The sequence below is a fragment of the Silene latifolia genome, chromosome Y (genome assembly GCF_048544455.1).
Source record: "Silene latifolia isolate original U9 population chromosome Y, ASM4854445v1, whole genome shotgun sequence".
In the NCBI taxonomy this organism is placed as follows: domain Eukaryota; kingdom Viridiplantae; phylum Streptophyta; class Magnoliopsida; order Caryophyllales; family Caryophyllaceae; genus Silene; species Silene latifolia.
The window spans coordinates 128,369,504-128,441,592 of record NC_133538.1 but is presented as its reverse complement, the minus strand read 5'-3'; the positions used below and the strand labels follow the sequence as shown (position 1 = coordinate 128,441,592).

General features: G+C 37.2%; 1 protein-coding gene, 1 long non-coding RNA gene and 1 other non-coding gene across 4 annotated transcripts; 1 reads left to right on the top strand and 2 right to left on the bottom strand.

Annotated features, from left to right (window-relative positions):
* Positions 1–960: 960 nt before the first annotated feature.
* On the bottom strand, positions 961–2,802 carry LOC141627361 (uncharacterized). Of its 2 annotated transcripts, XR_012536929.1 has the most exons (4): positions 2,567–2,802; positions 2,045–2,101; positions 1,643–1,776; positions 961–1,101 (listed from the first exon to the last, which is right to left on the bottom strand). It is a non-coding gene; the product is annotated as an uncharacterized LOC141627361 (long non-coding RNA). The 2 variants fall into 2 exon arrangements; XR_012536928.1 differs by lacking the exon at positions 2,567–2,802 and having other exon boundaries at positions 2,045–2,554.
* Positions 2,803–15,761: 12,959 nt separating this feature from the next.
* LOC141628893 (uncharacterized) lies at positions 15,762–39,758 on the top strand. The gene is made up of 10 exons (XM_074441980.1): positions 15,762–15,807; positions 15,959–17,094; positions 17,388–17,586; positions 17,691–18,406; positions 18,502–18,675; positions 18,798–18,990; positions 19,105–20,072; positions 20,177–20,270; positions 21,080–21,174; positions 39,567–39,758. The coding sequence occupies exons 1-10, from the start codon at positions 15,762–15,764 to the stop codon at positions 39,756–39,758; spliced, it is 3,813 nt and encodes a 1,270-aa protein (XP_074298081.1).
* Positions 37,744–37,850, bottom strand: LOC141635793 (small nucleolar RNA R71). The gene has a single exon (XR_012540453.1). It is a non-coding gene; the product is annotated as a small nucleolar RNA R71 (small nucleolar RNA).
* Positions 39,759–72,089: the final 32,331 nt, after the last annotated feature.

Here is a 72,089-nt window from a genome sequence, read left to right as displayed (position 1 = left end):
AGAAAGCTTCTAAAACCCAAAATTACTCTTCATCTTCAACAACATATGACTCACCTAACTCATATTCAAATTCTTCACCTATAAGAACAACAAAAACACAATTATTAAGCTTAAATTCGAAAACCCTAAAAGATGAGCCTTAAAACAAAATTGGGGGAAATGAAAATAAAGCTTACTAGTAGATGAGGATTGAAGAGAGGATTCCAAATATATAATTTTTATGAGATTTGGTGGATAAATGAAGGATTTATGGTGGATTTAGGGATTGTAAGGAGGATTTTTGAGATGAATTTGGTGTTTGATAAAAGGAAGAGAGAGAATGAGAATTGAGAAAATGAAAGATGAAGAGGAGACTCATCACTAGTACAAAAATATTTATTTGCGGCTCCAAAAAAGGGGCTTTTTGCGGCATTTTTGATGTAGCAGCAAATAAGGGGGCGGCAAATAGTAAAGTTATTTGTGGCGTTTTAAAAACGCCGCAAATAAATAGCGCTATTTGCGGCGTTTTTTTTTTTGAAAAAACGCCGCAAATAGCAAAAAAAAAAAAAAAAAAAAAAAAAACTTGGTTTGCTGTTATAAGGACAGACAAATGATTCAAATATTCTAACTCTCAAATATACACAAGACAATCTTACATGATTTTAGTAAATATTCTAAATTCATACATCAAATAGAAATAAAACACGTACCAATATACAATACTAAAACTAATTATAAGGACACTAAAATACACTTCATATTAACTATTCACAAATTCTCATTATAGACGGACACTATCCGTCTATAATGAAAGACGGGCCAAATACAATACCACTTTCCTAATAGGACAAACAACAAGTGGAGTGGTGGGGGAAAAAATTTCACCACTTTCATTGTATTTGACCCGTCTATAGCAATAGACGGATATATCCGTCTATAGCAAGACTAATTGTTAACTATTTGAAGATAATGACTTGTATCATTTCAATTCCATATTCTTAACATCATTGGAAACCAAGGTCCACCAACTGTATAAATTAACTCTTCAAGAACTGTAAAACAATGTGGAATATGATCTGTCTGAAATGCATTTGTATGGACATGGAGTTTCAGTGACACCACCTGTCAAGAGGGATAATCAGATCATTAAGCTACCATCCTATTAAAAGGATAATCAGAGGAGCAAAGGGAGAGACTAATATGCACACTGGCCAGTGGCCAGAAGGTCGAAATTTATAAATCACGCCAAGAGCACGTAAAAGCTGGGCACTATCAGCATGAGAAGCTAAATACAAAAAATTACCACAAATGGACAATGAGCTGTTGCTGGCAAAGTAGGTTATTGGTTTAAATTTTACAAGGACACACTAAGAACTCATTATTTTACAAGGACCATTTTGGGAACATCACGCATTCGAAAGCCTACAAGTTACGTATGATCTTAGCCTCTTAGGCAATAAACAAATGCCCAAGAAATGTCATAAGAGAAGAAACAAAAGGGAAAAACAATTAATTTAGGTGGACACTCAACGTGGAATATTTCTCAAACCATGTAGTAATGTTTTTATATTATTTCAATAAGAACACTACGATTTGGTGTATCATGGCACAATCACTCAAAAATGATTTAGGAGATATGAGGCTTTTAAGTGGCTGCTAGTACCTGAGAAAAAACTGAACAATTCATAGATGACCCGTTGTTACTCAAACCTTTATATCTCGACTTAGAGTCCACAACTTCGGTTGATTGATTCTCGATTCAAATGAGGACTCAAAGAGACTGCTAGTGCTCAATATCTGTTACAAAAAATAACTCGGTTATATACGAAATTAGAATGAATCATTAATCTTAGTGGAATTATAAGACCATTAGTATAACATATAATAGGAATAGATGAAGCTTTTCCTTTATTATCGCATCTCACTATACCCAAAAGGCCACCAATTTGTCATCAAGTAGCAAAAGGGCTTTCATAAAAAATGATCTCTCTTCCTTGCTTAAACAAAAAAATACAGAAATGCATACGTTCAAATAGGACAAAGGCAGCTTGGAACAAGCAGAGACCTCCCATTAGCCATTCACACCATGACTCGTGCTCAAAATAGCATCACTGAAGTAAACCTAAAAAATCAGCCATGTACAACAACATATACACATGGTTTTAGAAAAATATCTGCACACAATTGCCAATTATAACAGGATGTGCGAGAAAAATAAATTTCATGCTGCTACTAAACGATATAAGATACCTACCAATTTACAAATAGAGAGCCGCAAACTACCAAGTCAGCCACTCATCCATAACCCATACACACACAAATAACAGTACACAGAATTTAGCGATGAACTATTGAGTGTAGCCTGTAAAAAAAAATAGAGTAGCCCTGGAGTGTTAGTGTTTGCTTCATTAAGCTATAGTTAAAGTAAGACACCTCATAACATATTGGAAAACCTGAAACGAGGTGGACTAGTATGAGTACCTCACAGCTGCCACAAGAAAAAGATTAGGATAGTGAAGTGTATAAACATGCATCCTTCTCTTCAATTATTGAATGAACTTAGCACATCTGCGAAATAAAGTGGTACCTGCATATTCATGAACCAAAATTAACCAATGAAAATCTCATCGAGTCCCCAAGTACTTGTTGTTTTGGAATACTGGCTGGAACTCCCGAAAACTAGCCAAATCTGCTCAACCCATGTTGACGGGCCTTGCGGTCACCTATAAACTGCAACCTCCATCTATTAGAAAAATCAAACAAGAAACGCTAATTTATTTATGGTACTCTCTTTTTCCTTCTCTTACCTTCCTCAATGTCTGAACGTCCTACTTTCCTGCTAAAATGATACAAAGATTGTCTAATTTATACTATTCCATAACCTGGAACAGCCTTACACAATATAAAGTACCTCTATTTAACCATTGTTTTCTCTTAATCGTTAGATATAACTTCGCTACAGGCTGGGGTTTAATATTAAATTTATACATGTATAAGGCGTGTAGCAATGAATGTAATAATTCAGAGTAAAGAAGTCCTTACCCCTTACGTATTGAAACGAAGTTTTCATGTAAATTTTTCTTCTTTTATGCTATTCTCTTATGACGTTAGTGTACACCATCTTCTCGTTATTATACTAGTGGAGTAATATTCTCGTTATTCTTCCCCATCCTCCTCTTTCTCCCTACTTGTAGTCCCAAGCCAATAACCGATTGCCTACATCCCTCACAACCACCCAGATATTTGTCAAATCTAAGCGAATATTGCTAAACTTTTCTACTTAATCGACAATAAACATAAACCCTAACAACAGATAATTACATCCAGAACAAACATAAACCCTAACAATTAATCAAATTGTATTTCCTAGAATCATACTCTAATTAATCGATATTAAACATAAACCCTAACAAATGATAACTAATCCAAAACAAACCTAATCCCTAAAAATTAACACTGCAACTAATTGAAAAATTATACCATAACACTGAATTTTACGTACCTAATGCACAAATACCGACGATTTCAAGCGTTTTCCGGCAAGCTAGATGGCGCGATGGTGGTGAGGGAGTTATGAGTGAGAGGCGTCTGTCTTTTCTAGAGGGAAATAGAAGATGTAAAGTGATATGGCCAGATATGTGGTGGTGACTGTTGAGTAAGTGAGTGACTTTATTTCATTTTCTAAATAATTATTTCTATTTGCTGCGTTTTTCACTTTGGACGCCGCATATAAGTTATTTGAGGCGTTTTTCCCTAAAAGACGCCGCACATAGTAGTATAATTTTTTTTAAAAAAAAGTTGTTTGCTTCTATTCGTCTAAAACGCCTCAAATAGAGAGCCGCAAAAAAATATTTTTCTACTAGTGCATGGAGGATGGAGGGTGCATGGTTTGGGGTAGGGTGTTTGGGTGCGTTTCAATTGTTTACGTTTTGGTTCGTTTCGACGGAAATTAGAAATATTAGTCGAACGCGATTTCCGAGAATATTAAAGTTCTTAAACACGATTTTACTAAAAGATTAAGTACTCATATGCCTAATATCCAAACTCGTTTACCCAACGACCGTAAGAAATGGGAAAATCCCAATTTTACGACTTTTATCCGAAATCTATTTTATCAAAGGAAAAGGTTTAAATATAGTTTAAATCACTTTTAAACATTTCTAAACTATCAAAAATAATTACATTTCTTCAAAATAAACTGAGATTATATTTTATCAAATAAATTTTATTTCAAATAAATTAATATTAAATTAAAATAGATTAAAATATTACTTTTTAAAATATAATAAGGGTCTTCAAAATTACGGGGTGTTACAATCATCCCTCCTTTTAAGAAGTTTCGTCCTCGAAACTTGCAAGTAGAAAACGAAAATATAATAAGGACGAACTCAATTTTCCAAGGGCGAAAATCAAAAAATTCAAAACAAATTGGAATTTCAAAAGATGATCCTTCAAAAGGGCTTAAGAAAACTTTCAAAAACACGATGTCCATATCAAGGGAATGAGAGAACTCTTGATGCATGCAAGCGCGCTATCATTCCGAATCAAGGAAAAATCAAAATACGAAATCATTCGCCAATAAGTGCAGAACTAGCCATCAGACGTCTCCAATAACGAATCCTGACAACGAATCAACGCCAAAACAAAATGAAAGCGAAAGGTCAAATGCAATTGTTATAGAAAAATGTTAAATCATTTTTCAAACTTTACCAGAAGTCAAGTTTTCCAAATATAATACAAATTTTAACAATGAATCGAAAAGTTAACTCACATTGGTCCGAAATTACACAAAACGAGAAATAGCTTAGGTATTAAATCGAACACCAAGGTTGAAAGAGAGTGAGAAATCATTTTCAAATGTTATAGAAAGAGGTCAATTTGTAGATTTAACTCCAAATTTAAAATAATGAACCAAAAGTTTACTCAAACTAGATAGAATCTATGCAAGATGGAAAACAACTCGGGAACGAGAAGTGCAAGTCGCGATAGGGAACTCACACCCAACAGACAAGAAGGAATTGAACTCTTAAAGGTGGAATTTTGGGATGAAGTCAATAAAGATGTCAATGAACAAGAAGCTTTACTCAAAAGGTCAAATGAGTTCCAAAAAGGCGAACTCAACGGAACAAGCCAGAATAGCAAGAATGACAATTGTCGGAGATCGGAATTAGGAAGATCGGTACATCGAGAAAGGTTACTCACTCAATTTTCCAACCACAGAGTCATCCTACTAGGTCCTCCGAACATCAACAGGACAACAACCAGAGGCCACACTAATCCAAAGAGCCATCTAAACCACTCATCGACAAGTCTACTTATAAGCTAATCCTTGAGACAATCCTATCCTCTACAATTATAATTTAACAATTTCCCAATCAAAATGTTTTCACCAATATCCTCCACCGAACAAAATCAAAATCCAAAGTCGAAACTAGTAACAATATTATACCCTTACCAAGATTCAATATTCCCAGACGCATTCATGCTTGAAACCAACCCACAAGCAACAAGTTGCACTATCCAATCCATAATTAGCACTAACTATAAGATAAATGGGTTCATCACACAAATCATCTGATCGGTTTACTCAAGATTCACTATCCTAGTTTCCAACAATATTCCAATTCCAATAGAAAGATTCCTCAAAGGATTAAATATAAGGTCCAAACTTACAATAACATTCCACAAACTTAGCTATCAATCCCCAATACCGTAAAGTAAGGCTCAAATGACAAACGAACAATCCCTGAACGAACAATGCCCAAAACAAATCCAAAATAACCATAGAAATAGTCCACCAAGGTAAACTAATCCCATTAGTCTCATCATTAAATCGAAACCAAAGTGAGTCTTATACCACCAAATCACGCGAACCTCAAATCGCAAGGAGACTACAACATTGCCATCATAAGAATTCCATCAAATTCTAACTCTCATATCACATGGTCACATACAGACACAAACTCCTACACCAATTCCCGACAAAAATCAAAATACAAAAATCCTCAAATCACATCCCACTAACTCTGTAAACATGGTCAACAAGGTACCAACTATACTAAGGAGATAAGGAGTGATAATGGGATAGAGAAACGGTAAAATATTTTCGAAGGGTGCATGAGCATGACAAGTTAGGAAACTAAGGAGTCGGACCGTAAAGATAACGGTTGACAAAAATAAGAGGTACTCGAGTTAAGAAGATATCTCGGGTAATAAGAAGATACGTAAACTTCGGCATAAAAACAGGGTTCAACGAACGCTAAAGAGAAGGGGAGGAGAACAGAAGCGGCATAATGAAAGGGTTACCGCTTAACCAAACACTCCTCAAAGCTTATGATCGCTATGATAAGGTTACATCACTAAGGTGCTCAACAAAGCCTCAAAAGTCTACCAAATCATAGGACTAACAAGGACTCCACAATGGTAGGTATTCCTCAACTCAATTGGTTCCAAGAGCCAAAATCAATTCACCACACAAATTCATTTGTTACCATCCAAGTCCCAAAGTATCTCCTTTACAATTCTCGTCATCGAACTTCACTTGCTATGTCATCCCAAAGTACCATGGCTTGTTTACACTATCATCTCACCACTTCGTACTTCTAGTCTCCGATACCGCAAATTAGAATCACATCTTTGAACTCACGAACTACATCGAACAACTTTCCACCAAAATTCCCAAATTCAGATATGATTAATAAGGTCAACCACGTGTTCTCAAATTTCAAAAGGTCAACAAGGGCTACTCTATACTAGATTTGGTCAACTAAAAAGGTTTAACAAACTAACTAATTCCAAAGTACGATACCAATCCATTAAGCAACGTCAATGTCATATTGTATTCCTTTCAAGGCCTACAAAGATTGGGGCTAACTATCATTCCTTTAATTCTCCACAAGAAACATCGAGACTCTCAAATGAAGTAGCTTAGGTTCATTCCAACTGATGTGCTAAGGTAGTACCCATGCTCAATCACCTATAACAAACAAACTCTCAATAGACATAAATCCGAAGGTGTTTCTCAACTCACTAGGCTCTCACATCAAGCACAACTAACAAGACTAACCAAAGGATCCCAAGTTATATTCTCATATACAACTCAAACCTTAAACAATCAATTTCTCAACTCATTCACGCCCCCCAATGATACGTTCACTCACCCCAAGGTACGAGGCTCAGTTAAAGACATTCTCTCAAAACCGGGTTCTCTTGAACAAGGGGACTATCCCGCGGAATAAAAGAAAGGTGTCCACAAGGACTCTTATTATAAGAAGAAAACGAACCAAGGATGAATCGGGAGAAAGAATAGAAGAGTAGTTACCAAGGCGAGAGAAGAGGAATTAGAAAGACGAATAAACAACGAGATTGAAAGATTAAGGTAAGATACACTGAATACAAAAAGAAATATCGAGAAAGTGGAAGCATTCTTCATTTGGCATAACCAATCTTCAACATTCGGCAACGGCCACTCAATCTTGGTCACCAACGAGTAAGATCACGGTCATAGCTTCAACGGCACGAAAATTAATAACTAACAATTAACAAACCTAGCTTGTAAGATTGCATTATCTACGTTTCTTGGAGGGGCTATCTTGCAAAAGAGAACATTGGTTAGGACCTAACAAATAACAATCACAAAGAGGCTACAACATAAGATCCGAAGTCTACCCATCCTACCCATATCTCAAGTTTCTTATTTTAAGGTCAAGTTATTTATATTGGGACGGTGCACAAACGTGCGTCGGGAGCAAATATGCTCTGATACCAACTGTGACACCCTCATTCATTGCGGAAAAGTAAAAACATAATTCTAGATAAAAACTGTATGGATATGTTTGTAATAAGTTCATTTGGGTAAAAACCTGTAATTTTTAAAACCTGAACCTGTTATAAAAATATCCAAATGGGAAGGTGTCAAACATGCAAGGTCCAAAATAAATCTCATACATAAAACATCGCTAAAGTCGCGAAACAAAGTTATACAACTTAAATATGAAAAAGGGAGACAAATGTCCCTAAAAAGTATATGACATAAAAGTGTTTAAGGGTCACAATAATATAAAGCCAATCTAGGTCCCAAGGTTACTTTGCTCGCTAGCTCGTCGACGTACCCCATATATGCATCACCTACATGTCAATCGCATTTTATACAAATACGAAAGCCACAGTCAGTGGGGAGTAACTCCGAGTCCTCCCAGCCACGAAATGTCATAATTAATATAACATGTAAACATAAGAATATGAATATGAATGACACATAGCCTTAGCATATAGATGCTAGACAATCGTGCTTATCATGTGAACAACAATATAACAACACATAGTCCTAGCATGTGAATACTAGACCGACTCATACTACACTATCATGTGAATCACATAACATCCAGGAATCCAAACTCTATCAACCATAGCCGGCTTGCATCTCACCTTTTATGATTCATAGAATCATCAAACAAGAAAGGACAATATATCTAGAGACAAGCATAAGTTCTTAGTACAGTCAATAGTCACTCTGTAACTCGAGTCTATACCACGAGGTAAGGTAAACACCCTAGTCCTAAACCTGCGCAGACCTAGCGACATGCGGAAAACTACCGCATCCAAGACCCATGATAACAACACATGAGTACCCCTAAGGAGTCCACCAAAGGGTTGGCTAGTACTTAAGGCGACCACATACTTCTAAGAGTACGTCGGAGGTCATGCCCTAACTTGGATAAAGCGACCACATACTTCTAAGAGTACGTCTGGAGGTCATGCCCTATCTTGGATATAAACCCACCAAGCTCGGACACAGAGGCTATTAAGCCGCAAACATACACTCGGCAAAGACTATAATGGCCTATCTATGACGAAGGCCGAAATACTCACCTAGGACCTAGTCCCAGCTTGAATACTTTAGTCCACACCACACAAGACAAGTAGGACACCTACATAACCATAAGAGGGGCAAAGAGTCCAAACTTGCACACACAAATGATCATACACACTCTAGCATATGAAAGGCTACGCAAGAGCATATTCCGCTGATAATCCATCAATATCTCCAATATCAATAATAATCCAAATTCCAGCTAACCAACAGTAACATAATCCATGAGAACAAGCTAATATGGCAAAGAGGCAACAAGACTCAAGCATATGGCATCCAAAGCATCCAACAACCAACATGTGAAATGATAATCACAAATATCAAGGCATCATCATAAAACATCCAATAACAACCAATCTCACCTCAAAGACAAACCCTCGACCAGAGTCCCGCGACGGGTCATCGGTCAAATCGAGGCTGACCGGTTTAAACCTAGTTTGATCAAACTCGTTCGGTCAATCTGGCCCAGCTCAGAGTCTTGGCCTACTTTGGCCCAAATCACAAAATTCATTACAATATCATTCTCATGCAATATTCCAATTTCTATCATGTGAACACTATCAACATACAGAAAACATTCCAACTTACAAAAATAACTAGTTCCACAAAATTCTCGCATAATAAAATAGCATAAATAACCGTCTCACAGAAGGGTAAACTTTTCTATAAATTTTAATCGATAAAATGACGCCATTTACTCATACGGACTCCGAATTGAGTGATTCAAGTGGCTAAACCACCTAATTTTTCGATGCCGTTCAATCTGTCATATTTTTGGAAACATTGGAAACCATCTCGGTCTGGTACTGACGCGTTCCAGCCAAAACACGGACTTATCACAACACATAATTCTTCATCCAAATTTGTTCCAAACAATAATATACGAATGGGTAACATAAATTAAACATAAGCATACTCATCTTACTCCATTCATTCATTTATCAACAAGATCGTCTCAAACAACAACAAACAACAAATACAACTACTAATGTGACATTAATTCGTCGAGTGACTCGGAATAGTTACCTTAAGCTAGAAAAAGAGAACAATAACACTTGAGAAAGCTTCTAAAACCCAAAATTACTCTTCATCTTCAACAAAATATGAGTCACCTAACTCATCTTCAAATTCTTCACCTATAAGAACAACAAAAACACAACTATTAAGCTTAAATTCGAAAACCCTAAAAGATGAGCCTTAAAACAAAATTGGGGGAAATGAAAATAAAGCTTACTAGTAGATGAGGATTGAAGAGAGGATTCCAAATATATAATTTTTATGAGATTTGGTGGAGAAATGAAGGATTTATGGTTGATTTAGGGATTGTAAGGAGGATTTTTGAGATGAATTTGGTGTTTGATGAAAGGAAGAGAGAGAATGAGGATTGAGGAAATGAAAGATGAAGAGGAGACCCATGGAGGATGGAGGGTGGATGGTTTGGGGTAAGGTGTTTGGGTGAGTTTCAATTGTTTACGTTTTGGTTCGTTTCGACGGAAATTAGAAATATTCGTCGAACGCGATTTCCGAGAATATTAAAGTTCTTAAACACGATTTTACTAAAAGATTAAGTACTCATATGCCCAATATCCAAACTCGTTTACCCAACGACCGTAAAAAATGGGAAAATCCCAATTTTACGACTTTTATCCGAAATCTATTTTATCAAAGGAAAAGGTTTAAATATAGTTTAAATCACTTTTAAACATTTCTAAACTATAAAAAATAATTACATTTCTTCAAAATAAACTGAGATTATATTTTATCAAATAAATTTTATTTCAAATAAAATAATATTAAATTAAAATAGATTAAAATATTACTTATTAAAATATAATAAGGGTCTTCAAAATTACGGGGTGTTACATTCTATTTGCAGAGCTATGTCTTTGATGAGGTTGAGAGATGAGGTGGGGAAGATGGGGATACATATGATACAGAAAGGGGATGCTATAGGGGACTTGACAGCGGAGCCAGATCTTTATGATGACATCCGCAGGAAACAGGCTTTGGATCCTAAGATTAAGGAGTGGAGAACCGGAGTAGAGAAAGGGACGGTGTCTCGATTCTCTATTCATACAGATGGCAGTGTGTGATTTGATGGGAGATGATGTGTTCCTAGTGCTGAGGAGTTGAAAAAGGTGATTCAGTCGGTAACAAGCTATATAAAGATTTAAAGAAGACTTTCTGGTGGCCTGGGATGAAGAAGGAAACAATTGAGTTTGTGGCTTGTTGTTTGACATGTCAGAGAGTTAAGGGAGAGCAGCGACGACCACAAGGTAAGATTCAGTCTCTTAAGGTACCTGAGTGGAAATAGGAGTCCGCCTCTATGGATTTTATAGTGGGTTTGCCGAGGAGTTAGCAGGGTAACAACATGATATGGGTAATAGTTGATCGTCTAACCAAGTCAGCTCACTTTGTGCCGATGAAAGATACTTGGACCAAGATACAGTTAGTTTTGGCTTATAGGAGGCATGTGGTTCATTTGCATGGGGTGCCTAAGGACATAGTGTCAGATAGAGATGCGAGGTTCATATCACGGTTTTGGAAAGAGTTGCAAGACTTGATGGGAACTACCTTGAAGATGAGTACTGCATTTCATCCTGCGACAGATGGCCAGACAGAGAGGACCATCAAGACTTTGGAGGATATGTTGCGCGCTTGTGTTATGGATTTTGGTGGTAGCTGGTAGGAGAGATTGGATCTGATTGAGTTTTCTTATAACAACAGCTATCACACGAGTATTGGCATGGCACCGTTTGAGGCTTTGTATGGGAGTAGGTGTAGGATTTCGATTTGATAGGATGATAGAGTTGAGGCGGTGGCTTTAGGACCACAGATGGTACAAGAGATGGTTGAACAGGTTAAGGTGATCAGGCAAAAGATGAAAGCGGCCCAGGATCAACAAAAGAGTTATGCAGATTTACATCGCCGTGACATAGAGTTTCAGGTTGGGGACAAAGTTCTTTTGAAAGTGTCTCCTATGCGTGGGGTCATGAGATTTGGTAAGAAAGTGAAGCTGAGGCAGATCGGACCATATGAGATTTTAGATCGTGTGGGTAAGGTTTCTTACCGGTTAGCTTTACCAGCTGCTTTGGATAGGGTGCACAATGTGTTTCATATGTCTCAGCTACGGAAGTATGTGAGTGCCAAAACAGATTCTTGATCGCAAGGTTAGGAAAACTAGACATGGGGAAACAGTGTTGCTTAAGGTTCTTTGGTCTAACCATGAGGTTGAGGAAGCTACTTGGGAGGCGGAGGAGGCTATGAGAGAGCGGTATCCGTCTCTTTTTGATCAGGTATGTGTGGTTATGGGGACGTAACCATGTTTCTTTTAGGGGGGGGTAGGAGATGGTCGCCTAAGGTTTTTGCATGTTTTATGTTGGTTTTAGTACAGTTAGTAGTTGCCTTGAGTCGGTTTGAGTGTTGTTTGGGAGTTGTGTTTTGAGTTTAGGTAATGTTGTTGTGTCCCAGTGGAAGTAGTATGTTTTGTTTTTTTATATGGGTTGAACTTCGGGGACGAAGTTCTTTTTAAGGAGGGAAGACTGTAATACTACGGTTTTCTATGTCTGTGGGTACTCTATCGAGTGGGACTTACTCTGTCGAGTAAGTAGCTTTTTACGCAAAACAGTAGCTGACCTGATGGGTACTCGATCGAGTACGTGTATTAGTCGATCGAGTAAGGGGCACTCGATCGAGTAAGTGACTTACTTGATCGAATAAGTGTGTTTTATGGGATTGTTTAGCCGGGTTTTGTTAATAACACGAGATTAATATAAAAGGCTTCCGTCATTATTTCCTACATTTTTATCATCCTAAAACCTTTCAAGAGAAGATTAAAAGTTACGTTGTTTGCATCTCTCGAATTATTAGCAAATCCAAAGGCTAGGATCGTCGGATTGTCTCATTCGTTACACCGTTGTGATCGTTTCGTCAAGGGTAAGCTTCTTGTATAATTTTTTATAATATTTCGTTGAGTTTGGTTAAACCCTAATTGGGAAGGTTTGGGGGATTTGGGAGTATTATGATGTGTTGGTAGTAATTGTATGTATACATGTTATAGGAGGAGGATTCGTAGAGGAGAAGTTCTGATTAGCTACTAGACGGTCTCGTGTGATTGCTAATCCAGGTAGGGTTTCCCTACTCAGTATTTATTACATGGTTGTTGTTGTTGTTGTTGTTGTTGATTGTGTTGTTGTATATCATTTCTATTGGCATTGGAATCTGATTTGGTGATTGTTGGTAGTGTAATGTGATTATCGTATAACTGTCTGTGGTTTGCGAGGTGCGTCCTCGGCTGAGTGGAGTCACTTGGGGGAGTTCCTTCACGCCCTTGATTCGCCCTCTGTGGAACCCGCCATAGGAGGGGATGTGTACATTAAGGAACATGGGTTTATCGCTCGAATGAGATGAGCGGGGCTTAGGTGGGAACGGCTGCGGTCCCCCACTGGCAGTGTGGAATACTTGTTACGATGAGTATTCTGGCAGGACTACACACTTTAGTGTGTAGTCAGGAGTCTGGTGATGTGACGGAGTTTGGTTGATTGGATTGGATTGTAATCTTGTTTTATTGCAGCTGTTTGTTTTGTGTAATCAGTACTGACCCCGTTTAAATGTTTTAATAACTGTGGTGATCCATTCGGAGATGGTGAGCAATTATTGAGAAGGTATGAGTTGATGCGCATGGGATAGCTGGGTTGAGTCATCACGAGCTGTCTTAGAAGTCTTTCGTTGTGTCGAACTTTTTTATATCTTGTTTAGTTGGTTTGACAGTTTGAGAACATTTGTATTTTACTTTATCAGTTTTGGTATTTGGTTTTGTATCACTTTAAACTTAATGATTAAGGTACATTTCTTTATGGTCTATTTGATATTCATTGCCTCGGGTAACCGAGATGGTAGCACTTCCATGCCTTAAGTGGTCCTGATAAGGCACTTGGAGTATGGGGGTGTTACAACGACTCAAAAAGGTTTGAGTCAAGGACCTATCGTCGGGAATCACTACAACAAATTGTCACTTGCGCCACGAATTATGCCACGAGAATTTATAATTCGTGGCTAAATTCTGCTTAGCCATGGGAAAAACTTATTCATTACTTATGTCACGGGATAACTTTTCCCGTGGCAAAAATTCACTTGCGCCACGAATTAGTCTACACCTGTGGCAAATAATCATTTTAGCCACGAGCTATGTCACACCCGTGGTAAAATTTTATTTAGTCACGAAATGTTCCATGGCAAATATTTTTCTAGCCATGAACTACATGAACTAAAAAACACCCGTGGCGAGTATCTTCTATGATTTAAATTAAGATATTTTCAGGTTAAGGCAAACCTAAAATTTGCTTGATTAAAAAAATACAAAATCTGAATGAAATCTAATCAAATATAAATAATATGATAATTCATTTAAATATAAATTTTTGGAAACACCTTGATTAATTTAATTGATATTTTTATTGTTTAATTTACTTTAATAATAAATTTTTAAATTTTATAAACTTATATGTAAGCAAAGAAAAGTTTTTCATCTAAATTTTTTGAGTATTTTACAAATCACAATTATGTTTTGTAGGTTTTTCAACATTGATAATTTAAGAAATTTGTTTTAATATATAATTTTGTTTATTAAAGTCGTGAACGTCTTTTAATTTCTTTTACATTTTTAATTAATATTTTGTAATCTAGAATATCAATCTTAAGTGATCGTATCACATTTAAACATAGCATATCAAATTAATAAATAAGTTATTTACTATCTATCTTAGAGAAATCTAAAATTAATATATTGTCAAACTGTTTCATTCAAAATTAGATTTAGAACTTTATTTTTAAGATATTTATAAATAAATTTGAATTTGATATAAAATTTAACTTGAGAAAAAAAATTTGGGAAAATTTTTTTACAAGTGAAAAAGAAACAACAATTAGATAACAAAATTGATTAAATAAAATAAGTGCACTAAGAAATGAAAGTAAAAAAAAAAAAAAAAAAAAAAAAGATCTCCCAAAAATCAATAAAGAAAAAAATATATTGGAAAAATTATCAATATAAAAATTCAATATGGAAAATTTTTTTCATTGAAAATGATCGTATCACATGGAAAATATAGAAATTACAATAATTTAAAGTCACATGTGCAAATAATGTGAAAATTTTGAGAAAAGAAACGATAAATCATAACAAAGATAAATCAGTTTAGGAAAATAAGTGATTCTGTTATAGGACAGTGTTTTTCGTGTTTTTTTGGGTAAAAAGTGACTACTTTTTGGTCAATAGTGACTACTTTGGGGGAAAAAGACAAGTAGTTATAAAAAGTGGACATTATTTTACAAAAAAAATGGTCACATTTTTCTAATTGCAGGTGCGATGGTTATAATATTGAATTTGTATAAAAAAATATACGAAAAAATGAGTAGAAGAGAAATGAAAATAAGAATGTCGATAAACTCAAGAAATAAAAAAATGGTAGGAAAACAAGATTAAGTTTAATTTTTGGAGAAAATGGTTTTGCTGACTTCAACAAAAAGATGACGTTAAAATCATTAGTCGGTAGGTTGACTTCGAAATGTTGATTGTTTTGGCCAAAATAATGTTTTTCACGCAAAATTTTTTAAATCATGTAACATTTTTGTAATTAAATAGTACTAAAGGTAAATTTTGAAAGAAAAAAATAAACTTAAAAGGATTCAAAATACTAATTATATCAACAAAGTTAACTTTCAATTTCGGTACCACATCAAAAGAACTCTGTAGTTAAGCGTACTCAGGTAAGAGTAGTGTTGGGATGGGTGACCTCATGGGAAGCCTCTCCGATGCGCACGGATGCATGACATGGGAAACCAAATAACGTTCAAATGAATCGAGTTAACTAGCAAAACACAATCTTGATATGGATCAACCGCTAAAAAAATGGATTTTATCAGACCTCGAATGGTTTTCTCTGACTTCTCTCTAGGTTTTTTAGGGTTTTGATTGCACAATGGCAAGAAAAATCGCTAAAAAAACATAATCAAAAAACAAAATTTGTTCTAGGGAAAAGCTTCGAGTTTCGTTTACTAATTGTTCTGATCTTAACCTTAATATGGATTAACCGGAGTCTTCTCAAGGATGTTCTGGCATACCTCAATCGGCTGAAGCATTGAAATCGAAGGAAGTTAATGAAATTGTGGGTATACCAGTGTTGGATATGGGGAGAATTGTAGAAGATGATAAGCTTTCACAACCTGAAAAGGAAGTAGATGCTGAATGGACTCAAGTGAAAGGTAAACGTTCTTCCTCTTCTCCAATTGGTACTCCTTCTGCTTCTTCTAAGGGCCTTTTGCAACTCACCTCTGAGGATGTGGAGTCTGAACTTCAATTCTGGGATACGGCGGTCGTCTGTTATGTGTTAGGGGATAAACCATCATGGGAATTACTGTCAGGTTTTATTCAGAAGTTATGGGGTGTTTATAAATTTGACAAATTATCATTTCTCCCTAATGGAGTTTTCTTGGTGAGATTTCCTACAAAGGAGTGTCAGTCTCTCGCCTTCCAACAGGGTTTCCTAATGTTTGATAATAAACCTCTAGTTGTCAAGCCTTGGTCGGAATCGTGCAGTCTCATGAAGGAAAGAGTAAAATCTGTACCCATCTGGTTGCGTCTTTGTGGCTTACCTATGAAATTTTGGAGTAAGTCTTGTCTTAAGAAACTGGCAGGACTCCTGCGGAAATTTATTAAAAGAGATAGTGCCACTGAAGATAAAACCAGGCTAGGGTATGCTAGACTGCTGGTGGAAGTTGATATTGGGCAGGAATTCCCAGATAAGCTATTTTTTAAGGATGAAAAAGGAAGTGAGGTGTGTGTGTTGGTGGAATATGAATGGAAGCCAACTGTTTGTAGCAGTTATAAGGGGATAGGGCGTACTCAAGATATGTGTAGGAAGAAGGCAACTTCTGGGCCAGTTACTAAACCTATCAAACCTGTTCCTAAGCCAGGGGTGAAGGTTTGGAGGCCTGTTCAGAGGACTGGTACCGAACTAGTGCCACCTCCTAAGCCTACACCTCAGAATTCTCCAGTTTTATTTGGGGGTCCTACTTACAATAACTCTGCTCATATTCCTTATGTGCCTGTTATTGAACAGATCACAAGGCAAGAACGTCACACTTTAAGGAGTGATATTTCTCCTGCCAAGTCTTATGTTGAAGCACTTAGCCCTACAAAGCAGTCTAGTCAGAATGGGGGACAGGAGGAACCACCTGGAACTGTTATTCATGAATAATATTGGTAGTTGGAATGTTAGGGGAATAAATGGGATCAATAAACAAATAGATGTCAAGAAGTTTTTGTATTAGAATAAATTGGTCTCTATGGTTTAGTTGAAACTAAAGTTAAGCAGCAGGATTTTGATACAATTTTTCATAATTTAGGTTCTCATTGGCATGGTATCAATAATAGTAGTTTTCATACTGGGGGGGGGGGGAGAGTTTGGTTATATGGATACCTCATCTTATCAATGTTACTACTTTGCTTCTATCAGCTCAAGCTATTACTGTTTAGGTGACTGAAATTTCTACTGGTGACTGTTTCGTCCTCACTGTTGTTTATGGTTTTAATGATGATGGAGATAGGATGTCCCTTTGGCAAGAACTGAAACATATTCATGATACTTATTCTGGGCCGTGGGGGATTTGTGGGGATTTTAACAATGTGTTGCATTATAATAAGAGAATTGGAAGGGATTGTGTGCAGTATTGTGGTCTGATGGACATTAAAGGAAGGGTGATTTCTATACCTGGAACAACAAGCAAGTTCGTGGATCTAGACACTACTCTAGAATTGATAGATTCCTTGTTAATTCAGAGTGGATGGATCTCTACCCTTTTGCTTATGCTCGTTTCCTTCCTGAAGGATTGTTTGATCATAACCCTGTGGTTTGTTATAGAAGACAAGATAGGGTTTGTAGGAGGCAAACTTATAGGTATTATAATATGTGGAGTCTTGACCCTGGGTTTAAGGAGATTGTCCAACAAATTTGGCTCCCAACTGTTAAGGATTCTCTCATGTATCAGATTGTGACCAAATTGAAGAAATTAAAGAAGCCTTTAAAAGAGTTGAACAGAAATAATTTCTCTGATGTTGACAAGGCGGTGGGTGTTGCCAAGGCCCTCTTAGAAGATATTCAGCAACAAATTTATTGCACACCTACTGATCACTCTTTGATAGAGGCTGAAATGGCTGCTACTGATTCTTTGAGGCACCTGAGTAAGGTTCAACATAGTTTCATGTCCCCAAAAGCCAAAGTCGAGTGGCTAGCCAATGGGGATGATAATACTCAAATCTTCCATAATCATATAAGAGCTAGGCAAATCCATAATAGTGTTCTTTGCATTAAGGGGACTGATGAGGTCTTGTATAGTAACCCTACTGATATTGAAAATGCTTTTCTGACGTATTATAAGGGTCTTCTGGGTACAAGTCTTGCTACTACCCTTGTTCATGCTCCTACTGTTAGGACTAGAAGGCTGGTTACCCCTGATCATCATGTTATCCTTTTGGCTCCCATTACTGCTGCTGAGGTAAAGGAAAATATGTTCTCCATTGCATCTTCTAAATCTCCTGGCCCTCCATTGCTTCTTCTAAATTTCCTGGCCCTCATGGTTTCTCAAGTCAGTTCTTTAAGGACACTTGGGAAACTATTGGAGATGATATTATTGCTGTTGTCAAAGATTTTTTCACTTCTGGGAATCTTCTTAAAGAGCTTAACACTATTAATCTTACTCTTATACCAAAGATGAATAACCCCACTAGTGTTCTTGATTTCATACTTATTGCTTGCTGCAATACTGTCTACAAATGCATTTTTAAAGTTTTGTGTCAAAGACTCAGTAAGAACCTGATATTATTAATGAGAGTCAAGGGGGGTTTATCAAAGGGAGGAATATAGTTGAAAATGTATTGATTTGTCAGGATTTAGCCAGACTTTACAATAGGAAAGCTGCTTCACCTAGATGTTTGATTAAAATTGATCTAGGAAAAGCTTATGATTCTGTGGAATGGGTGTTTTTGGAGCAAATAATGAAGGCTTTGCAGTTTTCTAAGAAATTCATTCATTTGGTTATGTTGTGTGTCACCTCCTCTTCTTATACTTTGGTTGTGAATGGTACTTCCTTTGATTTCTTTCAAGGGAAAAGAGGACTCAGACAAGGAGACCCTCTCTCTCCTCTTCTCTTTACCTTATGCATGTAGTACCTATCAAGAATTTTGGGTGTGGTAGCTCAGCAAGCTGACTTCATATTCCATCCTCTTTGTGGACATCTTAGATTGAACCACTTGCTTTTTGCTGATGATCTATTACTCTTTTGTAAGGGTAATGAGCAATCTATAATGTGGATCCTTCGAAGTTTTGCCACTTTCTCAGCTGACACTAGTTTAACTCTTAACAAAAGCAAATCTGAGATTTATTTTAATGGGGTGGCTCCTCCTATAGTGAAAGATATTCTACAAGTTTCAGGCTTCCATAAGGGGACTCTACCATTAAAATATTTAGGGGTGCCCATCTCTACTAAAAAATTGACTAAACGTGAGGGGTTGAAATTAACTGATAGGATTGTGGCCAGAATTCGAGTTTGGGGGACTAGGCATCTGTCTTATGCGGGCAGGCTCACTCTGGTTACCTCTGTTCTTTCCACACTCCATTCATATTGGGCCTCTATTTTTCTGATTCCTAGTGCTATAATGAATATAATCAGCTCTATTTACAGAAACTTTCTGTGGTCTGGAAAATCTGAGTATCAGAAATCTCTTTCTATCAGTTGGGATACTTGTTGTCTGCCTAAAGAGGAGGGAGGTTTGGGTATAAAAGATGTAAAGTGTTGGAACAAAGCCTTACTGGGGAAATATGCTTGGTGGTTAGCTACTAAACAAGACCATTTATGGGTTAAATGGGTGAATCATGTTTATTTAAAGGGTAAAACTTGGTCTACTTATACTCCTCCTCCTGACTGCAGCTGGTCCTGGAGGAAAATTACTCACACTATGCAAGTCTTCCACCAAGCATACACATGCAACAAATGGTTGAATGCTGTTGCTCCATATACTGTTCAAGCTGGCTATCAGTGGCTCAGAATCAAAGCACCTAAGGTTGAATGGAGGCATATATGCTGGAATCAATTGAATGTCCCTAAATATTCTTTCATTTTCTGGTCAATTATGCATTCTCGACTTCTGACTAAAGCTAGGCTGGTAAAGATGGGGATTACTACTGATTATATTTGTGATATTTGTATGCTTCATCCTGAGGATCACCAACATTTTTTTTATTCCTGTGATTATGCTCTTGCCTGCAGCAGACTACTTCAGAAAGCGTTAGAGAATTAATCTCTCTGGGTCTGGTCTTGTTCATTAGTTTTCTAGAGCAAGGAGATCAAAATTTCAGCGCAGGTACATTGGAGCTTGTTATGTTGGCCTGTTTTATTATATCTGGAGAGTTAGGAATGAAGCTCGGATTGATCATTATATACGAGCACCTGCTAAGGTGGTGAATCTCGTCCTGACTGAAGTGCACACTCGGTTTAATAAATGGAATTGCAGTAAATTGAAGCAATGTGATATGGACTGGCTGAATAGTATTCATTAAGTTTTGCAGGCTGTACTGATGATGTAATAGTGTGATAGTTGCAAAGTTGTAAATAACTTTATTATTTTGATTTATAATACTTAACCTTTCCCAAAAAAAAAAAAAAAAAAAAAAACTAGCGAAACAAGTACCTAGATTGTCACAGTTCCATATATGATAAAATATCAATTGTGTAAAAAAAATTATTTTACATTTTGTTTATTTAATTTTCATATAAATAATTTTTTTGTTACGGGAATTATTTTTTCGCCACGGGAAATTTTTTTGGCCACGGGAGTTATTAGCCACAAGAGAATCCGTGGCCAAAAATTCAATAATAGCCACGTTCTTGTTTTTCCCGTGGCTATCTCTTTGCCACGGCCACTTGCGTCACAGAAGGTATTCCTGTGGCAAAATGATTTAGCCACGGAAATTTAGCACTTGCGCCCCGAATTTTGCCGTGACCCAAGTGCTCATTTGTAGTAGTGAATAGTTTAGAGTTTTTCGACTGCTGATGCGAGTCGTTTAAAGTCCATTAGACTACGTATAAAGGTTCGCCAGCCATAGAAGGAGCCATATTTGAGGTGTCATTAGGATATGTCCTTGAATTGTATTGAGTTGCTAGTGCGTATAGACTCGCCAGCTGTTGAAGGTCGAATGATTGATTGTGGTAAATGGCCGAATTATCGGGCCTATTTCAAGAGATTGCGTGGTAATGCTTTCACCCAGGTTGGTTGATTGCCGGAAATGGTTGATTTTTGAGATCGTTTAAAGAGATTGCATGGTAATGACTTCCACCCAGGTTGATTGACTGCTGGAATGGTCGAATTATAGAGCCCATTTCAAGAGATGCGTGGTAATGACTTCCACCCAGGTTGATTGACTGCGGGAATGGTCGAATTATCAAGCCCATTTCAAGAGATTGCAAGGTTAACTGACTTGCTAGGGAGTGACTTTGGTTCCGTGGGGGAAGGAGGTTGTAGGTTTTGCTTTGCTTGGCACCATGTTGCTGTTGCTTGTGCATGCGGACTCGTAAGTCACAACTCCGTGGGGTGGTTTATAAAGGTTTGCCTGTTTATGAACCGAGGGTTCCGTTGTGGAATTTATGATGAAGGATATGCCCGTAGGCAGCTATTGTGACTCGAGCTTGTCCCTCGCATCGGTCGAAATGTGTGTTTTCGATCCTTGTTAATTGCGATTTGTTTTAGAAGAATAACGGTTTTTAATTCCGTTATTTGCAATTTTAAATTTTGAAAATAGTGAGTCTTAATTTCACTTCTGTAATTTCCATTTTGAAAAATAGCGATTTTGAATCTCGCTATTTGTAATTTGAATTTTATTTGAAAAATAGTGAGTCTGCATTTCACTATTTGCACTTTTAAATTTTGGAAAGAAATAGCTAATTTTTATCTCGCTATTTGCAATTTGAATTTTTTAAAAATAGTGAGTTTTAATTTCACTATTTGCAATTTTAAAAATTTTGACGAGTTACGAGACGTGATTTTGTAAACCGTAATATTGTGAAATGGGTATTTGTTAAGGCTTTCGGCCTAAAAGAAGCCCAAAAATCCGTAAAAAGGTAAAGGAAAGCCACAAGGGGCGCGATCCTAATGGCGTGGTAATGAGCCTCTTCATTTTTCTTCAAAACAGACTTGATACCCTCAACTCCTCATTTGCCTTCTTCTTCGTTGAAAATCAAAAAAGGCTTTCAAATTCGCCATTTCCGATCTCGTTCATTGCTTGGATTCGTGTGAAAATAATCATGCCTCCCAAGGTATGTAAGGCCCCTCGATTCCTTTTACTTTTGCTCTTGTTTTTGTCAACTGAATTAGGAGATAAACCCTAATTTACCCAAATAATTGCGGCGCTTTTTGCTTGACCCGGTTTTTGTTGCAATTGTGGATTAAATTGGGTTAGAAACCCGCTTAGGAGCATAGGGATGTATTTAGTTTGCATTTTGGTCCCCGTTACCGCTTCTTTTTCTCGAAAAAAAAGGAATTTGGGCCTGAAAATCATCTTAATTTGTGAACCCGTGTTAGTTCCATTGAGTAACAAGTCGAACTAGGTTGCATTGTTGTCCGAGAAAGTCATTTTTTTTAATCAGGCCCTTATTGTATGTAAGGGGTTCAGATTTTGCATTTTACTGTTGTCAGACGGTTTTATACTGACAAAATAAGCACTTGTTTGGGCTCAAACTAAGCTGTCTAGCTTTGGCACGCTTCCTAAAGATATTTTTTGTCACATTAGAACCTGACTGCGTCGCATTGCTTTGTTATGGTCGCAGTTTGAATTTTTGACCTTTATGCATCTTAATTTGCGTCAGTTTTGGCCTTGATTTGGCTTTTTTCAGTGTTTTGCTAGGATAGTGTTTTGTAGGCCACGTGTGAGTTGGGGGGGAGGGGGGTGGGTGTTCTAGTTGGCTTTTACTAGCATTTTTGCTTGAAAAAGGCAAGTCGGAAGCTTTCTTGTGCTAGCTTGTTTTTTTTGTAGATTGGATGCGATCGGGCGGGTTTGACCTTGTAGGTTTGTGTTGCTTTTATTTTGTGTTTGCAGGTTACTTTTGTTTGTTTTTTTTTGTGTTTGGGTTTTTTACATTTTGTCCCGTCATAATGCCGAAATTTTGGCTGAGGATTGGCTTTTGTTTACTTTCAGGTAAGTGTTCAGGGACTTCTGGCCCACTGCGCCTTATTCGAGAATCGGGAGGAGGAGGATCGAGGAGGAGGAGAAGCAGTTCTTGTTTGACGTCTGGTTCATTACTACCTCTGTGCGGGTTTTAGATCAAATACTGATCGTTTACCCTTCTCTAGCAATTATTGGTCGGATGTTGATCAGGGATCATCATTGGAGCGATGCACTGTCATGATCCTTGGTTTTCACTGCGTCCAAAGTCAGCCAGACGTTTTGTCCTTTTCGTTTTTTCTTTTGGTCTTTCCCTCTATCCTTCTGGTTTTTCTCTCTGTCCTTCTCCGAGGGATAGAGGGTCTTTTGTTCGGTAGGTGGTGGGTAGCTTCCAGTTTACTGTTTTAGGTCAGTCTTTGTATCGGACTTTTTATGGTCTATTGTTTGTATCAAATGTATTTGTATAGTCAGTTGTTTGTATCAAATGTATTTTTTCCCAATGCGGTTTTTACATATATAGCTTTTGTGGGTTTGTACATGTTTTTGTGTTGTGTTTCATTTCTTGTGTGGTGTTTCGGGAAAATGTGGTCGACGAATGACTTCCCGCTCGCTTGGCAATCATACTTCCAATGTTATTGTAGTAAAAAGGCAACAGGTAGCATACACATAACATTCATACACATAAAAACAGATGAAATGCTGTCGAAAAAACAACTGTCATGACTCGGAAAAAATTAGTCAAACTTGATTTCGAAATTGTTTTGCAGATTCAAATTTGATGTGTCGTTAAACCACCAAACAAATTAATATCTCAACTAACTTAGCATAGCAAGCGAGTAGACATCAAACCTAAAGGACGGTGGTATTCAAATCATTCAAACAAGTTGTAGTTGTGCTAAGAATGTCCCAATTCAAGGAGGTTTGTAATATAAGCTAATGCAAGCAAGTAAATAACGAGAATTAAATCAACAAGAAGGAAAACATTAGGGTGTCATGGGTTCATAGGGGTAACCAAATGGTAAATCCAAGGGTATGAGTCCAGGCTTGGTCAAGATCATTGTAGAGTAGATCCCGAACTTTTGGGCCTGCGACCCATAGGTTTAGTCGGGTTAGTTTCCGCGTACACCCGGTCTTCCCACTGAATTAGTGCATGTTCTAACAAATCCCGAGGCTTCTGATCTTACGAGAATCATTGAATAGGTAGAGACTAATGCAAGGGTTTACAAGTCAAGCAAGTATTTTATCAAACATATTGTGTGCACTAGGCTAGAACTTACAAAAACATATTTAATCAATCAAATAACTTATGAAAATGGAAATACCCTCTAATCATTCCCCCTAATTCTCCAGTAACCCTAGCTAGATAACTACTCACTACACATCATGGTTACTATGCCAACAATGGTGTCAATCATTATAAAATAAGTAAACATGATGATTAAGCAAGATAAACAAAGGTTTAAAGAGAGAGAGAGAGAGAGAGAGAGATAAAGAAAATATACCAACAAAATAAGGCAAATATGAACATAAATAAGAAGGATCCTTGAATAGAGATGAAAACTTGTCACTAATCTTCAATACAAAACCCAAAAAATCCAAATGTAAACTATTGAAAGTGTAAATTGTAAGAACAATATTGAAAGATTGATTATTGAAAGATTAATTTAAATTGAGAAAAGATTAAAGAGTAATTTAAGAGAGTTATCTATACTAATCTAAGAGATTTTTCTAATCTAATCTAAGAAGGCTTCCTCCTAATGAAGCATAACCGTAGAATTATTACAAATGGGGTTTATATAGGAGATACAAGATTAGGTTAAGAAGGGCAAAATAAGAAGAATGCGGAAATGGCAAAATGTCAAATGCCCAGATCGAGATAGGTGGAAGTCAGGCGGGACTGGAGCAGATTTGGCCACACCGGCTATCAACTCAATCGAGATGAAATGAACCCGGGCGGGTTGATGAATGAGTCCATCATCTCGAGCGAGATGGACTTAACTCGGGCGAGATAAAGCTCAGTTTCACCCTTTTGGTCTCCAATGGCTCCATAAATCATTAAGGCCTCCACTTCTTCCTTCCAAACCTCATACCTAACGTCCCCGGGTCTTCATTTTTTGCCTCCTCTTCATGCTTATCCTCTAAAGTCGTCAAATAGCTCAAAAATATGCACAAAAGACGGGAATTCTGCCCTTTTTAACTTTGTTCCTACAAATATATCAAAATCTTATAGAAAATCAAATAGGAAGCAATTGACTAGGAATTTGACTATAAAAGACCATAAAAGCATGCAAAATGGGGTTAAAAGTGCGCTTTTTACGACCGCATCAAATATCTTCAAACCGAACATTTGCTCTTCCCGAGCAAAGCGGTGACTAAAAATTAGACCTTTATTTAACTAATCCTATATAGCATATCCGATGTGAAACAATTAGCGTGTCTCACTCCGCCCCTTCAACTCACAAAAAGACATCCAGGAGGTATAATGCCTTCTTGCAAGGCAAGGTGGGGCATGCCAAAATGGCGATGCACCCATCATTAAGCACATAAGCAAGTAATGAGATGCATCTACAAAATAATAGCCACTCTCCTCTTCTAAGTGGCAGAATCATCTGAAAGAGAAACAATCTAAGGGCACATACTTCACCATAGATACTAGTTTTACAAACTACTGCGTCTAAATGGTGAGAAATGAATCACCTCCAAGTACTGTTAAACTAGGCTACGTTTGTCCATAATTACTAAATGTTTTTGTTAAGATTAAGGTCCTTATTGTCTTAGAAGACACTTTAGGATCGCGGAATTCCCCATCTTTCCTAGACAAAAGAAAGGGTCGTGCCCTCTCCATCATGCGAAAATATTAGGACCATCAAAAGATAAAAAGGAATCAAGATGTATGACCTTCTCATTTGTATTTTGCTTTTGGGTTATCCCCCCCCCCCCCCCCCCCCCCACCAGTTTTGTAGCTTTTGACAATAGGAACATTTGTTGCCTATTTTGATGATTGACATTGAATACTTGGCAATTGGTCTTTTGGCAAAGGAATTTGGCGGTGACTAGCAATATGCAAATCATCACCGATGTGACATCTAGAGCAACCCTATATGTAGTAAGGGTACTCTAGAAGTGCATAGAAGTCTGATTAGCACTCCTATGCCTAAGACGAGAATAAATTTGACAACATTTGCAAACTTTCGCTTTCATTTGGCATATGAACTCAATTTGGCGATTATAGTGCCCATTCCCTTTGGTTAACAAAATGATAGATGGTAGAAGTTAGAAGAACGGTTGCATGACTTCAAAGGTCACCTTGGAATAAACGGTAACAAAGGAATTATCACACCACAAGGTACTCTTGACTAGACCTTAGCGCATGGGGCAAACGACACTAGTATGACACTAAAAAGGGTGTTTTTAAACTATTCTTGTAGACAAAGTCTTAAGAAGAAAAAGTATCTACAAGGGCCTATGCACACTTGTCAAGTTTCTAAATTAGGCATTTTCCAAAGTTTATTTCTAAATGCAACTACATGCCATGATGCAACCTACATATAAACAAGCTAATGCACATGCTTCTAGAAACTATCATGCCAAGTAATCCTAAATGCAAGCTCCTAACAACACATAGACACAAAACCGCAATGCACATGCTTCTACCAGCTATTATGCAAAGTAATCCTAAATACAAGCTCCTAACAACATATAGGCACAAATACCGCAATACCAAACTCCACAACATCCTCATAAAATATATAGTCCACCCCCCTTATAAATAAAAAGAAATGGAAGGGAGAAAGGATTAGAATGATCATACCATGCGGTCTTCTTATTCCCTTAGGATATGTTTCAAATGGAGTGATCTATCTATATGAGAAGAGAACAATACACACAACTATATAGAACCTTACACTACTTAGGAGTAGGAAATGAAAAGAAAGAACATATTTTTGTATTATTGAAATAAGTTTATTTTGAAAATAAAGAACATATTTTTGTATTTTTTTTTTGAAAATTATAAATTTGTTTATTGATTTTTGAATATTTGAAAAGTAAATACATATTTTTGGGTTTTTGAATTTTTTTTTTTTGGAATGAAAATGCAAATGCAATGCATGATATGAATGAATGCATGTCCTAAGTAAATGATACTATATATATGACATATTACAAATGAGGCAATTAATCTAAGCTAATCTAAAGTGATGCATGTTTTCTATTAATGGGAAAGCTAATTTAAATTAGCTTGGGACACTTATGATCAAACCTCTTTAATCCGAATTAAACACTATTTCTAGTATAGAAAAAAATAGGTTTGGTCATTAGTGACCATGCATGAATGCAAGATGTATTAAGTAAATGCAACTCGCTACATGGATTATACTAAAATACATGCTATATGAACTATCTAATGCAAGTGCGATATGAAATATATTACAAATGGAAGTGAGATGCAAACTAGTATGCAAGCTAAACTAATGTATAATACAATCAAAACTATACATAAGAGATAGAGAAAGGAAATGAGTCTTACAATCGAGATCTCAATCAAATCCTCCCAACATCAAATTCGCTATCATCTCCACTCTCTTCTTCTTCAACCTCTTCCCTGCCTTGGTTTGGATACATAAGGTGCTGTTGTACCCAAGAAGGTGTTGGACCACTAGGGTTAATGAACCCTTGTTGAGCCATGTGATAGTATTGAAAATATAGGGCCAAGTAGTTTTCTTCATGCCCAATATGGTTCATCATACCTGTCAAGATGTCGATGCTCGAAAGAGGGGTCGTGGAAGGAGGAGGAGTATAGGGTCGTAGATATTAGGGAAAGGATGTATCTCCACATAAGAACATCGGACACCATGAAGGAAAGGTGGAAGGCCATATCTTGAAGCTTGCGGTGCTTGGGAAGAAGATTGACCCGTCCTCTCACGTCCCCTACGTGGTGAGCCGCTATCCTCTTAATGGAAAGGAGGTAACTCGACATAGGTGCAAGGTAGCTCGACTTAGGCTCGGTAACTGGAAGGTCCCATCAGGAATAGTGAATGTAGTACTCGACATAGGTGCAAGGTAGCTTGATCTATTCTTCTCGACTCATTGAACTTGCACCATTTGTGAAATCGAAAGATGGTCGTTTCATCAATTAAAATATCTCCGGTTAAAGGTGTATACCTTGTTAGGTTCATATACCTATTATTAGGCTTTTCTAATGGTGAACAAATTAACATTTTAATATGAGTTCTTTAGATCTAATGCATGCATAACTAAATTAGATATATAATAAGAAAAAAATGGTTCTTACATTGATGTTTTCGGATTTTTTAGGCACAATGAAAGTCTCCTACCTTCACTTGTGCTTGAGCTTAAATGTCAATGGAAGATCCTCCAATCTTGGTCTCAAATGTAGAAACCCTTCTCAAGAGATTCACCCAAGATTATCCCTTATCACTACTAAATAATATTTGCTAGATATTCATTTAGTAGTCTACCTTAAAAATGACTACTAATACGCATATATTAAATTAATAATTTTAGTAGTATTTTTGAACAATTTAGATTAAAACTTCTCAAGTTTTAGAAAAAGGAAAAATAAGTATGAGAGAAGAATTTTGCATGTGAATCAATGTCAAATTAAGAGAATAATTTCTCTTAAAATGAAGGGGGAAAACCGGTGCGGGGCACCCTTTTTGAGGAACCTATGCATGCACATATATTCTCACAATTGTTCTTAACAATGTGAGAGGTATGCATGCCTATTAGACTAGGTAATAATGTTGCTTATTTAGTCTCAATAAACAAACAACCCACTAACCCCTAATTCCTTCAATTTTTTGGTACCCATAATGTAAATGGTGGTTTATTTTATTTTTGTCCTGTGTACTAATGTCACACATTATGTATAATACAACATTTACAAAATTTACTAATTAATTTTAATGCATATTTACAATTAAATAACATAATGTATATTAATTAATTATACATGACAATTAGTCTAGTAATTCATAATTACATATTATAAAATGGACCATGGAAAAATAATTCATTCTAATCACAATTTGTTTCATTAAAAAAATTTTAGTAATAAAACATTTTAATTACTAAAACGAATCTTATTTAATCAAATTACAATAAGATACATATTTCCTCTCATAAATATAAATTATTTATATTTAAGGAATTAATTAACTTGTATCAATATACAACTAATTAACTTTACTGATTAGGGCATCATCCTATAGGTGTGACCTTAAGGGATCAATTGACCACCACCGTCCTAGACAGTAACGTCAAACTCTAGCAAGCCAATCGTTACCGATTAATGTTGGTCAGTTGACTATAATAGAATCATCCGTTGTGTATTCTTATTTGAGATTTACAAATGATATTCAAATCATGTGATCGCACTATTGTTGAGGACACTCACTCCAACAATCTCCCACTTGTCCGAGACAAGTGTGCGTCATCAATTCTCTTGTCCTATTACAATCTCTCATTCAATGCAAGGTGTCTTGCAGGTCGTACTTGCATTCGATCATATCATGAGTGGTTTCCTCGATCTGGAGAGTAACCGTCTGACCGGCATTATCTACCGTAGATACCTTCCGAGCGTGGCCATGCATTTTTAGTTCACTACTCCTTGAGTGGCCCTGAGATTTTTAACAACCCTGACAAGGGGGTGGACAATTCCTATTGCACTATTCCCTTGGTTTAGCCATAGATCATCATGACCCAAAATACACCCATTTGACTTCAATTACGACAGTCGTAGAGTATAAATCAAAGCCAATCAGAAACTTGTTCCAACTTGGGCGAATAGTCTCTGGTCAAAAGAATCGACTCAAAAGAATACTATAGTAGCTCTTGCCACTACCAGGCTTTATGTATTTCTAGAACTCTATAAGCGGTCACTGCCCGACAGAGTTTCTCATACATTCTGTCTATGTGATCGACTAGTCATCCCATATGACCCTATGGCACTTGAAATTGCCATCAATCGCATCACACTCTAGTCATTTTGAGACGTCACCTCTTATAAGTAACCAGGGGTGCATACTATGTCAACCAGTTCACTTCATTAGGGTTCAATATTGTCTCAACAACCTATTTGGATATAACAAAGTAATGGATGAGTTTAAAGAAACTCAAACGATAAATGCGATTATCATATATGAATAGTCAATACCTTATTGCTACTTCATATCTTATAATCTATAGTGTACATTTTACACTAGTTAAATTAGAATAAAAGCTTGGTAAGTGGATATACCATGTATCCATATATTCCAACTTTATGAATTGCTATTTCCTCCTATTCAATGTTATTTCTAATGACATGAATTTATCTAAGTAGATGTCTAGTCTTCTTACCAGACTTGGGCTCTTATACTTGGAAGATGCTCCCACTGTTATCATATAACTTGTGATAAAGTCTTTGGTAGAGGGATTTACTCTCATTCCCTACGTTGACCATCTTATCACAATGTACTTAGACTCTGTTTGTAGAACTTGTAATGGTTGAAATTAAAACATTTCTCTAGTCTCTTACTCCTAAGTCAAAAAAATCAGCCTAGGATTTCGATAAATCCTTATCGGTTTGGAAATTAGAGTTTGTGTAACCCTTCAACACACAACTTAGTATATCATCCAAACATAAGAACGAATCCTCAATTCTCCTCAAGAATCTTAAAGGATGTTCTTTAAGGCTTTCAAAAGACCTTCATTCGAATTAACTTGGTTATTGACTTATTATGCTCCAAGCATATGATTTATCACGGCATGTGCATATAATGGCATACATGATCGTTCTAATATCGGAAACATTAGCAATTGATTTCATGTAATCAGCAACTTATTTAGGTTCAGTGAATGACTATGACTCTATCATAGTAATTCCACTTTCATCAATATGAATAACCTACTCAACCTTGTTGATGTTAAACAGATAAAGAATTTTATCAATATAGGATACTTATCTAGTGCCAATATTGTCTCAAATTTAACACATAGATTCGGAAATCTAGAAGACATCGCACCTTTTCCTAGTCTCCCAATCACTCTTTCATAGGGGAGAGCATTGGTACATTATTCTCAATGAGTAATATGTTATCAACATATAAAACATGGGAAAAATAATTCTGGCTCCTACTTAACTTCATGTATAAACATGATTCTTCAACAATGTGAATGAAACCATTATCAATTATCACATGAACAAAAAGTATGATTATTACAATCCTTTGATTCTTGCTTAAGACCATTCTAGGATCGCTTAAGTAAGCTTTGCATAATATGTTAGGATTATTAGATCTTTATCTAAGGTTTTGTGTTCCGTACACATCCTTCTCTAAATTTCCATTTTAGAAAAGCGAATTTTTAATATCATTTGCCATTCTTTATCAAAATGAAATGTGGCAATTCCTAACATAATTTATCTTGATTAACATCTTCATGTCGATCTATGCATTTAGGTACTCTAAAGCTCTATTTACTTTAAAGAGACCATCGTCTTAAATTAAATCTACTCTTGAGTAAAAAAATTTTATTAGTTTGGGATTGTAATGCTATGGCTTTTATGCAACAAAGTCGATTTGGGACTACTCGCTATTGATCATTCAATAGGTCATAATTACATTACTTTCGAAAAGTAACATATTAACAATAAGACATGTATACTTTATTCCCACTCTATCTCAATAGATTATAGTTCCATTACTTTCAAAAAGTAACACATTAACTATAAGACATGTTTGTGACGATCTACTCCCACTCTATCTCTTAGAAATACTTCTATCTTCTTATGAGATAGCTTTGTGAGCTACAAACATATATGGTGAAGTAATATAAATTCGTCTAGACTAACGTGTTAGCTCATAAATAGACCAGCTCTATTATGGCAGTTTGATTCATGTCATTTGTTAAATAGACTTGCTATTTTAGGTATCTCCAGGTTGACCTTTCGTTTAAAATAACGTGTCCGTTTTGGATTGCAAATCTCCAAAAGTGAGTTCGACAACTCAACCCGACTCATATAAGTTTGATCTTATAGGTAGTGACACAAGGTCATAATCCATAAGTGAGAATCAAATTCATTACTTAGATATTCGGCACCACGATCGGATCATAATGCTTTAATACTTTTGTTCAATTGGTTCTCTACATCATTTAGAACTTCTTTAAATTTCTCAAATGCTTCACTTTTATGTTTGATTAAGTAAACATACGCATATCTACTTAAATCATCGGTAAAAGTGACGAAGTAATCATAATTTCCCCTAGCGGTGATACTCATTGGACCACATTCATCGGTATGTATTAGTCCCAATAAATCACTTGCTCATGTCCCTTTACCGCAAAAGGGAGCACGAATCATTTTGCCAAGTAGACAAGATTCCCATATTCCATATGATTGAAAATGAAATGGTCCAATAAATCCAGTCGACACTAGCCTTTTAATGCGTTTCTCATTTATGTGACCTAATCGAAAAAGCCAAATGTACGAATCATTTGGGTCACTTATTATGAGTCTTTTGAATTGAATGTTATAGATATCTTTAGTTGAGTTGGAAGTGTCTAAAACATAAATACCATTTATAGAAGTGGCTTGGCTTACGGCCAAGTCATTTTAAACAAAATACAACGATTGTTTTTGATGGCGAAAGAAAAATCCTTCCATGTAAAACATAGAATTGGAAATAATGTTTTTAGACAAAGTGGGTACATAATAACAATCATGTAGATGCAACTTAAAATCACTTAGCTAAGGCAATCACAAAGGTTCCTTTTGAAATGTCGGCTACTCTAGATCCATTTGCTAATCGGAGATCCACGTCACCCTTGCTAAGTGCTTCCAGATTACTCAACCCCGACTGGAGTGACAAGTCCAGCTTTGATATCTGCCAAATACTTGGGGCAATTTCGCTTCCAATGGCCTATGACATTACAATAATGACATTCATCGTAGGATTGGGCACCCTTCTTGGTTTTGGTTGTGGTAGTCTCACTAACCACTTCTAATCCTAATCGGGTTTGGGTTTCTTACCCTTCTTTGCCTTTCCTTTAGTAATACCTTTACTCCTTTCAGTTGTAAGGACATTCTTGCTAGAACTCCCACTCAATATGATATTTCTCCTTGCTTCTACAAACAAGGATGCCATGGAATTTGTGATATTCTCCTCACAAGATTCTCTTACCAAAGAGGTGGGCATGAATATGGGAGTGGGAGGTGTGGAAGTGGTAAGGTAGCAGAGATTTCCATCCTCAACAATGCCAAAGCGTAGTTCTCTAGTCGTATCATTGTCATACAAGGAGCGTTTTTCATTGAATAAATGGAGCCATGAGTTAATGGTGATCGGTGTAAGAGTATTAGATGAATCCATTGCGGATAAATAACTACAAAAACGGAGATGAAGGAAACAATTAACATTTAACGTTATAATACTTGTAAATACAAGTATAGCATTTATATAGTGACCTCTACCCAACTATAATAAATGATTTCGAGATCCATCTTTATGCAAATATGGGCACGGGGAAACCGATACATCCCATACTAATAAAAATTTGGTGAATTAACTCTTTAATTGATTCTACTTTAGAACTCACGGTCGATGTTTTTCATAAAACCCATCTCAAGCCCCGGAACATAAGGCTAGTCATAATATCCTGTTGAGACCAACCAAATTTCGCGTGTAATAACGTTTTATTACACCACTTACCCAATGATAAATGAAGGCACCTCAAGAAAACCGAACCTACCCCAAATGTCACGGGCATTCATGGGTCCTACTATTTGGTAAGGCTAATCTCAATTTTAAAATCAGTGAGAGGTCATGTCAATTTTTTATCTATCAATTTTAAGTGAGCTAAAAGGTCGAATTATCGATAATTTTAATTGACACGGTCGAAAAATTCGATATGATATGCATGTGTTGTTATGACGATTTGGCAATGCATGCAATATATTAAAAGAAATGCAAAGCAAAATAAAAATTCCTAGTATGGCCATCCTAAAATATAAAATCAAATAATCTATTACAAATTCGGAAACCAACTCCTTTGGTCCCTTGAATCTACAAGTGGCACGCCTTCCTAGAACACCGTCTTCGTCGGAACGCCTTTGCGAATGGCACCGTCTTGAAGGAACTTCAGAATTATAAATAATAATAAAATACATAGCTATTCCTATTATAAATTTGTAATATGAAAAACTAGTAAAAAGAAAAGTGATACGAGATCACAATAAATTACAACTGAATCAATATCCCCTTACATTATGAGCAATATTGATTAAAAACTAAGGCCATACTATGATAAATTACATAATTCAAAATTACATAAATAAAATATGACATTCAACAATAAAATATGCAGCATTATAATATGTATCTAACATACCAAATTATGTGCCAAATTATGTGCCAAATCGCCCTATTTAACTTATATCGATTATATAACCCTGTTTCATGGAAATGCACGATTTTAACTTATTAAAATCGCTAAATAATACTAAAATCTAATTTTAGTCCAAGTTAATTATCCTAAAACTCTTAGGTCTCAAAAATTATCCATTACTCAATTTTTGCAAATAATTCAACTTGAGTTAATTTTATGCTCATTTTGACCCTAAAATCATAACATTTATGAAATAAATCCAAATTAAATTACAATAATTCCAAATTTTGAATTTCAAATTTTTGAACATTTTGGAATATGTCAATGACACTCATAATGTCAAAATGCATGGTTAAAATTTCCGAATTTATTTCGAGAAAAATGTAGTTGCGATTTATCGGTTTTATCAAATAAAACATCTAAAGTATACAAAAATTAATCTAATCAATTTTACAACTTTAGATCTGATAAGTGGGATATAAATGCAACCTAAAATAATTTTCCCATGCCATGTAATTTGTTTTTAGCTATTTATTCTAAAATAGTCACTATTTATGTCATTTTTAATCTAAAAATTCATAAATCATGCAAAATAAATCATCTTTAATTTTACACTCAGTGAGTAAAATGTGCATGTGACAACATATTAAAATTTCATAGCCTGATTCGAAGTTTAACTATATTTAACCATTTTACCTCTATTTAATTTCTTTTTATCTCATAAAAATCATAAATCATTCAAAATAAATCAAATTTATTCGAAATTTTACATACAATAAGTAAAATATGCACGTGAGGTCATATAAAAAAATTCAAGGTCAGAGAGTATGTTTAACTATTTTTAGCATTTTAAATACCATTTTAATCATAAAAATGTAATAAAATAACTAAAAAACATTTAAATGAGCAATAAAATACCATAAATCATAAAAATGACCTAAATACATTTTAGGACCCGAATATATAACAAGCATTAAGATTTCGTGGCTTTATCTAATAAATCACAAATTTTTAGTTTTAATTAAGTTACTAATAACTCGAAAAAACTATAAATCGATTATGCATGCAACATCCTATGATGTGATACCAATTGTTAGGTTCATATACCTATTATTAGACTTTTTTAATGATGAACAAATTAACATTTTAATATGAGTTCTTTAGATCTAGTGCATGCATAACTAAATTAGATATATAACAAGATAAAAATGGTTCTTACATTGTTGTTTTCGAATTTTTTGGGCACAAGGAAGGTCTCCTACCTTCACTTGTTCTTGAGCTTAAATGTCAATGGAAGATCCTCCAATCTTGGTCTCCAATGTAGAAACCCTCTTCAAGAGATGCACCCAAGATTAGCCCTTATCACTACTAAATAATATTTTCTAGATATTCATTTAGTAGTCTACCTTAAAAATGGCTACTAATACTCATATATTAATTTAATAATATTAGTAGTATTTTTGAACAATTTAGATTAAAACTTCTCAAGTTTTAGAGAAAGGAAAAATAAGTATGAGAGAAGAATTTTGCATGTGAATCAATGTCAAATTAAGAGAATAATTTCGATTAAAATGAAGGGGGAAAACCGGTGGGGGGCACCCTTTTTGGGGAACCTATGCATGCCCATATATTCTCACAATTGTTCTTAACAATGTGACAGGTATGCATGGCTATTAGACTAGGTAATAATGTTGCTTATTTAGTCTCAATAAACAAACAACCCACTAACCCCTAATTCCTTCAATTTTTCGACACCCATAATGTAAAGGGTGGTCTATTTTATTTTTGTCATGTGTACTAATGTCACACATTATGTATAATACAACATGTACAAAATTTACTAATTAATTTTAATGCATATTTACAATTAAATATCATTACGTATATTAATTAATTATACATGACAATTAATCTAGTAATTCATAATTACATATTATAAAATGGACCATGGAAAAATAATTCATTCTAACCACAATTTGTTTCATTAAACAAATTTTAGTAATAAAACATTTTAATTACTAAAACGAATCTTATTTAATCAAATTACAATAAGACACATATTTCCTCTCATAAATATAAATTGTTCTTATTTAAGGAATTAATTAACTTGTATCAATATATAACTAATTAACTTTACTGATTAGGGCATCATCCTATAGGTGTGACCTTAAGGGATCAACTGACCACCACCGTCCAACGACATTAACTTCAAACTCTAGCAAGCCAATCGTTACCGATTAATGTTGGTCAGTTGACTATAATAGAATCATCCCTTGTGTATTCTTATTTAAGATTTACAATTGATATTCAAATCATGTGATCGCACTATTTATGAGGACACTCACTCCAACATACCTCTCATCATCATTAAAACCCGGACACAATGCTTGGGCCATGCATCCTAGTCACAAGGCTTGAAACAACAATTTCCTTGTCTTTTCCGTTCCTCTAGATAGTGCTCTAAACCGGATAAGCATCTCAAGTGTTGGGTTGAAGTTATAATTTGGCAACCCTTGGACATTCAAGTATGATTATTGAAAAGTCTTGTCGAGTTGATTAACGATTCCCGTGTCACTCCTAACAATGATAGTTCCCGTAATAAACCGATGCCACACTATAATAATCGGTTGGTGAATGTAGAAAGCACGACACCTCCTAAAACCATATAATTCCAAACCGGTAATCGTTCTCCAAAAGTGTGACTCATTAAAGCCCATAGGTTTCTCAGGGTCATTTTCGGGTATGGCAAGTCCAGAAATCTCACAAAAACTAGATAGATTGAACCGATGAGTTTCATTACACTATATAAACTCCATACAAACCCCATGTCTTTTTACTTGATACACTTCGAGACTACACAAAAGCTCCAATGTGAGGCTAAGATAGGTCACCTCATTGATGTGACTCATATTTGCACACTCTTAGTCCCCGAACTAGCCTCATTCCTATGCTTTCTTGCATGTATTAGGGTCGTTTCTTATCTTTAACCTTCCACTTTGCATATTATTTGAGGTTTTGTGTCCTTGGTAGGAGAGGAATGCAAGCCTTGCATTTATGGAGCAATTTGGAGCTAAATGGATCGCATCTAATGACCAAGCATCAAAGGGGAGACCAATACTAAAGGCCTAAGTAGCTAGTACAAGTAGAATGGGCAATGATGAAGACCCTTGGAATTGATTCATTGAATAAGTTAGTACAAGTAGAATGGACTAAGTAGCTACCCTTGGAATTGATTCATTGAATAAGTTAGCACTTGCCTTCTACAAGAAGTTATATCCTCCGGAGAAGCCTAGCATGTTGAGAGCCCAAATCACCGGGTTCAAGCAAAGAGATGAAGAGTCTCTATATGAGGCTTGGGAGAGATTTAAAGATACATGTCGCTCTTGTCCTCATCATGGACTAAGCGAATGGTTCCTTGTTCAACAATTTTGGAATGGCTTCTATGAAGACTCAAGGAATGTGCTCAACATGGGTTCTAATGGAAGATTCACCGAGGTTGATGACAACCAAACTTGGGCTAAGATCGAAGAGATGGCGGTTCACAAATCTCAATATAGTAGGCCAAGAAAAGCTACTAGGGGAGGGAGACATGAAGTTGACTCCGTCACACAATTGAGTGCCGAACTAAGTGCTCATATTGACACCATAAACTTAAAATTTGAGAAAGCCATGGCCAAGCTTGATGAAGCTTCTCAATCACCCAAACAACATGTCAATGCTATGGTGGCAACATTTTCTATTCCAAATGGAGTGTGTGAGAATTGTGGAACTTTGGGACATGATCAACAAGAGTGTAGGGGCACAAGTGAGCAAGTGAATGCTTTCCAAGCATACAAGAATGGCACCCCTTATTCTAACTATTACAATGAGAACACCAAATTCCATCCAAACTTCTCATACAAAAGCCAAAATGTTAAAATCCCTCAACCCAAATATACCCCACCTACAATGAGAAATCCTACTCAAAGACCATACTACAATCAACCCAATGACCAAGCTTTTGATGTTCAAAACGCAGTCCTCAAAATGCAAAAGAGCCAACAGGATTGCTTTGCTCAAATGCAAAGGGATAGCCAAGCCAAAGATACTACCATCAACATTATCCTTGCTCACACCAAGATGTTGCAGACTCAATTGTCTCAATTGGCCTCTTCTAGTTCCCAAAGACAACAAGGACAATGACCTCCTCAAGGTAATCCTCCTACAAGACATGAGACCATCAATGGCATCCAATTGGGGAGTGATACAAGATATGAGGGAACAAAGATGCCAATTGAAGAGAATATTGCTGAGGAAAATGTCAAACAAAATGATGTGATTAAACCATTGAGGAGAAATCCTTAAGTGGTAGAGACAACTACCAATGACTCATCAAAGAAAAAAAGTGAAGAGAAGGCCAAATAAGTTGAGAATGAGCCTATTGTGATTAGACTTCCATTCCCAAGTCGCCAAGCCAAGCCCAAGCTTGATGAGCAACCTGGAAAGTTCATGGAGATTATGAAGAGCTTAGAGGTTTCTATACCATTCACGAAGCTAGTCAACCATGTTCCGGCCTATGCAAAATACATGAAAGATATCCTTACCAAGAAGAAGTCCATAAAGAAGTTGGAAACCATTGCCTTTACAAAGGTAAGTAGTGCAATTCTTCAAGGGAATTCCCACCTAATCTCAAGGATCCGGGAAGCTTCTCCATTCCATGTACCATTGGTGACACCACAATCAACAAGGCACTATGTGATCTAGGTGCAAGTGTGAGTGTCATGACATATTCGGTATGTGAAAGGCTAGGAGTAGGCGAACTCAAGTGCACTAACATGACCTTATAAATGGCGGACCGGACAACAAAGAAACCACTCGGAGTATGGGAAGATGTGCCCGTGAGAGTTGAAAAGTTCTTCATACCGGTGGACTTTGTTATTGTTGATATGGAGGAAGATTCCAATATCCCAATCATTCTAGGAAGACCATTCCTACACACCGCCGGAGCGGTGATTGATGTAAAGTACGGGATGCTCACAATTGACGTTGGTGATGAAATAATCACCTTTAATCTTAATAAGACTATGAGAGCTCCTAACTTGTTTGAGCCATGCTTTATGGTTGATTAATATACTCAGGAAGTTGACAAGAAGAAGATGGAATCTCCATTCAAAGAACAAGGGAAAGATGGAAATCTCAAAGAGAAGGGCAAAGACACACCACTCAATTGGAAGAAAAATATTGATGATGTTGAAATGGCTCTATTAGGAGAGCATGGAATTTTTCACAACAAGAATGAGAGCTTGCAAAGCTCAGCCATGACAATATAGATGGAGGCCTCATTAGCCATGATAACAAGGAAGGAGAGTTGCTCTTGACAACTCATGATCCACCCAACATAGGGAAAGAAGCAAGAGAAGTGTGTGGTCTATGGGATGACGAGTTTGAAGGACTTGTTAACCCATACATTGGGAATGCTATGACTCATAACCAAGGCTATGTATACCCTTGCCACCTCTTTGACTCGGACTACTACATGAATGAAGACAACAATGTGCCAAGGTTTATGCAAGATCTCTCTCATGACAATGAACAAGCATTTGACTACTTCTTCAAGGCGTTGAGCAACATCAACAACGTCCTTGCTTTACCCCCTTGGCACCTCTCAAAAGAAGGAGAGTTTAGTGGAGTCTTCTCTAAACCACCACTTGTAAATATTCTAACCCATTAACTTGAATTTCTTTTAAATTGTACATTATTCAATTTTTGCAATGCATTTTATATGCTTTGTTGATTAACTTGTGCGACAAGAGAGCAAGTGAGGGAGGGATATTAATGTTTGTTGAATGTGTAGTGTTTGATGATCAAGTGTGGGGAAGCAACTGCCTAGGCTAACCAAGCCTTTGTGGTGCAACCCATAAGAATTGAAGAAGAAAATGGCACGGGAAAGAAATCCCCACGAGCAGACCTGAGCTCGTGCGAATTGGAGCAAGGCAAAAATCAAAATTTCATACTGGGAAGAAATCTGCCCGTCCCCAGCTCGAGACGAGCGTCTCAAGCAACAATCAGCCCGTCTCCAGCTCAAGACGTCCGTCTCCATAAAGCAATTTATGCAATGTCCAGAAATCTACCCGTCTCCCCATCAAGCCGCTCGTCCCGACCTGCTCTTACACTATAACACGGGATTTTCTACTCTTCATTCCTCATTTTTCATTTCTTCAAACACAAAGACACATTTTCCCTCACTACAAACACCAATCCTCTCATCCAAATACACAAATTTCTTCACCAAATTCACCACAATCTTTCGCAAACTTGCTCTAGAAAAATTTAAATCACTCCTTTATCAACAACAAGACCATTCAAGCATCAAAATCTCCACAAAATCAATCAAAAAATCTAGGGTTAGGAAAAAATAGAAAACCCCAAATTGATTGAGCATTTGATTGAAATTGGAAGGAGCAGGGAGCATTCAAGCTTATACAAGGTTTCTTGATATCAACTTGTTAGGAGTTTCATCATGGTAAGGACCAAAGGAAACACTGAGGCACCCAAAGTCCCAAATTTATCCAAAAGACGACAAGCTCTTGCATCAAAGGCATTAGTAGTGGCTCCACAACAAAGGGAGCCAGCTCGGGAGACCATTGATGCTATTGGAGAGGTTACTACCACTATCCCGGAGGTCGAGCAATTGAAAAAATTTCCGGAGGTAACTTTTATTTCCGATAAGCATAGGAATGCATTCGAATCCCGAGCCAAGAAAAAAATTATTGCTACTAAATTTGTGTGTCAAGATACATTCGATAAATTAGGTGTGCTTGAACAAACTAAGGCATTTTTCAAGTCCATGGGGTTATCAACCCTATTTGAAACGAATGAGTTAACATACCCCTCCTTAACCTTGGAATTCATTAGATCATTGAGGGAGTATAACATAGAGACTAGAAAGTATGTCGAGTTTCGCCTTGAAAATAAGAGTAGGACAATGTTCAAAGATGATCTAGGTAAGGTGTATGGGCTTAAGGACCATCGAAGTTTCTCCAAAAATCCACCGGGTTTTAATGCTGAGCCCCTTTGGAAAGCCATTACCGGTGGTAAGTTGACCACCTTCAAAGAATCCCATGCTTTATACATTCATCATCCGGGTATTAGGTATTGTTATAAGTTTGTGGCTAACACCTTGATAGCTCGAAAAGAAGTTAATCACTTAACCGAGCTAGATTTTGCCTACCTTGAATCCTTCATGAATGTCAATGGGAAGTCCGACAATGACTACAACATTCTTCACTTTTTGATTAAAAGATGGTTGGACATTTAAAATAGGAAGGATGGCGAGGCCTATATCGTGAATGGAGGCTTGATAACTAAGTTGGCAAAGTACTTTAACTCCGACTTCAACAAAGACAAGACTTATAAGCCGATTAAAGGAAGAAATATCCTTGATATGCAACCATTGATTCACAAATTTCATTGGGTAAACCATGAGAATTCCGCCCAAGGTTATGAATGGATCATCAAGGATGCCGACTCCACTTTATTGCCAAGTAAGATTTGCCGCATTTCCATTCACCAGAACAGCTACCTTCTCCCCGTCTCAACAAATGCCAAGAGCATCATCAAAGAGCAATAAATTCCAAGAAAAGAAACCTCCTCCCTAGTGGTACCTCCTTACCCATTTGCCTACAAAGAATTCACAACAAGTGAGCCTAGTGTTGTGACGGGAAATGACTACATGGTGCAATTCTTGAACCATATCCATAAGGAGGCTTACAATGATCGGGTGAATGCTTATTACGCCCAATATCCGCCATTTTAGCACCTTGCTTGGCAAGGACTCATTGATCCCACGAGTTCTTTGCCAGATTAAACGGATAGGAAAGTGTTCTTTCCTCAAGCATCTAGAGATGAAGAAGGAGATACCCGAGAGACAAGGGGGATTGAGGAGGTGGTTAATGATGAAGAGAGGGAAGGTAGTATGTCTAGCCATGACGATGATGAGGAGCAAGTTTCAAGTTCAAATAAAGAAGAAAGTGATGGTGAAACCTCCAACTCCATGGAGGTGAGTGATGATGATGACATGAGCGAGAATTGATGGTTGAAAAAATCATGAAGGAGGACACACAAGTGCGGGGTTGATGGCCTATGCTATAGCATGTCAACCTATTCCATTGTGAGTCTCCTACCCCTCCTTTTGCTTTGTTATTTTTATCTCTTGATTACATTGATAACATGACTTGTACAAATTATATAACATTTAGTTAAAGCATCTAGAGAGTCTTTTTGGGATCTTTGGTAGTTATAAGTTTTGAGTCCTAGCACCATTCAAAGGACTCACACCTCGGCAACATTGAGGTGTCTATGTTTTTGCTCCCACCACAAAGAATCCAAAATGACAAATTTCATTCATGCATTGCATTTCATGCCTTGTGAATGAACTTCCCTCTTTTTGCACTAGAAATAGTATTGTCCGGTTTGGAGAAGTTCACTCATAAGGAATGCGAGTTAATCTAAATTAGCTCTCCGAACAATAGAAAGCATGCATCATATAGTTTAGTCTAGTTTGCATCACTTATATATACTTACCACATGTAAATACTTCACATGAAGTATGCTATTAGTATAGAATCAGGCATCATTTCATATCATTGCATTTGCATAATTCCCTATTGTTTTGTCCATTGGGGACAATGTTCATTCTCAGTGTGGGGATGGGGAATTCTAACTCCTTTCTAACACTTATTTCAAAAAAAAAAATTGATAAAAATTTCAAAAATCCAAAAATATATTCTTCCCTTTTGTAGTGTTGAATTGTATATATTGTAAATATTTGTTTGTTTGTGTTCACTCCTATCACTTGGGACCAACTACGCCACATTCGAGGCATGAGGAATATGTAGACCGCATGGTATGATCTTTCCAAATCTCCCTTTTCTCTTATATGTTAATGACAATGTGGCTTCTTTTTATTTGATGCGATACAAACCAATGTGATTATAGGAGTTGCATTTAGATTATGTGGCATACTATTGATAGTAGCATATGCATTAGGTTGTATATATAACAACCTGACCCGCCACCGTCGTAAAACAACCCCAATAAGATTGGATGTGTACCTTTAAGCCCATTATTTGTCCTCACTTAAGCCCAAAAGCACAAGGCCTTGTTATTAAGTGGTGATTTGAATCCCTTATAAACATATCACAAGCTCCATATTTTCTCGATGTGGGATAACTTACTCTCAATCATCTCTTGAGGTGTTACAAACTCCCTCACTTAAATAACACAACGTCCTCATTTTACTTGGAGGCTGACCACAGGCTAACCACATCCAAGCCCAGAATCCTCCCCCGCTAGGTGTGTGACCCGAGTACTCCCAACCACAAGCTCACCACACGATCGCAGGGTTTCTCTGATACCATTTATAATAACCCGACCCGCCACCGTCATAACACAACCCCAATAAGATTGGATGTGTACCTTTGAGCGCATTATTTGTTCTCACTTAAGGCTAAAAGCACAAGGCCTTGTTATTAAGTGGTGAGTTGAATCCCTTATAAATATATCAGAAGCTCCACATTTTCCCGATGTGGGACAACTTACTCTCAATTATCTCTTCAGGTGTTACAATATATTTGTTAGTTGCATCATGGCATGTAATTGCATACTAGGAAAAAATTTGTGAAAATGTCTAGTTGGGGAGTTTGGCAAGTGTATATAGGCCCTTGTAGATAATTTTTCTTCTTGAGATTTTGTTTGTTAGAATAACCCCAAGACACCCTAGTGATGGTACGTTGTTGTCACACGCCCAATCAAACACATTTATAATATCAACAAACAACTAGTTAGTGGTTAAGTCGAGATCGATCCATTGGACGAAGTGTTTTGGGTTCTAAGTCTATCTATCTCAATTTATGATAGTGTCACAATTGTTGGGGTTTGAAGTTGGTGAGTCTAAACTAGTGAAAGCAATAAAGTAAAGCAAGCAACAAATTAAAAGATGTAAACAAATGATTAAAAACACTAGGATGTCATGGATTCATAGGGGATTCATGGTGATGATCATACAAACATGTTTACATAGTTGCAAGCAATTATAGTTGTAGAGAAACCGAGTTAGTTTATGTCTTACGGTTCATAGGAAGATTTGGGTACCGGAGCCGAGTCGATCAAGACTTTACAACAACTAAAAGTCGACTTACTTTCCTCCTATTCACTTCTATGCATGGTCTAACAAGACTCGAGTTGGTTTATATCTTACAAGTCTTGTTGAATAGATAAGAGATGTGTGATGGCAAGGTTTCATAGTCTAGCATTTCATCAAACATAACATGTGCATAGGTTAACACTAAAACAAACAAACAATCTCATGGAAACATATTAGATTAAGTATGGATCTACCCCCATGCTACAGCTCCCCTAATCTCCCATTAACCCTAGCTAGGAGACTACTCGCTCATGATCATGGAAAACATGCTAATAAGGGTGTCAATCATATTAACAAGTCTAAACATGATGAATGAGTAAAACAATAAACAAGGATTAAGTAAATAGTAGAGAAATTGTACCAATATTAAGATGAACAAATGAAAAGGAAAGAATAATAGAAGAAAACTTGATTGATTGATGAAGAGTTGTTAATTCTCTAATAATAACCCAATAATCTTCAATTACCCATTAATAAGTCTTGAACAATAATTAAGGAAAGATTAATGTGTAATTTTGTGGAATGATTGAGATTAATCTATTCTAATCTACTCTTAGTGAAGGTTTTGCCTCTACTCAGAGGGCTCTCTTTCACCTAAGGGAAGTTAATCCCTTGATTATTATAAATGGAGTATATATAGTGGTACATCATTAGGTTAAGCAAGGGTAGATTAGTTAATAACAATGTTTAAGTGTGGAATAGAGCTTTCCAAGTCCCGAGGGATATGCGCGGATCAAGCAGCGACTCCCTAGGAAATCTGTGCGTGTTGGTCTATAAAGAAGGCTTGCTGTAGAACGATTCGCTCGTCCTGGGATCGGGACGCTCGGATTGTGTATCAACCCAAGTGGGTTGTTCTTGATCCAAGCGGGTTGAGCTGCAGAGTTCCCTTTCTTGCCTTTATGCCTATGATGGTTCTACATAATCTTTATTCCTATATCCTTGGTTGTCATTCTTGCCTCCTCTTCATACTAGTCCATCCAAGATCGTCATCAAGCTTCCGAATATGCACGAGAGACGGGGATTCCGCCTCATTATCTTCTTTCCTACAAGACATATAAAATGCAATACAAAAGCAAAATAGGAAGGAATTGACGGATAAAATGGCCATAAAATGCTATATTAGTATGCAAAATAGGTTCAATTAGGGGACTAAATGTGCGCAATTAAGAGTCACATCACCTAGGATGTGTCATACTAGTATCTTTTGACCCATGGACTAAGGCCTAGTCAAGATTACCTTGTGGTGTGATAACTCCTTGTCTACCGTTTATTCCAAGGTGACCTTTGAAGCCATGCAACCGTTCTTTTATTTCTATCATCATGTTTTGCCAACAAAAAGGGAATGGGCACAATAATCTCCAATTTGAGTTCAAGTACCAATGTGAAAGTCAAAAAGTTTGCAAAAATTGTATCAATGAAAAGAGGAGCAAAAATAGACTCCTACTCTTCAATAGAAATACCCTTGCTACAAAATGGGGTTACTTTAAAAATGTTCAAAAAGAATGCAAAATCGAAAAGAATTGCCAAGTATAAAATTGCCAACAACAAAAATGGCAAAAAATGTTCTCAAAAGACAAATGCTACAAGAAATTGGGGGAAAAAATTAAAAGCAAACTACCATTGTGAAACTCAAAACATATTGATCCCTTTTATCCATTGATGATCCTTTCTTTCTTGCATGGTGGAGAGGGGACGACTCTTCTTCTTGTCTAGGCAAGAGGGGGAATTCCGCGATCCTATAGTGTTTCTAACACCATAGGGAGTGATTTGTTGGTATCCTTTTAGACTTATTAACTTGGAGAAATGATATCTACAATGGAATGTGTACCCTTAGATTGCGTCCCCTTTAGATGATTTCCGCCACATAGATGAGGAAAGTGGCTATTCTTTTTGTAGATGCCTCCCTTACTTGATCTTGTGTGCTTAAATGTTAAGATGCATCGCCATTTTGGCAAGCCTCACCTTGCCTCACAAGAAGGCATCTTACCTCATAGGTGTCTTGTTGTGAGTTGAAGGGGCGGAGTGAGACCCGCTAATTGTCTCACATCGGCTAGTAGTATTAATAAGGGTCATAGTTTTAGTCACCTCTTTACTCGGGACGAGCAAAGGTTCGGTTTGGGGATATTTAATGTGATTCATATTTGCACACTTTTAGTCCCCAAACTAGCCTCGTTCCTATGCTTTCTTGCATGTATTAGAGTCGTTTCTTATCTTTAGCTTCCCAATTTGCATATTCTTTGAGGTTTTGTGTCCTTGGTAGGATAGGAATGCAAGCCTTGCATTTATAGAGGAATTTTGAGCTAAATGGATCGCATCTAACGTCCAAGTATCAAAGAGGAGACCGATACTAAAAGCCTAAGTATATAGTACAAGTAGAATGGGTAATGATGAAGACCCCCACGACCGCTCAATGAGCCCCATGGATCTTGAGGCAGTCAAGAGAAGAGAAACCATGATGATCTATGATCCGGGCATCCCCAGAGCTGCCCGAACATCCTAAAGCTCAGACCAGGCATCCCGAGGCTCAGACCGGGCGTCCCGTGGCTCAACCCGAGCATCCCACAAGCAGGATGGGCGGCTCCCTATAGGAAAGTCGTGAGGCTCCTTGAGGACTTGCAAGGCGTTAATCTCCTTCTTAGGGACTTAATCGTCATTTAAGCCCTTAGTTACCCTAATACATGTACTTAGTATAAATACCCCATTGTGTTAGGGGTTTAATCACCAAGTATTAATAAAGTTTTAATCAAGTTAATTTACCAATTCCTAATATAGTTTAGTAGATCTTATTAATCAAGTTGTAATTAATAAATTTAATATTAATCAAATCTCAATCTCTCTTTGATCATCCAAGTGTTCTTAGATTTAGTTGGGTAATTTGAAGACTATTTGGAGTTTATTGAAGAATTGACAACTCTTCATCATTCATCAACTTTTCTTCTATTATTCTTTGCTTATTATTTGGATCATATTAAAGTTGGTATAATCTCTTTTACCCTTTGCTTAATTAATTATTGCTTTACTCATTCACCATGTTTAACCTTGTTAGTATGATTGACACCATTATTAGTCCTAGACCTCTAATTAGACTCCTCTAATTATGTTACTAAATTACCTTTTAATTTAGTGTTAATGTGATCTAGTTACATGCATGTTAATATAATTGTTCTGCAGGAATTTACATGAGAATAAAGTCCTACCAGGGATGTATTCGTAGGGCAATCTAACTCAAAATAAATAAGCCTGACTAGTACGACTGATTAAGTAAAGAACAAATAACAGAGTAAGACACAAAGATTTATACGTGGAAAAACTCTGCGAATAAGGGAAAAAAACCACACGCACCAAGCCAGGAGGGATTGTTACTATGTTTTAGAGTATCCTGACAGGGAATGTGTATGTCAGGCTAGGAATAGATTATGCACGTTTAATAATAATGCTTTTGCTAATTACAAAATGAGAGTAAGTGAGATTGAGTAAGTGATGATCCTTCTTCTTTCTTCTCTTTGCTATTTATAATGGCTTCATTCTCTTTGCAGCGACTCTTCAAGGTTGTTTTAGACGTTCCTAGTAAATAGGCCTTGTGCCTTATTTACCTGGAAGTGGTTGGTTTACTTTATGATTTGCTTGCCGTTGCCTTTGGTTGGTAAATAGCTCCATATTCTTCATATATTTTGCTTGAATAGGTCTTCCATGAATATAGGAACTGCTTTTCTAGATTTTATTTGTGCTTTGGTTCTTGTCTGTCTTGATCTGATAGTGTTTAGCATACGGTTGGTGAGATATCCCTTCAGGCCTGGCCTAGTATATTGCCTGGCCTGTCTTTCCCTCCTGGTTGGCGCCTGCTTAGGTATTGTATGGCTTGTGTTAGATTGTTCATCTTCAGGCTTGGCTTGGTTATTGCATGATTGTTGTCCGGTAAGGCAGGATAATTCTAGGCCCAAAAATCGCCCCTTATCTTTTTATTCCCAGTAGATCGAGCCAGGGATAAGGAGATAAAAATTCGGGCCAGGCAAAAAGTATCAGAATATTTTCCGGAAAAGAGTTTGAGTTCCTTTCAACTTCTATAACGGCTAGTGACCATAAATGCGGTAGGTTCATCAAACCCTAGGAGAGTCATGATTGGCTTCATCCACTTGTGCTATCCGTTGGATTTTTGCGGCTATAAAATGTTTTGAGCCATTTGTTTGCTTCCATATTTCTTCAATTCTCTAAGCTTTCTCTCTCTTCTCTCTAATTCCTTTGTGAAATAAACCTTTCTTTGAAAAATTAACTTTATATTACAATCATTCAAAAAATGGCCAGTGGAAGGAGAATGGCTGCTGCACCAAAGACTGCTGCTGGGGCTGATCAGGCTCACGTAGTGGTAGATGTCCCGGAAATTATTCCTGAGGATTAAGTTATGTAAATTTCTACCCCTGCAAAATTTTTGTCTTTTACACACAAAGGTGTCCCTTTTGCCTCTGTAAAATCATTATCTGCCTCTTTCCTTGAGGCCAATCAATTGAAGCCTTCTTTCGAACATTACTTCAAAGTTAAGGGTCTTCTCCGCTCCGGTGCTGAAGTCTGGGTCCCTGAGAGTAGTCCAATCAGGGCTAATTGGTGCAGTCCTGGCTGGTTCTGCATCTTTAAATGGGCGTTCAAAGGGGGTTGTAGGCTTCTCGTTTCTCCATTTATGGTTGAGGTTATCAGGGCCATCATGGTTGCTCCCTTCCAACTTATGCCGATGGTTTGGAATATTGTTCAATCATTTGAACATGTACATGACAAGCACAACTTGGTGATTACTCTTGAAGATTTCAAGAATGTTTACCATTTGAAAAGTAATACCACTGGACGCTTTAATATTCGGGTCAGGGCAAAGATGACACATCTGATAACCAACTTTGATTCAGGCGATGACAAAGGTTGGGCCACAACCTATATGATTATTAGGGCAGATTCTGTTGCCCCTGATCTGGATTATCTTTACTATCCGGCTGTGGAGGGTGGTAAGTTCTTTTTCTCTGCATTCAATTCAGGTTATAGTAGTATGTAGATTAAATTTTAATATTGGACTTACTTTGGTTGTGTTGCAGTGGCTGACTGGGCTTGTAATCCTGATGCTAAGGGGTCGGCTGACCGGATTGCAGCTTTTATGGCCCTGCCGGATGAGGAGAGGGCGTGGCCTGCTTGTCTTGGTCAAGAGCCCTTGCCTCATTTCAAGAAGGCTAACTTGAGCACTTATAAGGATGCTAGAGGTGCCAAGGCTTCAGGGGCCTCATCATCAGGTAGTAAGTTTTTGTCTTCTATTTATAGATTTTGATACCTGAACATATGTTAGTATTACTGATATAGGATTTCGTCGTGTAGCTACCATAGCTTCTGCAAGGATTGCCAGTTTTGGCCTATCTTTGGTAAAAGCAGGCGTTTCTCAAATTACAGGGGAGAAGTCCCAGAGTAGTGAGGCTACAGGGAGTGACAGCACGTTGCAAGTCCAAGTCCCTGCTCATCAGGCTCAATTGGTATCTCCTCCTCAGGTTGTGGTTGATGTTGATGAGCCAAGTAAGGCTGGAAAGAGGAAAAGGTCAGATGAGGCTTCTGAGGGAGTTAGTGGTGTAAGTGATTTTAGGGCTAGGCTTGCTGATGTTCAATTTGCTAAGGAACAAATCCAGGCTCACTCTTTTCTAGTTGATGATCCTTACTACAAGTATCAGGCTGAGGAGATGTCTGCTCAGGCAGTGGCTGCTAGGTATCGTTCCAGGGACTATGCTGCTAACCTGGTTACCATGATGCAGGAGGTATTATTCTTTTCTCCTTAGTTTTATTTTGGTTGTATATTCTAGTTTGCCTGATTTGTGATCTTCTTGCAGAATGAAAATGATATGTTGAGGGGTGCTTGTGAGATGGAATCTTTAAATGCCAAAAAAGAGAGTCTGGACTGGGACGTCCAATGCCTGAAGAAGGATGTTGAATCTTTAAAGACGGATTTGAAAGAGTTGAAAAAGGAGAATGAGTCTTTGAAGAAAGAGGAATGAGGCAGGCAAGGCAAGGCTGGTTGTTGAGACGTCAAATTGGAGTCTACTCAGAATGCTGTAAAGTCCATCCAGGCTAAGCTTGTTACAGTCCAGGAAGAATTGAAGGCTGAGAAGCAGGCTATGCAGGATCAGTTGAAGGTAAATGAGGAACTGGCTGCTGAAAGGGATGTGGTGCAGGGCAGGTACAAGGATGCTGCCTTGTACTTCTTTGGCAAAGGTCGTGTAGATGCCATGAAGGAGCATGTTGAAGTCAGGCCATATTGGAACCCAAAGTAGGAAATGGCTGATCTCAATGCCACCTATTATGATCTTTGCAAGCTGCATGCTGATGATGGGGTTGATTCGCCCCCGTCTAAAGAAAAAAGCGGTGAGGCTGACGAGGATGAGGATGATGAAGAGAAGGAGGCAGCTGAAGAGGACATTGGTTCTGCTACTGCTTCCAAGGCAGGCTAATAATTTAGTTTAGTGTATTTTTTTTGGCCCATCCAGGGGGGGTGTTCCCCGGACAAACTATCTTTGATTTTTTCGCTGGTTGGTATTTGTCCTACCCAGGGGGGGATGTTCCGTGGGCAAACTTTGAATTTTTTGCTTTTTCCTTGATATAATTTGAATTTATTTTCCTGTTCCATTGTGTGCCTTGGTCTGATTAGGTAGTACCTGCAACAGTGCAATTTGAGCCATTTTGTTAAGATAATGCATGTTAGGAGGGCTTATGGCCCTCAATCCATTTTAGGAAATCGTGGCTTTTTTGCCTGTCTGGAGGGCTTTTTGAGTAAGAGGGGAGGTTGCCAGTCAGGGGGACTTATCGCCCTCAGCCTGTCAGGAGGGCTTTAAGACAAGTGGTTTGGTCTTATTTCACCATCATACCTGTCTTTTTATACTGAGCTCAGTTTCTGTGTGTATTTTAGATGTGGCAAAAATGCCAAAGTTTGTTAAGCATTTCTGAGATGTTGTTCAGGTTGGGTAGAGTGGCCCTCAATCCTGAATATTTTTTTAAGCCTGTAATGATAATGACCTAGATAATTATAGAGATGGCGTAAAATAAGTTTTCAGGATTTAGCATGGTAATATGGTAAAATTGTAATTATATTAGGCAAGGAGTAAAGTAAGAATATAGCAGACAAGTATTCAGGCAAAATTGCAATTAGCAGGAAAGCACATGCTAGGACCATAGAAAGGCCTTGGATTATTCTCATTCAGGGGGGTCTTATATAGAATTTTGCCACGTAAGAGATGAAGTTAATAGTCTTACCTGGTTGGAGCTTAAGATAATAAGTTTATACATGAAATAGTTTAAAGTGGGAGATGTTCCAGGATATGGGAATCATTTCTCCGTCCAGGGTCTGTAGCCTGTAGGCTCCCTGCCCTACTATTGAATAAATCAGGTAAGGCCCTTCCCATGCAGGAGCAAGTTTGCCAGCATTCTGTGGACATACCACCTACACCCTAAGCCAATATGTGGACGTATAGCGGTCTTGAGAGCCACGCTCGGTGGCGTAAAAATGCTTTTGACCGGATCGCTTTAGATAGGTCGGTTTTGTTTCAGTAAAGGTCTCGAAACGATGATAGAGATGTTCGGAGTCTCCACCAAGTATTTGTGGGATGCTTGGAACCCGTTCGAATCTACTTTATACCTAGGTCAATCAGGGCAAAAAGCGGTGTTTGCCATAGGTACTAAAGATAAGGACTCGTCCCATTTTAGCATCCTATCGCTAGAATGACTCTCGTACACCCTAGATAAGACCATCCACTATCCAAAGGTTCTGAGTAAGGGGTGAGGGTGCGTATTGGAAAGCCCTTTAATTGGACACCCAATCCCGCCTGCGTTAGCAGCCTTTACTGATCGATCGTGGTTGTTAAGTGCAAGAGTTGATAAAACGGTTTAAATGCATGAATCCGCATCCAAAAGTCTTAACCTAACATGTGAAGACTCCATAAGTCGGTTTTTTTTATCCAAATATCAAGAAAATGATGTCGAGTTGGATTTAGATTGATTTGCATGTGAAGACGGAAATTAAACATCCATTTACAAATTCAGATTATGGTGCTTAACACGATCCATTTATTTGAACACGTGTGTTTAAAGGGTAAAGTGTAAAAACATAAACTTGTCAATCTGATCCGTCATGTATTTGGGTTAACCGTAATCGGGATCATCCTATAAAAGTGCTAAAATGAGGCAAAACAGTGCCAGGCAGCCCCATTAAGGCACGAGCCTATTGGCGAGGGGAAGGGCTCGGCCCAGGTTTTTGAAATATGAAAACAGACGGCCTCTTGGGGCGCGAGTTTGGCGATGACCCAAAGGGGCATCTCCTGGTTGTTAAAAAAGGTTTCTTAAAACCGTATTTATGATTAAATGATTTGCAAGTATTGTTTGCATGACTCGGAATAATTACTATTATATTAGTAATATTCGTTGTCGGATTTGCAAGTTTGAAAAGCATAGTTTACAAATAAAAATGTGAAATGTTTGATATGAACTAATATGTTACGTTCATTTCTTTGTAATTAGTCAAGTTTGTCATCGTACTCGGATTAAACTGAAATGGTATAAGGAACCAAGGATGATTATGAATTATGACTAATATGTTTGCAAGTGTAAATAAATGAGAAAAATGGTAAATAAAAGAAAAGAGTGTTATAATACCCTTTAAAATGTAATTAACCAAATAATATCACCGAGTCACGGATAAAACTGTCATGGTATAAGGAACCAAGGATGATTTTTGTAATGGTCAAAAATATTTGTCATAAAAATGGGTTAAAATGGCAAAAGCCGTAAAAGAAAATAGAAGGAAAATGTTGCGGAAAGATGAACACAAACACGGCTGGATAAAAGCCTGAGAGGGCATTTAGGCGCGAGCTCCCCTGCTACGCAAGTAGCCCCTGTCTCAGGCCAAAATCCATTTTTGGCTCATTTCTCCTATTTTTGGATCATGTTATGCATTGTTCATGCTTATAAACTCATAAAAACAACAAAGACATGAAATAAGTGAGTTGTTTACACCATCAAACTTACGTGTATTGATGTTTGCGAGCTAGACGACTTTAGAGATGGTTTTCTCATTGTGACTACTCACGATCAAAGAAGTTTAAAAGAGTGCCTTAAAAAAGGATTTTGTTTTGAAAATGAGTTGAAAATATGTTGTTGAAAAACATGTTTATTAAAGTTGAGTTGGTCGAATGGGTCGGTCGAATGCATGGCGACGGTACCAAACAAAATGTGTAAGGCTTGTGTTTTCGATCGGTAGGTCGAAAACACGTGTCAATTTTTTGACTTAGGAAGTAGCGTCTAGAAGCTTAAGGGACAGGTGAGGGGGCTGGCGCTCGCGTGAAGACTGTGGTGTGTGAAGGTGAGTATTTATAGAGGATTGTGGGGTGGTAGGTCGGTTGAGTTTGCTTAGAGGCTAAGCAGGAAGCCTAAAGAGGCGCGAGCTCCCCTGCTACGCATTGAGGTGCCCTGTCCTTTTCAATTTGGACGTGGCCTTTCCCCTATCTAATATTTGGTTGGTTTGATTTGTGGTAATCAAATGAGATGTTGTGTAACAATATGGGCATCTAATAAGATGATTTTTGGGTGTTATTTGGGGTAGGCATTTTGTGCTTGACTTAGGTTTGATCCGTGTTGAGTCGGGATTTGAATTCCGAGTCAGTTTTTGGCCCGGTGTAGGTTTTGACTCTAATTAGTGTCATTTTAATGCAAATGATATGATAAAGCCATTCATGGCATTATTTTTCACATTGGAGACTCAGGTTGACTCGGGTTGATTCAGGTTGACTCGGGTTGCGGGTTTTAGAGTCGGTTTTGGGTCCGAAGACGGCTTTAACTCTAAATAGTGTTGTTTTAATGCAAATGAAGTTAGAAAACCATTTTTGAAATCATTTTTCATATCCGAGTATGCATTAAACCGTCTGATGTATAGCCAATCTATGCACGCATATCAAAAGCACGTTATAGTTTGATCATCATCGAGTAATTTTTGGAATGAGCAGATACTGGGTATCTACAGAGCCCCCACTTTGACTGAGGCTTGGACAGGGTGAAAGTCAAAGTATAGCCTCTAGGTCAATCGAATATTACAACCTAAAGACCATTGCGACATTGAGGTGACTCAAAAGGGTTTGAGCCAAGGACCTGCCGTCGGGAATGGCGATGTCGAGGCGACTCGGGGATACGAGTCAAGGACCTACCGTCGGGAACATTTTAGAGTCTTTCGAATTCCAATATAGGTCTTTTAAAGCCCATTAGACTACGTATAAAGGCTCGCTAGCCATAAGAAGGGTCATACCTGAGGCATCTTCGGGATACGCCCTTGAATTGTTTCTTGTTTGTGCGCAAAGGGTCGCCAGCCGTGTTGAAGGTGCGTTTGAGGCTTGCCAACCATGTTAAAGGTGCGTTTTGAGGCTTGCCAACCACCAAAGGTACGTAGAGGCTCGCCAGCTATCAAAGGTGTGTAGAGGCTCGCCAGCCATCGATGGTTAAATGATCGACTGTGGGAAATAGCCTGAAACATCAGGCTTATTTCAAGATATTATTCAGTAATGACTTCCAACCAGGTTGACGTTGATAGGTTTTGCTAGGGAGCAACAAACTTCAACTTGCTATGGGTCCTAAACGAACTCTATGGGGATAAATCATCTAAGCAAGGCTCTCTAGAAAACCTTTTAGGGAGAGCGTTGCGTCGGGATCATAAATGATGTTGTGAGGATCTTTAAAAGACCTGTGTGACTTCCATTTGAAAATTTGCACTCGCTGGGGAGTTAGAAAACTTCTCAGGACTCGTCAGGGATATGAGTTGCCATTCATTGGGAGGTCGCGTATGTCAGGTAATTGACGCGGTTAAAGCCCTTGGACTTGACGAGTTGGCGCTTGTTGGGAAGAACCCAGTACTTAGTTAGAGGGCATTTGTCTTCTTAAGATTACGTGTATGGTTAGTGACCACACAAATACGCAGTCGTAAGCACGTAGCATGCAAGCATATAAGCACGTAAGCACATAAGCATGTAAGCAATTAGCATGTACTATCTCGCATGAAGGGAGATGAGTTTTGAAAGTTGTGAAGCTTAATATTGAGTCTTTTTGCTCGTAGATCTGTGATTTGATAGATTGTTGACAAGTGACCGTTGCGACATTGACTCATAGGGATGCATACTGACAGACTAACGGACTGACGATCATGAACGTGATACAAACTTAGGTATCGACACAACACGGGGGTTACTCTGACAGACTTCGCTTATGTGTGTGCATCTCCTTAGCCAAAAAAGGGTGACACCGCGTATCAAATCCTTGGAATATAAGGTCCACTTGGTTGGGGAACACGAATTGATTATCTTCTCCAGACATCTTGGCCTACATTTGCTTGTTTGAGATCCTTCCCTGAGGCGTGATGATTCGGAGAGCGGAACCAAGACCTTGTCATCATCCAAACCGAGCCTAGGCTAAAGGCGGTTTTATTTTGGACTGTAGTTGAGACTCAAAAGATGTTTTGAGGATAAAGGACGGGTGGCACCTCGAAAGAGAAGCTCCCCGAGTGAGAAGATGGGAATTCGGCAAAAGCAGGAATGGGTGACGTCTTAAGGAAGAAGCCCCCAGTAAAGAGGTACAAGACTTAATTTTTGCAGCTGGGTGGGCCGCTTTTGAGGATTGATGCTGATGGTTGAGATTAAAAGGGGTATGCGGTTGTGTCCTTGTTAGAGGACTGCCTACGTATTCGCGTGTTTGCGAAATCAAACCAGATCGTAGTTCTACTAGGTGCAAAATGGATCGCAAATTGAAGGTGTAAAAAAATAGAATGTGTATGGGGGTGTGGATGTGCCCTAGTAATAGGACTCCCTACGTATTCGCGTGTTTGCGAAATCAAACGAGATCGTAGTTCTGCAGGTGTGTGTTGATAATTCATTTTAAGGTGTATGGTTGTGTCCTTGAAGGACTACCTACGTATTCACGTGAAGTGAAATCAAACCAGATCGTAGTTCTGAGTGTGTGCCTAAGCAAGCTGTTAGGACTTAAAGTGTGAGAGTCACGACGGTAAAAGCCGTTTGGTGACTCGAAAATTGATTTGAGAGAATTCCTCCTTGATCATGAATCGAAGAGGTGTAATTTGTGAAAATGTTCCATATCATGTGAGCACACTAAAAAGTGGACCCTAAGGGTATATTGGGTATGTCTCGTTCTCGGTAGCAAAGTATTCGAGGACTCCGTATCTGGGTCAGAGTGTAAATGGCTTCGACATTTTGGAATGTGGAGCTTGGTAATAATAGGTTTGTTTGACAGATAAAAATCTGGAGCTGAGGGTCACGACGGTAAATTCCGTTTGGTGACTCGAAAGTTGATTGGTGAGAATTACCTCGTGATCATGAATCGAATAGGCATATTTTGTGAAACTGTTTCTTGTTACGTGAGCACACTGAAAAGTGGACTCAACGAATGAAATAGGCATGTCCCGTTCCAGGGAGCAATGTTTTTGAAGACTCCATATCTGGGTCAGGGTGAAAATGGCTTCGACATTATGGAATGTGAAGCTTGCTAATAAGAGGTTTGTGATGTGACTCTTATTTACGCACATTTAGTCCCATAACTAGCCTAGTTCCTATGCTTTTTACTATGTACTAAGGTCGTTTCTTTTCTTTAGTCTCCTTCTATGCGTATTCTATGAGGTTTGGCGTCCTTTGTAGGAGAAGATCATTAACCTTGCCTAAATGGAGTAAAGTAGAGCTTAATTGATGATATCTAACGACCAAGCATCAAAGAGGAGACTAATACCAAAGACCTAAGTCAATAAAGCAAAGAAAAGGGGAAATGATGAAGACCCCCACGATCCCTCAACAATCCCCACGGATCTTGAGGCAGTCAAAGGAGGAGAAGCCATGCTGGGTCACAATCCAAGCGGCTCGAGCTCAAGTTGGGCGACTCATTAAACAATCTCGGCGTCCCGAGCATAGGTCGAGCGTGTCTCCCTACAGTTCAAATGTCCAAACAAAGGGGAAGACATGGGGCTCCTCCTGAGACTTGCAAGGCTTTAATCTTCTTTTAAGGGGTCTAATCGTCATTTAAGCCCTTAGTTAACCTAATCCTTGTACTACTATATATACCCCTCTTGTATTTAGAGGAGATTAAGCCCTCTTAATAGAGGAAAAGCTTTCATTAGGAGTAGATTAGAATAGATTAGCACTTAATCTTTCCACAAATTGCACATTAATCTTTCCTTAATTATTGTTAAAGATTTATTATTGGGTAATTGAAGATTATTTGGTTATTATTGGAGAATTGACAACTCTTCATCAATCAATCAAGTTTTCTTCTATTATTCTTTCCTTTCCATTTGTTCATCTTAATATTGGTATAATCTCTTTACTCTTTATTCTTTATTGTTTATTATTTTACTCATTCATCATGTTTAGACTTGTTAATATGATTGACACCCTTGTTAGCATGTTTTTCCATGATCATGAGTGAGTATTCCCTTAGCTAGGTGGTGAGCCGAAGTCGTATGCTCCCAAAAATAAGTAATAAAGTCCTATTACCTTAACTATATAGTAGAGGTAAGTCGGGTGTCGAACCACAGGGAAAGCAATGTAATTAATGTGTAAAAAGTAAAGAGTACAAGTAACAATAATACGGGGGGTTTTGAGAGTGATTATAACTAATGAACTAATAAGAAAAGGCAATAAGTAAATGAGATGAATTCAGATGGCTAAAGGTCTTGGGTCAACAAACATCCACTATCAACAAACTAATTGGTCTTCGATTGTCTTTAATTCGATTACTCTCAAGCACTTTATTGTGGAAATACAAGTTTCCCCTTCCTCTTAAGTTTAGTCAACTAACTCGAAACGCAATATTAGAAGACCATCATTATTGAACAATCAAAGCCAAGCGTCTATATTTAATCCAGCAACAGCATTAAAAATCCAAGGAATCTTTAACACACGCGGTTTACGATTCGACTTATATGTCTAGTCGCTACTTCGTCCTAATAACGATGAAATGCATACAAATATTAGAGTAAAGTTTGCTACTTTAGTCTAGATTAATTGAACAATTACGGATTCAATTTCTAAACATGCAATAGATTAAAGTAAACAATTACTAATTGATCAGATTAGCAAAAAGAAACAATAATCATAAAATACGAGCAAGATACATAAACAATACTTGAGAAATAAAAGAGAGAAAGAACAATCTCACAATTAATTAGTCAATAGCTTCAATCTGTCGATCCAAGAAAGGGATGATTAGTTCCTCATAATTTCTAAGCAAAAGTAATTAGGGTTCTAAGAGAGTTTTTCCCCCAATTTACACTTATTGAATCAATGAATAATATGAATGATAATATCAACTTAATACTTAACCTAATAATAAAAATAATAATAATAATATCCATAGCTGAAAGTTGGAAACAAAGGAAATAAAACACGAGTAGAGCTGAGACACGGGCGACCAGTGCCTCAGCCCGCCACCCGCGCCACTTTCTGGTCCAATTCTCCGTGTTTCTTCTTTTCATGTTAACTTGCTCTTCCTTTCTATTGTTGGGCCCAAAACATGTTGTCAACACCAAATGTCTTAAATCCAACTCATCACCAAATTACTCCTATGATCCATTACTCAACAATTCCACTTAATTATTCTCAATTATAATCAACATTAAAGCATGCGAATTTATACAGCTACTTCTCTAAAACTCCACTTATTCCGAATAATAATCACCCAAATAGGCACTCATATACCGTGATAAGCCCGTCTCATCACTAGGGTTAATGGGAGATTAGGGGAACTATAACATGGGGGTAGATTCATACTTAATCTAATATGTTATCATAAGATTGCTTGTTTGTTGTAGTTTTAATCTATGCACATGTTATGCTTGATAAAATGCTTTACTATGAAACCTTGCATATATGCATTTCTTATCTATTCAACAAGACTTGTAAGATATAAACTAACTCGAGTCTTATAAGATATAAACGTAAGTCGACTTGTAGGTGTTGTACAGTCTTGGCCGACTCGACTCCGGGACCCAAATCTTCCTAGGAATTATAATACATAAACTAACTGGATCCCACTGCAACAATAATTTGTTTGAAACTATGTAAACTTGTTTGTATGATCTCCACCATGAATCCCCTATAAACCCATGACACCCTAGTATTGTTTATCATTTATTTACACCCTTATTTCCATTTACTTGTCTTGTTTATATTTCCTTGTTGTAGCTTAGAACACAACTTCAACCCAACTCAATTGTGACACTAGCATAAATTGAGATAGATAGACTTAGAACCCAAAGCACACCGTGTCGTGGATCGACCTCGACTTAACCACAAATTAGTTTTTTGTTGAGATTATAAATGTGTTTGATGGATTAACGACAACATCAGTTTATTTGACAGATAAAAATCTAGAGCTTTAATTTGTGGTGTTTACGCGGATGGGTTACGGCTTGTGATGTGGTGAGAAATGCGGTCTCAACATTGATGTGGCATGAGCACGAAATGGTTGGTAATTAATGTGGGATCAGATTCACGTGTCTGAACCTTAATGGTTAATGTGTGATATTACGAGCTTGAGGAGAATCCTCATAATCCTAGATAGGTCTCCCTGTAACAGTCTCTAGAAGGACTTCGGGAGTGAATCGATGTTGGTTATGATCTTGAGGGGAATCCCCAGGATCCTAGATAGGTCTCCCTGTAATAGTCTCAAGAAGGACTTAGGGGTGAAGTAATGTTGTTGAGGTTTTGGTGTTTGGTGTCTTGGACCCATCGGTCCGGGATTTGGCGTGTTGGACTCATTCGTCGTTGGCTTTGGACTCATTGGTCCTGGACTTGGTGTTTTGGACTTGTTGGTCCGGGATTTTGTGTGTCGGACTCATTGGTCCTGGGATTTGTGTTTGAAAAGTGACGGTTTTTAATTCCGTTGTTTGAGTCTTTCTGAAGATAACGAATTTGAATTTCGCTATTTCATTTTCTTGAAAAGTGACGGTTTTTAATTCTGTCGTTTGGAATTGTGAGAAAAATGACGATTTTTGATTTCCGTTATTTCATTTCCTTGAAAAGTGACGGTTTTTAATTCCGTCATTTGAAATGTGGGAAAATAACGATTTTAAATTTCGCTATTTCGTTTTTTTGTTTAAAAAAGGACGGTTTTAAATGCCGTCGTTTGGAATCGTGAGAAAATAACGGATTTTGAGTTCCGTTATTTCATTTTTTTTGAAAAGTGAGGGTTTTTAATTCCTTCATTTGAAATTGTGGGAAAATAACGAATTTGGATTTCGCTATTTTGTTTTTGTTTGAAAAGGATCGTTTGTATATATGTGTTTTTTGTTTGTAGTTTGTTTGATTCCTTCTTTGGATTCCGGCCTTCCGAGAAGGGTTTCAATCTGGTATTGTTTTGATTTTGGCTTCGGACTTGGCTTCGGCCCTGGGTGAGTAGCTTTAATTTGGCTATGGGTTTTGCTTTTGCTTCAGCTGGATGGCTTTTGCATTGGCTGAATGACTTTTGGTTGTTGTTTTTTTTTTTGGCTTTAGCTTTAGCGTGTGCTTTCGCTTTGGCTTTGGTTTAGCTTTTGTTTTTGGAAATTGGTAGGCTTAGATCTACTCGTTCTTTGCTGTCTTTCGTTTGAGGATGGTGATGGTGCAAGCGGGGATGTACTGGGTGGTGAGAGGTCGACTCTTTGTGATGGGATGTTTTTGTGGGGAATGGGCTTGCCTTCCGTCATTGATCATAAACAAGGAGACGTTCTTGGCTTGTTATCTGGGTTCGTCGTAAAATCCCTTTCATAAAAGCTCGTTCGAAATTGGGTGCTAATGAAAGGTTTCTATTGCCAGACATGTAATAGGTAAAGAAATGGACGCGGAGTTTCAGGTCCTTTGGTTACTCGGAGCGGAACACCACTCGGGTGTACTCACGGTAAATTGGAATATGTTGTTTCTTTTAAATCAATTCTCAAATCAATTCTCGTTGTCAACAGGAAATGGTAAAGTGGAGAATATATGATAGTTGGAAACTGTGCTTTTATTTAGATAAATAAGAGGTTAGCACAGACTCGAGTAATACGTGTGACTCATGGGGACAGCCCCCGGTTTGTCACTTAGGAATAAAAGGACAGACACCAGGATAGATATGAGAAAGCCTAAGACTCGGACTCGAACTCGGACTCACTCGTAGACTCGGACTCCTAATCATCACTTTCCTCTTCAAGGATCTCCTTCGCAGCATCCAACAGCTTGAATGTTTGATGTTGAGCATTAACCCACTTGAGCACTTCACTCTCGTTGTTTGGGACGATATGAGGACAATAGTCCATGAGGCTTCCATCTCCTTGCATAATAAGATGTTCATTAGGGTTGTTTTCATCACTTTGTTGGCCTAGGGATGAATCCATCAGATGATGGTTGTCGATCATATCTTGAATAGCATGTTTCAGTTTGAAGCATGTTTCAGTGTCATGACCTTTTCCTTAATGATATAGGTAATAGGCACTGCAGTCCCAGAAACGGGTTTTCCAGCATTCAGGCGGGTCCGGAGTGGGCCTGATTGATTGTAGCTTCCCTTCAGTCATGAGACTATGAAGAGTTGCGGCATAAGGTGTGTTGAGATTAGTTAACGTCCTTTGAGAACGTTCGACCTTGCTTTTTGACTTGAGACATCCTGGAGGATTGTCTTGACTGCGAGGTGCGACTATGAATTTGCCAACTTCAATCATATATTGAATGTCATTCTTGAGTTTGAAGCAGGCTTCGTTGCCATGACCCTTGCCTTGATGATATTGGCAATAGGCATTACCATCCCAGAATCGGGTTCTCCTGTGTTCTGGTGGGTCTGGAGTCGGACCAATGGGTTGCAGCATTCCTTCTGAAGCAAGTATCCCCAGAGCGGTGCCATATGTTATTCCCAGATTTGTGAATACCCTTTGACGTTTTCCCATGATTCCAACATTGGTCTTTTTTGGGATGTTTTTCTGAGTTTTGTTTTTTTTGTTTTTGTCAATCCTGGGCGAAAACAGGATTTGGTCATTGCCAATGGACAGTTTTGGGGAAATTTCTTGGTATTTTGAAGGGGATTTTGGCGAGTCAATTTCATGTTCTTTGTTTGTGTGTTCATGGGTGTGTCAACCATTACATGACTCCTCATTTTCAGCACTCATTGGCTGGTGAACGGAGGGTTGGTTTTCTCCTTGGTAGTCAAATTCATTTTCGGTACTACCAAACCTCTTCTCCAAATTAGCTACTCGAGTGTTCAAATCATCGATAGCCACTTGCAGCTTTTAGAATATATTGTTGATAGAGACGGAGAGCATCATTATAGCGCTTTGTATGCCGTCTTCGTCAATTGTATGAATTTTCTCATCGTCAGGAGAGATGAGATGAGAGCAGTCTAGGAAAGATTCCTGACTGTGTTTAATAGGGTTTTCAGGATGGTTGTTCTTGTCGTTTGTTGAGGGAGGTAGTAGTAATTCACTCTTTTCAGTCATGTCAAGGATAACGCCTTTTTGGGAAAGACACATTTCAGTGTTATGTCCGCGACCTTGGTGATATTGACAAAATAGTTTTCTGTCTCATCTTTGACCTCGCTTGTTGGTAGAGGGTCTGGAGTTGGACCAAGTGGTTTGAGTTTTCCTTTGGAGATTAGCCTTTCCAAGGCTATGGCATAAGATATACCAAAATCAGGGAAGGACATATGAGGTCGTCTGGTTTTGGTTGGTGGAGCACCTAAGGAATTGGCTTCAGTGGTTTAGGTTGCTTTCTAATTAGGATTGGTTTTGTCGTTGGCAAGTAGTCGGCTTTCAAGGAGCTTAACCCTTTGATCAATATCAGAAGAGGGAAAATTCCCGGTTATCATTTTGTCCTCAACTTGAGAGAGACGAGTGCACAAGATTTCCATGGTAGCTAGGAGTCAAAGGACCACGTTGTTGGTTTCAGCAGAAGTCATGGCGGGTGAAGATTGATCGGCTTCTTGAGTTCCTGGTTGGCGATCGATGGCACCCAAAGGATCCCTATTGACATAACGATAGGCGTTATAACTTGTCTTGGCAAGGGATTACACAAACAAAGGCAAGTACGACACATATGTATAAAAGGCAGTTATGTCGTGAAGACGCGACGATGTAACTAGGTTATGAGTTCATTAAATATCGTGAATGACCTCTTATGTTTGAACTCTTGGTTCATAACTTTAAACTTAGACTCGAGTGTCGACTATGGCATAGTGGTGCTTGGACAGATGACTTCTGACAGGATTTGGATGTGTGTTGCTGGTATGATGCAGTTGGATAAGACATGTACACAAACTTGACCTTTGACCCGTAATATAGGGGAAAGACGGGTTTAATACACGACATGTTTTGACTCTTCTAACGCCGTTGAAGATGTCTCGACAATTAGGCGACACGACCTAGACTAGAAGGTAGATACTAACTTCGGCGAAGACTCGACGTTATCTAGACGACTTGACTTGAAATCAACTGGACTCTAATCGACTCGAGGCGGAATCACAAAGGTGGACTGATATGTTCGATGTCATTATTTAAAAAGGTTTTTCGAAATGTGGACATGATTAATCGACTCAAGGTGGAATCGGAAAGGTGGACTCGAGATTTACTTAAGGTTGTCTTTCGAAAAAAGGTTAGAGTTCATTTTCAGAAGACGGGTTTGAAATAATCGAGGATTGCAACGGCTTAGAAAACACTATGTTATTCTCAAAGACGGGTTTCAAATTCAGAATCACGGATTTGAAATCGAGAATTGAAGAATTTTGAATCGTCATCACAATGGCCATGAAAACGGTTAAATTTGTTTTCAAATGATTTGAAAGTGGGTTGAAAATTTGAAAACGCTAAAATTTGTTTTCGAATTATTTGAAATTGGAGAATTTGAAAACAGTTACGTTTGTTTTCAAGCGATTTGAAAATAGATTAAAAATTTGAAACGGTTAAATTTGTTTTCAAATGGTTTGAAATTGGACTTGAAATTTGAAAACGGTTGAATTGGTTTTCAAAGATTTGATTTTGAATTGAAATTTGAAAACGGTTGAATTTGTTTTCAAATGGTTTGAAATTGGATTTGAAATCTGAAAACGGTTGAGTTGGTTTTCAAAGATTTGATTTAGAATTGAAATTTGAAAACGATTGAATTTGTTTTCAAAGATTTGATTTTGAATTGAAATTTGAAAACGGTTGAATTTGTTTTCAAATGGTTTAAAATTGGATTTGAAATATGAAAACGGTTAAATTGGTTTTCGAAGATTTGATTTTGAATTTAAATTTGGAAACGGTTGAATTTGTTTTCAAATGGTTTGAAATTGGATTTGAAGTCTGAAACGGTTAAATTGGTTTTCGAAGATTTGATTTTGAATTAAAATTTGAAAACGGTTAAATTTGTTTTCAAATGATTTGAAATTGTATTTGAAATCTGAAAACGGTTAAATTGGTTTTCAAAGATTTGCTTTTGGAAATTGTGAGGATTGAATTCGTCATTACGCCGGGTTAGAAAACCATTTTAACCTTTGAAAGACGGTATGCAAATAAAAAATTGTGAGAATTGAAATCGTCATTACAACGGCTTAGAAAAGGGGCATTTGAAATGGTTATAAAAATCGGGTTTGGAAATGGCCATTACAACGGCATAAAATGGTGCTTCGAAACGGTTGTAAAAACCAGATTTGACAATCGTCATTACGACGGCATAAAAAGGTGTGCAACGGTCGGCGAAAGACCGTGGTTTGAAACGGTTGTAAAAAATACCGGTTTGAAAATCGTCATTACTATGGCCTTAAAAGGTGCCTTTGAAACGGTGGTAAAAATCGGGTTTGAAAATCGTCATTACGATGGCCTAAGAAGGTGCTGTTGAAACGGTTGTAAAAAACACCGGTTTAAAAATCGTCATTACAACAGCCTAAAAAGGTGCTTTTGAAACGGTTGAAAAAAACGGGTCTGAAAATCATCATTACGACGGCATAAAAATGTGTGCAACAGTCGGCGTAAGACCGAGGTTTGAAACGGTTGCAAAAAAAACCGTGTTTAAAAATCGTGATTACGATGGCCTAAGAAGGTGCTTTTGAAACGGTTGTAAAAAAACCGGTTTCAAAATCGTCACTACGACGGCCTAAAAAGGCGTGCAACGGTCGGCGAAAGACCGATGTTTGAAATGGCCATTATAACGGCGCAAAAAGGTGCTTTGAAGGTTTGAAATGACACGGAAGGACTTATGATCACATAATACATAAGCATTCGCAGTTTATTATATTATGCATAATACTGACACGGGTTTTGGCTTAATAAGGGTGGTTACACACCAAGCGATCAATCCCCGATTTTCGAGAGGGATACCAATTCAAACAAAATGTGTAAGGAGGGTGCCCTAGCCTCGTGCACGAAGGAAATGAAAGCTCTTTGACGAAACAGAAATGTGTAACATCAACGGTATGCTTGACTCGATCGGGATTCGAAACGCGGGGATGAGAAAACTCATGCCGACGGGATGAGCCAATTGGTCGAAAAGGTTAGGTTGTGGGCCCGGACATGGAACCCGACTTATGACCGTAATATTAATTAATGCAATTTAACCACGACCTCGTTCGAGTTTCACCTCTAAGGATCACAAAGACACAAGTCTCCTTATTCTCCCCAGCGGAGTCACCAATCTATGGACATGCCACCAACACGCCAAGCCAATCTGTGGACGTATAGCGGTCTTGAAAGCCACGCTCGGTGGTTTAAAAATGTTGTAATACCACTCAGATTTTAAATTTGTTTTTATTTTGGAATCGAACTTCGGGGACGAAGTTTCTTTTAAAAAGGGAAGATTGTAATACCCTACAATTTTGAAATATAATATTTATTTTTAATATATACTTTCCAAAAATAATTTTTAGTTTTATTGTCTTTGACATGGTTTCCTACTTGTTCGGGTTATTTATATGCTCGTTTCTAACCCATAGCCTTATTTCTAAAACCCTTGTTTTAGTACCAATGAAACTCATATTCCTTTCTTTCGCCGACAAACACCTCAACCCAAATTTCTAATAATTTGCTATAATATTGATGATGATCACCATGTGATTATTAAACCCCATTTAATTCTTTAATTATATATCTATCATATGTAAACTTGCTATTTGTCTATCAACATCTCTTGGTTGGCCAAAATTGTGGGTGTTCTCAATCAAACTTGCAAGGTTACAGCTTTTTGTTCCCTTCTTAATTTCATTCTTGCCTTTCTCGACTCAGCCATATAAGTGACTTTGCGTTAAAGGTAACACGATTTTACTGATCCTAATACTTTTATTATTGTTCGGGGTTATATGAATTGTATGAATTGTTATTAAAGTGGTGTAATTTATGTGCTAAATCAATTAGGTGATAAATTTTGTGGGTTATTGTATATTAGTAGTAATTGTATACTATTATTTATTTTGGTAAATTGTTGGTATATTGGAGATGGGTTGTGTCATAGAGTGCTATGAGTGTAGCATTGTGAGTTTGTGACCACTTCTAATGAATTATTATTATTAGTAGACTGTAAGGATATAGATGGTCAGTGAGCAATGGCAAAGGATTAGTTTCAATGTTGAAATTACGAGATATGGTAATTTGGAGTATAGCTAATGGGTAGTATAATTAGTTGATCATATTGTCTGACCTAGATAATGGTTTTTAACGAATTGGCTTCCTAAGTATTGAGTTGTGAATGGTGCTAGTATTGTATTTTAATTGGCTTTCTCTTTGACCTCGACTCGTGGGTGAGTAGCTTAGAATATTACTCTAAGTGTTGAGCACGGTTCTTTGAACCTTTGACAATATCGATATTGCAACTGAGATTGGTTACTAGTATTGAGTTATGAGTTATAGGGCCTATGTGCCGAGTTATCTTTATGGTCCAGCGTGACCATGGATTTTGAGTTATTGAGTTATTTGTGTTTGAAATCGATATTGAGATGGAAATATTGTTTAGCGGTTTTATCCGCCAGTTCACTCACCCCTTGTCCTTGGCTTAGGTTCGACGATGAGAATATGATACAAGGCTACTTGGAGTATTATTTTATGAGACGGAGTAATGAGGAAGACGGAGTAATGAGTTGAGATTGAGTTAAGTATTGGGACGAGAGTGTCTATTATATTGTGGAGTAGCTTTGAGCTTGAGATTAGTCTATGGGGAGTGTTTTTATTACTCTATGTTTATTTTTATTTTTACGTGTGTATGTTTCCATGCCATGACAAAAATTAATTTTCTTATATTGAGGTATTATCTGTAACTCAGCTTTCTGGCTGACGTGTTTTCTCCCGTTGGGGCTACTCGTCATGGGAGTAGTTCCTTTCTGTCTTCTGGTTTTATTACAGGTTACTTCCGCTGCTGTTCAAAAGGATTTTTATTTCAAGAGAAGATTTTTATTAAAGACTTTATAAAGTTTTGGCTCCATTTTGTATTCTTTTATTTTTAAAATGATTTGTAATAAGAGACTTTGTATATTAGTTATAATATCCTTGTATTTCGGCCACTTTTGTATGTAAATGTTTGTTTTTAATTTAGCCGAAAATCAGGGGTGTTACAATTGGTATCAGAGCTGCTGGTTCTTTCTTGGTTAGGTGTTGAGATCGTCACATCTTAGCACCGCTCTTTTAACTTTTGAAATTTTTTTTATATTTTAAGTTGTCATTTTATTCATTTTGAAAATTTTACGTTCGGGGACGAACTTTTTTTAAGGAGGGTGGAATGTAATACCACTCAGATTTTAAATTTGTTTTTATTTTGGAATCGAACTTCGGGGACGAAGTTTCTTTTAAAAAGGGAAGATTGTAATACCCTACAATTTTGGAATATAATATATTTTTAATATACACTTTCCAAAAATAATTTTTGGTTTAATTGTCTTTGACATTGTTTCCTACTTGTTCGGGTTATTTATATGCTCGTTTCTAACCCATAGCCTTTTTTCTAAAACCCTTGTTTTAGTACCAATGAAACTCATATTTCTTTCTTTAGCCGACAAACACCTCAACCCAAATTTCTAATAATTTGCTATAATATTGATGATGATCACTAACAGATAATTAAGCCCCGCTTAATTCTTTAATTATATATCTATCATATGTAAACTTGAAATTTGTCTAGAAACTCCTCCTGGTTGGCCAAAATTGTGGGTGTTCTCAATCAAAGTTGCAAGGTTACACCTTTTTGTTCCCTTCTTAATTTCATTCTCGCCTTTCTCGAGTCAGCCATATAAGTGACTTTGCGTTAAAGGCAACACGATTTTACTGATCCTAATACTCTTATTATTATTCGGAGTTATATGAATTGTATGAATTGTTATTAACGTGGTGTAATTTACATGCTAAATTAATCGGGTGATAAATTATGTGGATTATTGAATATTAGTAGTAATTGTATACTATTAATTATTTTTGTAAATTGTTGGTATATGTGAGATGGGTTGTGTCGTAGAGTGCTATGAGTGTAGCATTGTGAGTTTGTGACTACTTCTAATGATATATTATTAGTAGATTGTAAGGATAACAATGGTCAGTGAGCAATGGCAAAGGATTAGTTTCAATGTTGAAATTACGAGATATGGTAATTTAGAGTATAGCTAATTGTTAGTATAATTAGTTGATCATATTGTCTGACCTTGATAATGGTGTTTAACGAATAGGCTTCCTAAGTATTGAGTTGTGAATGGTGCTAGTATTGTATTTTAATTGCCTTTCTCTTTGACCTCGACTCATGGGTGAGTAGCTTAGAATTTTACTATAAGTGTTGAGCACGGTCCTTTGAACCTTTGACAATATCGATATTGAAATTGAGATTGGTTACTGGTATTGAGTTATGAGTTATGGGGCCTATGTGCCGAGTTATCTTTACGGTCCAGCGTGACCATGGATTTTGAGTTATTGAGTTATTTGAGTTTGAAGTCGATATTGAGATGGAAATATTGTTTAGCGGTTTTATCCGCCAGTTCACTCACCCCTTGTCCTTGGCTTAGGTTCGACGATGAGAATATGATACAAGGCTACATGGAGTATTATTTTATGAGACATAGTAATGAGGAAGACCGAGTAATGAGTTGAGATTGAGTTAAGTATTGGGACGAGAGTGTCTTTTATATTGTGGAGTAGCTTTGAGCTTGAGATTAGTCTATGGGGAGTGTTTTTATTATTCTCCATGTTTATTTTTATTTTTACGTGTGTATGTTTCCACGCATGACCAAAATAAATTTGCTTATATTGAGGTATTATCTGTTACTCAGCTTTCCGGCTGACGTGTTTTCTCCCGTCGGGGCTACTTGTCATGGGGGTAGTTCCTTTCTGTCTTCTGGTTTTATTTCAGGTTACTTCCGCTGCTGTTCAAAAGGATTTTTATTTCAAGAGAAGATTTTTATTAAATACTTTATAAAGTTTTGGTTCCATTTTGTATTCTTTTATTTTTAAAATGATTTGTAATAAGAGACTTTGTATATTAATTATAATATCCTTGTATTTCGGCCACTTTTCTATGTAAAAGTTTGTTTTTAATTTAGCCGAAAATCAGGGGTGTTACAATTGGTATCAGAGCTGCTGGTTCTTTCTTGGTTAGGTGTTGAGATCGTCACATCTTAGCACCGCCCTTTTAACTTTTGAAACTTTTCTTATATTTTGAGTTGTCATTTTATTCATTTTGAAAATTTTACGTTCAGGGACGAACTTTTTTTTTAAGGAGGGTGGAATGTAATACCACTCAGATTTTAAATTTGTTTTTATTTTAGAATCGAACTTCGGGGACGAAGTTTCTTTTAAAAAGGGAAGATTGTAATACCCTACAATTTTGGAATATAATATTTATTTTTAATATAAACTTTCCAAAAATAATTTTTAGTTTAATTGTCTTTGACATGGTTTCGTACTTGTTCGAGTTATTTATATGCTCGTTTCTAACCCATAGCCTTATTTCTAAAACCCTTGTTTTAGTACCAATGAAACTCATATTTCTTTCTTTAGCCGACAAACACCTCAACCCAAATTTCTAATAATTTGCTATAATATTGATGATGATCACTATCTGATAATTAAGCCCCGCTTAATTCTTTAATTATATATCTATCATATGTAAACTTGAAATTTGTCTATAAACTCCTCCTGGTTGGCCAAAATTGTGGGTGTTCTCAATCAAAGTTGCAAGGTTACACCTTTTTGTTCCCTTCTTAATTTCATTCTCACCTTTCTCGAGTCAGCCATATAAGTGACTTTGCGTTAAAGGCAACACGATTTTACTGATCCTAATACTCTTATTATTATTCGGGGTTATATGAATTGTATGAATTGTTATTAACGTGGTGTAATTGACGCGCTAAATTAATTGGGTAATAAATTATGTGGATTATTGAATATTAGTAGTAATTGTATACTATTAATTATTTTGGTAAATTGTTGGTATATGTGAGATGGGTTGTGTCGTAGAGTGCTATGAGTGTAGCATTGTGAGTTTGTGACTACTTCTAATGAATTATTATTATTAGATTGTAAGGATAACAATGGTCAGTGAGCAATGGCAAAGGATTAGTTTCAATGTTGAAATTACGAGATATGGTAATTTAGACTATAGCTAATAGTTAGTATAATTAGTTGATCATATTGTCTGACATTGATAATGGTTTTTAACGAATTGGCTTCCTAAGTATTGAGTTGTGAATGGTGCTAGTATTGTATTTTAATTGCCTTTCTCTTTGACCTCGACTCATGGGTGAGTAGCTTAGAATTTTACTCTAAGTGTTGAGCACGGTTCGTTGAACCTTTGACAATATCGATATTGAAATTGAGATTGGTTACTGGTATTGAGTTATGAGTTATGGGGCCTATGTGCCGAGTTATCTTTACGGTCCAGCGTGACCATGGATTTTGAGTTATTGAGTTATTTGAGTTTGAAATCGATATTGAGATGGAAATATTGTTTAGCGGTTTTATCCGCCAGTTCACTCACCCCTTATCCTTGGCTTAGGTTCGACGATGAGAATATGATACAAGGCTACATGGAGTATTATTTTATGAGACGGAGTAATGAGGAAGACCGAGTAATGAATTAAGATTGAGTTAAGTATTGGGACGAGAGTGTCTTTTATATTGTGGAGTAGCTCTGAGCTTGAGATTAGTCTATGGGGAGTGTTTTTATTATTCTCTATATTTATTTTTATTTTTACGTGTGTATGTTTCCATGCCATGACCAAAATTAATTTGCTTATATTGAGGTATTATCTGTTAATCAGCTTTCCGGCTGACGTGTTTTCTCCCGTCGGGGCTACTCGTCATGGGGGTAGTTCTTTTCTGTCTTCTGGTTTTATTTCAGGTTACTTCTGCTGCTGTTCAAAAGGATTTTTATTTCAAGAGACGATTTTTATTAAAGACTTTATAAAGTTTTGGTTTCATTTTGTATTCTTTTATTTTTAAAAGGATTTGTAATAAGACACTTTATATATTAAT

Coding starts and splice junctions, on each gene's coding strand:
- LOC141628893 (XM_074441980.1), top strand. CDS start 15,762: ATGGATTTTATCAGACCTCGAATGGTTTTCTCTGACTTCTCTCTAG. Junction 17,587..17,690: donor GGATTGTGTGCAGTATTGTG/GTCTGATGGACA, acceptor TTGTTAATTCAG/AGTGGATGGATCTCTACCCT. Junction 21,175..39,566: donor GTGGTAATGCTTTCACCCAG/GTTGGTTGATTG, acceptor TAATATACTCAG/GAAGTTGACAAGAAGAAGAT.